The sequence below is a fragment of the Akebia trifoliata genome, chromosome 12 (genome assembly GCF_017979445.1).
Source record: "Akebia trifoliata isolate Shusen 1 chromosome 12, ASM1797944v1, whole genome shotgun sequence".
Lineage (NCBI taxonomy): Eukaryota > Viridiplantae > Streptophyta > Magnoliopsida > Ranunculales > Lardizabalaceae > Akebia > Akebia trifoliata.
Window position 1 is genome coordinate 30,311,953 of NC_141386.1, and position 72,089 is coordinate 30,384,041.

The 72,089-nt window shown below is 34.3% G+C and overlaps 5 protein-coding genes across 13 annotated transcripts; 3 read left to right on the top strand and 2 right to left on the bottom strand.

Annotated features, from left to right (window-relative positions):
* The first annotated feature begins 1,820 nt into the window (after positions 1 to 1,820).
* Positions 1,821 to 2,924, top strand: LOC147389425 (uncharacterized). The gene has a single exon (XM_086419774.1). It carries the CDS (start codon positions 1,821 to 1,823, stop codon positions 2,922 to 2,924), a length of 1,104 nt encoding a protein of 367 aa, XP_086275900.1.
* A 3,075-nt stretch (positions 2,925 to 5,999) lies between these two features.
* LOC147389426 (uncharacterized) lies at positions 6,000 to 14,088 on the bottom strand. 4 transcript variants are annotated; one of them, XM_086418523.1, is made up of 5 exons: positions 13,631 to 14,088; positions 8,557 to 8,932; positions 7,304 to 8,463; positions 6,848 to 7,208; positions 6,000 to 6,402 (listed from the first exon to the last, which is right to left on the bottom strand). In XM_086418523.1, exon 1 carries the CDS (start codon positions 14,030 to 14,032, stop codon positions 13,676 to 13,678), a length of 357 nt encoding a protein of 118 aa, XP_086274649.1. In that variant the 5' UTR covers positions 14,033 to 14,088; the 3' UTR covers positions 6,000 to 6,402; positions 6,848 to 7,208; positions 7,304 to 8,463; positions 8,557 to 8,932; positions 13,631 to 13,675. The 4 variants fall into 4 exon arrangements, with proteins under 4 accessions (XP_086274649.1, XP_086274648.1, XP_086274647.1 ...); XM_086418522.1 differs by lacking the exon at positions 7,304 to 8,463 and having other exon boundaries at positions 8,846 to 8,932; XM_086418521.1 differs by having other exon boundaries at positions 7,304 to 8,932.
* Positions 6,856 to 9,258, top strand: LOC147389427 (uncharacterized). The gene is made up of 2 exons (XM_086418518.1): positions 6,856 to 8,765; positions 8,877 to 9,258. Exons 1-2 carry the CDS (start codon positions 6,856 to 6,858, stop codon positions 9,073 to 9,075), a joined length of 2,109 nt encoding a protein of 702 aa, XP_086274644.1. The 3' UTR covers positions 9,076 to 9,258.
* A 16,208-nt stretch (positions 14,089 to 30,296) lies between the features above and the next one.
* LOC147389428 (uncharacterized) lies at positions 30,297 to 33,419 on the bottom strand. Its single transcript, XM_086418193.1, is given in 2 exon segments — positions 30,297 to 31,542; positions 31,544 to 33,419. Coding segments are annotated over 2 exon segments (2,277 nt in total). The 5' UTR covers positions 32,912 to 33,419; the 3' UTR covers positions 30,297 to 30,633.
* Positions 33,420 to 51,252: 17,833 nt separating this feature from the next.
* RIN2 (RPM1 interacting protein 2) lies at positions 51,253 to 66,008 on the top strand. Of its 6 annotated transcripts, none has more exons than XR_015170431.1 (14): positions 51,253 to 51,509; positions 52,167 to 52,555; positions 53,828 to 53,905; positions 58,367 to 58,453; positions 58,563 to 58,684; positions 60,993 to 61,089; positions 61,586 to 61,691; positions 62,367 to 62,524; positions 62,639 to 62,776; positions 62,860 to 62,927; positions 64,480 to 64,710; positions 64,799 to 65,186; positions 65,614 to 65,758; positions 65,909 to 66,008. XR_015170431.1 is itself a non-coding variant. In XM_086417641.1 (13 exons), exons 2-13 carry the CDS (start codon positions 52,316 to 52,318, stop codon positions 65,668 to 65,670), a joined length of 1,770 nt encoding a protein of 589 aa, XP_086273767.1. In that variant the 5' UTR covers positions 51,253 to 51,509; positions 52,156 to 52,315; the 3' UTR covers positions 65,671 to 66,008. The 6 variants fall into 6 exon arrangements, 4 of the variants coding, with proteins under 4 accessions (XP_086273767.1, XP_086273766.1, XP_086273768.1 ...); XR_015170432.1 differs by having other exon boundaries at positions 65,927 to 66,008; XM_086417641.1 differs by having other exon boundaries at positions 52,156 to 52,555; positions 65,614 to 66,008.
* Positions 66,009 to 72,089: the final 6,081 nt, after the last annotated feature.

A 72,089-nucleotide genomic window follows, 5' to 3' on the forward strand; every position in this document is an offset into this window, starting at 1 on the left:
ATCGCAGCATGTGGAAGAACACTAGAAAAAGTTTATCACAACATGTTATAAAGAAGGTATGAATCAACAATAAGAAGAAAAAAGACCCTGAAGAGGAGACTTTCTAACGAAGTTGTGGTTGGTTAGTAAGTCTCAAGATCCAGGGATTTTGATAAAGGAGGTAAAAAGAAGAGAGGAGAGGAGATGAGAAGAAACTTCAAAGTCCCAAAGGAAATCAAAGAGGAGAACCCAAAGAGAAAATGGGATGTCCTCTAGGGTTGCTTTGATGCTAAGAAGAATTTAGAAAAGTAATTTGCAAGCCTCATAATGAGAGCTTAGCAGATATATATATATTATTTAAAGTGTGCATGGACATAAATGCCCTTAGATAGAATAAAAACAAGAAAAAAACTACTGTTATTTCCAATAGAGTCGAGGGTCAATTGGAGGGTGGTCCCAAGGAATTCATTAATTCGTGAGGTTTCGAACACTTGACCTACACTTCCTAAGTAGATTTTCAAGGCTTGGCTTGCCACTAGAACAACCCCTTGGGGTTGGCTTCGTCCACATTAACTAAATACCTCATGACTCGCAATTTTGGGACTCATAATCCTCATAAATATACAAAAAGAGATTAATGATACATAGATGTTAAATTTGCATACAAAATATAAGCAAACCAATAGTTAGAAATCAACCATGAAAATACTCAAATAGAATTACTGGAAGTACTCAAATAGAATTACTGGAAGTCATTGATCAAGTTGATTACTTGTCTATGGGTCCACCCAAAGATTAACCAATATTGTTAGTGTGGGTACCAGAAATATTCCACAAGATATTAGATACAATCACATCATTTTGTGTGTGTGTGTGTGTGTCAAGGGGAACCAATGAATTTGAACTTCTAGTGAAGTGGGCACGTGGTGGCTACCTAGTGCTTCACATAGTCATTTATGTAAGATGCACACATCAAACTTAATCTCGTAACGCGGCATTAAATGTTTGGCAGAAAAGTCTTTAAGAAGTAAATCCATGCTTAAAAATAAGAGTACACCATACAGACTAGACACACTGAGAGATGGGAAGGACAGGGTGCAACCTCAATGGGGATCTTAATGACTCTATGTTTGGTAAACCAATGCTATGGATTGGCATCTATGTCGCAGTAGCTTCTCTGGTATGCTTATTTGCAATGGGTGCAGATGCACTTCATGGATTCTGACACCGGAAGCCTTGGTTTCCTTGCAAATACTTCTCTCTCAATTAATCATATCCATTGCAATAAAATTTCCAATAGATTTGACTAGTCACATGCCTCACCACCAACACCGGCTCGCCAAGCTCAGTAGTACCATCTTGATCTGCACCGCAATGGCAAATTTCATGCCCTCTCTAGAACCATGGAGAGCAAAGAAACCAGCATGAACATGATGGCTTTGAGTATTCTTGTCATCATGCTCGTCACTAATGTCTCCATACAAATGGGTACGGGTGCAATTTACTTTTTCCTACCAGAACATGCTGTAATCATGTTTTTAATGCTTGTTTTACTTGTAATCTTGGTGTTCTCCACTTTAACTGTTTCAACCACAAAACATTTTCTAGAACAACAATACTGTTTAAAACTCAAACAAGCTAAGGATAAAGCCTTAGGTAAAGATGGAGAATCTTCGGTTATGACACTAAGAGAACATGTTACAAAATCTTGGATGATGGTTCATACTTGTTGCCCTCGGTTTATGATGGGGAATTGGGTGACATGCACTGCTTTAGGGGCATTTTGTGTCCTCAACACTTTGATCTTAACAGAAGCCATCCTTTGATCTTTTGTTAGCTCCATGAAATTTTGTGGGGGTGAATCTGATTACAATGGGTCAACCACACTGGTTCTTGTTGTTCAGTGTACCGCAGTAGGGGTTGGTACCATTGCCCCGGTTTGTAGATGGCTCAATGTCATTAAACATTTTAGGTGCCTTGAAAGAGGGAAACATAGCTGCAAAAATGAGTTTAAAGTAGAGAAGTGTTGGACCAAGAGATTAGAAAAGTGGAAGGAGAGTCCCGCCACTTTACACATCCATGGACAACAATGTAGGAAGGTAATGCACACCACAAAAAATATACTTCTGGACTTCTGTATAGGAATGCAGACTGCAATAGTGGTAATAAGCAAAGCTGTTCTGTTTACTTCGATAATGTTTGTAAACCAGATTAGAAAGTTCTCATATGGTTGCTGCTGGACCAAATCCAATGGAAATGTTATAAATAATGACTCGAGGTTGGATTCAGGACCTAGTTTGAAGCTAGACCTCAGCCATATTATGATACATCTTGAAGGGAAGGAGAAATTGGTCGAGCTAATTGAGAAGAACTGTTGTGAGGCTGCAGATCATTTGATCCACAGAGGAAGAACGAGGCAACCAACTTATCTTACCCAACTTTTGGAGAAGTCGTCCATGTCAAAGGGTCTCAAAGGAGTGAGAAACCTTGATCGTGATCAAGTTCCCACACTATGTTCTGAAGAAGCTCCTCATGGTTGGGCTCTAACAGTGGTGATACTATTAAGCATTGCCATGTTACTTCCCAAAATCGACAATCATCTAATCAAAAAGTTGTTGAATGGCGTAAGGGAAGGCCTCAGGTACGTCATACTCGTAGAAAAGAAACTGGCCAAGAAAGGAGAGTTTACGAACATCAGAAAGGCGGCAGATATTGTGTGGCTACGGATTGACCTTTATAATAAGTGGTTAGACGAGGACCTTCAGAAATTGTCCCTTGACCTTGAAGGGAAAAACCTTATACTAATTGTTAAAAAACTTTCTGATACTGGAAAGAACTATGTCATGGAGTTCACGAACAGTAGTCCTAGAACTAGATGTGAAATGATAGCTCTTGAATGGCCTGCCAAGGTAGTAGCAGCAAATTCCATGTATAGGCTCGGTTAAACTATTCTACAGGTTCACGATGGCAACCACGACCAGACAATAGATGCATTGTTTGAAGGATTATCTCAAACAATCTCTGACATATTGGGTGCTTGCCTTACAAACCACCACATGTTATATCCTTAATGTGCTTTTGCAAAGACATTAAAAGGGGAGAAAAGAGCATCCATAAAGCAGCAAAACTTCTTGGTAAAATTGAATTTTTTTTTTAAAACCATAAGCCAGCAAGAACTTTCAGATTTGGATCGTGATCAACTTTCATATATTGATAACTTGCGTTCTTTGTGTTTCAGTAAGCAAGACCCTTCACCCCTCCATTTGACTGCTTTTGATAATAATGTTTAGTTTAAGTTTAGGTAGGAAGGCCTCTCGTCCTCCTTCGTCTTCTTCCTCCTTTCTCATTTCAATAAATTTCTGTATCTATCAAAAAGAAAAAATATAACTCAATTTCTAGGCAGAAAATGAAGCAGTTTATAATTCAGATACGCTGCATTATGTTTCATACAACCAATGTTCACATGTATGATATACAAAACATAGTTTGGGCTAATTTTTCATAGTTCAATAAGTGTATGATACAAATAAGTAGATATATGCAACCAATATTCATTATTATATGGAAATCACATCCTTTAGATCTCAAAGAACTGAAAGTTCCAATTTCTCCCCACACACCACTAATGCATTTAATGTGGAGAGCAAATATGATAGATAAATTGATGCATGAATACATGATGAAAAAAATGTAACTTTTATGCACACTATCCAAAAAATGTTAATATAGAAACTATCATGCTTCCGTGAATCATACAAGACAGGTAGATATATGTGACCAATGTTAATAAATATTATTAAGAAAATATTATGTTTCAAGAATCACGAATAATTGAAAATCACATACCACCTTACAGAATCTCAATGTGCACCACCTTGACAACTCGTTGGATCTACTTATTTGGCAAATCCTGTGTAAATAAGATGAGAAATAATAACAAATCAAAGCAAAGCAAAGTAATGTGAAAAAAGCAGATAAGAGTGCTTGCAGAAGCTTTGAAGGTGCCAACTTTGTAAGATGGCTCCATTGTTTAAGAGATCAAAACTCAAAGGTGCAAATGTATTTTAAACTCAATATATAAAGAAAAGAGGTCTACTTTGTACATTGCTCAGAGATGTTGAACCCTAATGGGTCAGCCAATTTTTCAACTGAGCTATATGTATGAGAAGCTCTACTTGAGAGTATTGTATATGCTGTTTTCTTTTCCATTGTACCAATGTGTGACTTCAAAGAGTTTAGTATAAGTGTTTAGAGATTGCCAGAGTGATATATGGTTGCTCATAGTTGCTAGATAAGGGCCACACATCAGGATTAGGTATGGGCTTCAGGGAACTTCAATTGTTGTTCATATTAGAATATCAGTACGTTGTATTGTATCAAGGTGTATATGGGTACACCAGACCATTATCCTAACGTAATTAATGTAATTAGGATTAGATTAGGTTGTGGGATTAGTTATACACGGTTTTATAGTTCATTCGCAAATTATCTTGTTATTCCTACATGGTATCAGAGCCAGAAAAACTCTCAATGGTGTCATTATTATCGCTACTAACCTACAAAAAAGAGAAAAAAAAAAAAAAACAAATTCTTTCATTATTACTGCATGATTATTATTTTCAACCGATGAGATCACGAGATCTTTTTGCAACCTTGAATGCAACCAATTGTCAAATTTCGATTTAAGTCTCTAATTTAATATTGTTCTTAGTCGTGCAATGAACATTTGTGTCTCCCTAATTCTCAGATTCTGTGCACTTTCAGTTTCTTCAAATTTTCCTTGACCTAGATCTAAGACCGATGAAAATGACTTATAAACCCTTGTCTTCAACCTGCGGCCAAAAACTGTTAGATCTTTTGTCTTTTCTTTTTTTTTTTTTCGAGAACGAGTTTCAGACATTTTTGTAAAAATAATTTAGGGTGATTTAAACATAACCCCTCTAATTTTTGGGGAATATTTGAGATGCCCCTTATTTTTTCAAACTGGTGGCATGGTCCCTTGACCTCAGTCTCCTCTTATAGACTAATATTAAATAACCTATATGCCCTCAACTTCGACCTCTAAACAAAAAACCGAACAAAAACAAAAAAAAAAAAAAACACTAGATTTTTCTACCCAAAATTCCATTAGAAATGCCTTTGAGGTTTGTAGCTTGGAAGTATATGGAATCCTAAGGTTGAATGTGAGGGAGCACATCATCAATTTGACACTATAGGGGTATCTCAAATATTTTCCAAAACATGGAGGGGTATGTCTAGATTACACATTTTTTTTAACTTTTATCTCCACCCTTGGGATTATATCTACCAAACCTTCAAACCTCAGTGATCAAGATAGGATTGGAGAAATATAAGACAACGGAGTTTTGAATGGAAAAATCTAGGGTTTTGCTTTTACAAATGGTTAAGATGAAGTTGAAAATAATGAGTCGGTGATGAGGTTAAATTGATTGAGAATAATTTATCATAGAGGTTGAAGAGCTTCAAGATGACAGATTCTTTAGAGAAAAATCAAGAATTTTCGACTAGAGGTTGAAGATAACATCATTAATTTATAAGAGATGACCGTGGCTGTGGTCAAGGAGATCAATTTTGATGCAAAAGCTTCACATAACAGCCAACTTGCCACAATGCCACATCAGTCCTCAAATTCAATGGGTCCTTCTCTTATATCTCAATGCCAAATGATCTAAATACCCTCATTTTCAACCTCTAGACATAATAAGAGGTTGAAGACAGAATAATTCAGGTCGGCTGGCATTAATATATATAAGAGAAGACTGAGATAGTGGAGCCCTTGATTTTGAGGTCGAAAACGACGGTATTCAAGTCATTTGGCATTAATATATAAGAGAAGATCAAGTTAGCGGAGCCCCTGATTTCAGGGATGACGTGGGTGATGCAAATCTTGGCATCAAACTCTTCTCAATGTCTAAGAGGGGCATCATCAGTTAGAAAATATGAGATATCTAAAATATTCACTAAATCGTGGATCGTTAATCTTAATCAACCAAGAACAATGATAACAAAATGCCAACTAATTAATCACCTCAGATCAAAATAAAGAAGGAAAAAAAATAATTCAAATAATCAATTGGTCCTCATAGGGTGACCCAAAATAACAAGTGGCAGCACAGCCCTTGTCTTCTAGAAATTCAAGTGTGAACAAAGCTTGTCTTCAACGACTTTCAGCCATTTTGCTTGCAAATCAATTAACAATGGGACCAGATCAAGTTTGACTTGAGCAAACTCATGAAAGTGAAACTACTATGGGCAGCGCCTCGAAGCCACCATGTTCACTAGAAGTGAGAATTTGCTGTTCCAAATACCATCAAAGGCTTGATGTCATCCACCTTAGATAGCCTGTGGACCACTCTTTGGGACCATCATTGTCATGAATATCCCAACAATATCCAGGTGGACCTATATACAAGATTAATGATATATAATTATATATAGATGTTAGAACCAATTCATTAAAAAACATAGAAAAATGCTCAAATCTAATTATTGAAAGTCGTCGATTAAGCTGATTACTTGAGTATTAAGTCCACCAAAAGATCAGCAAATATAAGTAAAAAGATCAGCAAATATTGTTAGTGGGTCCAGTAAGTTATTCCACAAAACATTACATAGAATAACATCAAATTTTTGAGTTAAGGAGGAAACAACGAATTTCAACTTCTCGTGACATGTTGGCTTCACATATTGGTTTTAGGTGAGATGCTTACATCAAACATAGTATGTTATACAGCAAATTGTGTAGCATGAAATCTAATATAAGGTCAACATAAAAATCTGTTGATCACAAAGCCTTTAGAACTAATAATTCAATGTTTAAAGATAACTGACAAGATCAAATACTCACAGTGAGAGATGGGAAGGACCGGCTGCAACTTCAACGGAGATCTGGATGACTCTATGTTCGGTAAACCAATGCTATGGATCGGCATCTATGTTGCAGTAGCTTCTCTGGCATGCTCGTTTGCAATGGCTACAGATGCCTTTCTTGGGCTCCGATACAAGAAGCTATGGTTTCCTTGCAGACACTTCTCTCTCAATTCTGCTACGCTAACAATCCTATCCGTCGCAGTAAAATTTCCGATGGATTTGACTAGCTACATGGCTCACCGCCAAGACCAGCTCGCCAAGCTTAGTAGTACCATCTTGATCTGCACAGCGATGGCTAATTTCATGCCCTCTCTGGGAACCATGAACAACAAAGAATCCTGCATGAACATAGTGGCTTTAAGTATTCTTGTCGTCACGCTTGTCACTAATGTTTCCATACAAATGGGTACGGGTGCAATTTACATTTTCCTACCAGAACATACTGTAATCCTGTTTTCAATGCTTGTTTTACTTGTAATCTTAGTGTTATCTGCTTTAACTGTTCCCACCACTAAACATTTGCTAGAAAAACAATACCGCGTAAAACTCCAAGAACGCATGGAACAATGTAAGAATGAAAGCTTAGATAATCAGGTAAAACCTTCAGTTAAGGAAATAACAGAAGCTGTTAAAAAATCTTGGATGATGGCTCATACTAGTAGCCCTCAGTTTGTGATGGGACACTGGGTGATATGCGCTGCTTCTGGAGCATTCTGTCTCCTTAACACTCTTATCTTAATGGAAACTATCCTTCGATCGTACATGAATATAGGCTCCATGAAATTTTGTAGGGGTGAATCTGATTATAAGTGGTCAACCAAGTTGGTTCTTGTTATTCAGAGTATTGCAGTAGGGGTTGGTACCATTGCCCCGGCTGGTAGATGGCTCAACTCCATTAATTGTTTCAGGTGCCAAGAAAAAGTGAACGGAAGCTTCAGAAACATGTTCAAAGTAGAAAAGTTTTGGATCCAGAGACTGGTGGATTGGAAAGAGAGCCCATTCGCTTTTCGCATTCATGGCCAACGATGTAGGAAATTTGTCCACAATGCCAAAAATCTATTACTGGACTTCTGTATAGGAATACAGACTACACTAGTGTTGGCAAGCAAATTTATTCAGTTTGTCTTCCTATTCTTTGTGAACCAGGTTAATAAGTTCTCATGCTGCTTCTTCAAGAGATCACAGATGGCACCCAAATCGAAAGGAAGTTTTCCAAAAGATGACAGCACGAAAGTAGACCTGAGCCATGTTATGTATCTTGAGGATGAGGAGAAATTGGTTGAGATGATTGCAAAGAACACATGTGACGCTATAGATTGTTGGATTAACAGGGGAAGGAGGATGCAGCCGACACATCTTATACATCTTTTGGATAAGTCGACCATGTCACAAGGTTTTAAAGGAGTGAGAGACTTCGACAGTGACCAAATTCCCTCACTGGGTTCCAAAGAAGCTCCTCATGGTTGGGCTCTACCTGTTGTGACCCTCACAAGCGTTGCCATTGCACTTCCCAATATCGAAAATCATGAAATCAAAAGATTGCTACTTGGCGTAAGGGAAGGCCTAAGGTATGTCAGACTTGTAGAAAAGAACCTAGACAAGAAAGGAGAGTTGAGGAATATAAGTACAGCAGCAGATATTATGTGGCTAGGGGTTGACCTTAATTATAAGTGGTTAGATTTGGACCTTCGGAAATTGGCCCTTGAAGGAAAAAGCCCTAAAGAGATAGTCGAAAGACTCGCTGATGCCGGAAAGAATTATGTGATGGAGTTCAGGAATACTCATAGAAGTGGATGTGGAATGATAGATAACCCGCTTGAATGGCCCAACAAGGTTTTGCCAGCAAATTCCATGTATAGAATCGGTCGAACTATTCTACAGGGCTCCGAAAACCGGTATCAGACATCCGAAGAATTGTTTGTACAATTATCTCAATCAATATCAGACATATTGGGTGCTTGTCTAACCAACTTACCACATGTTATATCCACAATGTGCTTTTGCAGAGCCACTAAAAAGAGGGGAGAGAGCATCCTCAAAGCAGCCCGTCTTCTTGGTGAAACTGAAAAGATTTTGACAGCACTAGGTCAGCTAACACTTCCAGATCTAGATCCTGATCGACTTGCCTACGTTGACAACTGGCGGTTTTTGAGTAAGAAAGACCCTTCACCCCCATCTTTGACAGCTTCAGAGTATAATGTGTAATTTAGGTCTAGATATTTAATAATTTAGATAATGTATAATATATAAGAATGCGTGTTCCAGAAAAAATTACTATATGAAAATCATTTCCTGAAGATCACATCACAATTTATTTTATTTTTTTATAATTGTAAAAATTTATTAGAAAAGGGAGAAAGGAACTTCACATCACAATTTATCCCCAGACACACCATAACTGCAGTTAATGTGGAGGCCGACTTTTATAGATGAATTGATGCATGTATGCACCAAAAAAATATATATGACAACTTTTATGTACAATGATGCAATAAATACACAAGTATTAGCTTGGTTAAAGTATCATGCTGTACCTCGTACCATAAACTACAGGAAGATAAATTCAATCACATGTTAATATGTATAATTCAGGAAAAAAAAAATTGCGTTCCAAGAAACATGAATTTGAAAATCACATCCTACAGTTCTTGAGGAATCACAAGTTTCAATTTCCCCCCATTGGACACACCATCATAGGGGTAAATCTGAAATAGGGTGGGGAAAGAGAGAGGGGGGAGGGATAGTATGGGGGGGAAGCTTAATAGATGAATTGATGCATGCATATATCAAGATATGAGAAATTTGGCAAACAAGAAGAAAAAAAGATTGAAGAATATAGAATATCAATCCGAGACATGAGAAATATTGTTGTCTTTAAACCGATACTTTCCCCAAACAAGTAAACCTTGATCAACAATGGATTACTGGCAAAGTTGATTCTATGCTTCAACAATTTGACCATGAATTTTAGTGATAGATTTGCTGAATTTATTCATGTTTTTAGAACACCAAAATATCGATAAACAACCTTGATTAGCAACGTAATGTGGGGAATGAGAACAAAAATAAAAACCAATTAAATGTGTCAAATTTGAATGAAATCCACCTCTTTATATATATAAAGAGGTGAAGGGGAGCTAAGGCATGTATCCAAACTGGATAGTCATTGAAGTCCAAACCTTCAAGCAACGGCCTAAGATTAAACCACGAAGATTTCTTATATTGATTGGCATGTTTTTGAGAAAAATCTTCACAGAGAAAGAATTAAAACAAAGCATGAGTCGAAAATGAATTTCATCTGTTTGCTTTAACATGGAAGACTAAATTTAAATAATAAAAAAATGTAGACAGCAAACGGGTCTAATAAACATGTGCGAACAGATGAAACTGAACAAATGGTTGAGTTCAATCATTTTCCATCTTGTTGCAATCTTTAAGAGAGTGAACAATTAGAATTCAGACGTATCACTTATCACAAAAGAATAAAGAATTCAGATATATCTACATGGCCTACGATACGACATTCAATTGATATTGCCAAGCAAAAAATTGATAATGTAGAATAAGCTTTTTGACAAGCCCAAGATTCTGAACACTAACTTATTTCCAAGAAAATTTTACAGACAAATTATGTGAAATACTAAACAAATTTTGGGAGATTTTACGACGCCAAAAGGATCATTATTATAACTGTATTCAAATTGGCCACATGTTTGATTTATGTGAAAACAAGAAAGTGTTAACCCTGTCAAAAAAGAATAGTAAGAAGCAGAAACTTCATTCACTTGCTAAATCTTATGGAAATTATTGTGGAGGTGATCTCAAAGTTGAAGCTAATTTCCTCCTTCCAATAAGCCAAATCTAATTCAATCTTGAGCTCAATCTCTTCATATTTGAGTGTTTTGACTTCTTTTCCAATTGAAACAATTAATGACTTAGTTTTTCATCACCCCCTTCCCAAAAACATTATAATTGGTCCACTACATGTGTCTTTCTTGGTTACTATCCAGGTAAGGGTAGAAGGGAGTTCCAAAACTTTAATCTTCCCAACCTAATATTTTATAGTATGAAAGAATTACGCATCTCTTTAGTACAAAATCATTCTAAGAAGCCGTATCTAGAGTAACATGGAAAAATGAGCCTTGCCTCCAAGCTTTTCAAGAATTTGGAATAGAAATATGGCTAGATTTAATGACATGATTTACCAGCTATCAAATAAAATACTAGAAATAGATTTGGGCTATTTTGTAAGGACGATTAAGATTAGTTTTTAAACCTGCCTTCACAATTAAACCCATAAAAAAAAACATTTTCTTAGCATTGAAGTAACTCTTATGATTAATTCTCTACCTCAAGTTCACTGCAGAGGCTAGGATTTAGAATCAATAGAATCGATTCTGTCATTGCGAAATGAGTCAAGTGTTTAAAAAAAAAGTAATAATAAAAAATATAAATATATATATATATATATATATATATATATATATATATATATATGTTGAATTCTAGCTTGCAACAAGTTTTGCTTCTTCTCATGAAAACCCAAGTTTTCCTCTTAAAAAAATCAATCCAATGGAGCTTAGAATTTGGTCTCTCACTTTTCCCAACTTTATCAGGATGCACAAAAAACAAATACTTTTTCCTAGACAACACCCCACCATCATTTATCATTATCGGTTTCCTGTTGCATGATTGGGTATTATCACAAGCCCTAGAAACACAACTGTTACTTCCATTTTTTCCTATTGTAATATGAACCTAAAGTGAACATTCAGATTTTAGCAAGCATGTTTATAATGTCAATATCCAAATGACCAAACAAATATATCAGCAGAATTTACAGCATTTGGAAAATGCCAGAGATAACACAAGAAGCCCCAAGTAAATCAAATATGAGAAGCACTGTTTTAGTCTCCGCATCTTCAATTTTTATGTGTGCAGTGTGCAAGTTTCAAACCATAACATAAGAAATATGTAAATTTCCAGAATTTACAGCCATATAAGGCCAAATCACATCAGATAAAGTGTCTTTATAAACATTACTTGAATTCCATTAAGAGTAGACCCAGGCTTTCAACTTTGTAAAGACATGTGTCTCACTAAAGATGCAGCAAATGAAAGAAGAAGAAAAATAGCCAATACTGAAAAAGTAAAATAATGATCTAGAACACCCTCACATTAGAGTCACAGGTGCTAAGTTAACTGAAAATTTGCAATCCAAATCAACCGTTTAATCAGATTTGTGGAGATAGCGTGATAATTGGGTAGATAAATAAAAGATCTGAACAGCAAGCCTGTTTCAGCCACAGATTCCAGCAGTGGGAATAAACATGTGTTCTTCCATAAGAAGATAATTGTACTCCATTTTCAACAAAATAATAATCCATTTTCTTGAGGAAATTACAAAAACAGATTATTTGATCCCATTCTCTTAGTTACAATATCTTATACATGATGTATCACTCTCATTTTGAAATCACAAGATCCTAGGATATCCCTGGACCTTAGAGAGCTTGTTTTCTAGCTTTAATTGCTGACTCTGACTCATTCCCACTTCATAGTATTTCATATAAATAATCCCTAACCTAGAACCCTATATAAAACAAAAACAAAAACAAATAAAAATTAAAACAGTACTTCAAGCCCCGGCGGAAGACGAAAAGATCATAGAGGCTTGCCACTGCAAAAGCTGGTCGCTCATTTACTTTCTTGTTTAAGGCAGCAATATTATTCTAATGGTTCTGATAATTTCCAACATGAAAAGGGCCATTCCGTCCCATCTATCTATACTCTAGAACCTGAAACCTCCATCTACGGCAGTTTCTATAACAAGCCCATCGATAAAGGGTCCAAACCTTATAGTTGATGAACAAACTAAGGAGAGATGGGTCCTCCTTCTTTGGGTTGTGGAGCTGTTTGATACCTTTTTCATACTTTTTCCTAATGTTTGAAGCATAGATTAACAATCCTTAAGTGATTCCTTTTCCATCCCTACATTTGAGGCATCTAAAGGCAAGAACACGTGATTAGGGGAACTAAAAGAATTATACAGTGTTAAGTAGGGCCGGAGTTTTGCTTAAGATCATAATCACAAAATTCTCCGATTTTTATTCAAAAAAGCATAAAAATTCCCCGAATAAGGGATCAACCGATTAAATTGGCAAATCAACGAATTCATCAATGATTTATCAATTAATTTCCAAACATGGTAAGATTTTCACCCTTTAACCTCATAATTTTATCTTCTACAACCTTCAAATCTCAAGATTTAGATATGGTTTTTGGGGAAGTTTGGAATGATGGATTTTGGAAAGAAAACCCAAAATCATCATTTGTATAGTCTCCAAAATTTTCCCGAATTTGTTTCAAAAACTAACCCAGTCAAAACCTCGCCAAATAATTGCTGAATCCGAACTTGGTTACCATGCTTAAGATGATTAGACCTAGGCCTGATAATTGATTAATAATTTTGAAGATTGTCAAACTTTAATTTCTCAGTTCAGTTGGAGACTCACTTTAATCTACAATTCAAATTAAGAAACAAATATCAGACAGAAAACAATTCAATTTTTCCATTAACGAAATGAATGTAAATCTCATTAAGTCTCAACCAACACTGATCTGATCTGATGTCCATTCACATTGAAACTTCGACAAGTTTCACCATTTCATAATTCTTAAAAGAGACACGATAGTAATTCTCAAGAAACACTCTTGAAGATAAGACCATCAAACAGAGAAGATGATCAAGAAGAAGAACCTGTAAGTAATTTTTAAAAACAATCTCTCTCTCTATTTGTGGCAACTAATCATCGTCGTCTCTCTTCTTGGGCTTCCTGTAAGTTTCTTCGATGTGCTTCGCCATCAAGACCGCTGTATTCGCTACCCTTTTGATGTTGGGAACGTTGTAGTTCTGAGCAATGTAAACTCCACATACAGTCCCCATCAAGAATATGAAATTGTTCCTAATTATCCCCATTATTACTCTGCAACTCCACCTCCACCACCACCTCCACCTCCAAAGCGATGATCGATCAGAGAAATCAGGATTATCTAGTCTTCCCTTGAATCCATTAGGGTTTTGGAGAGTTTGATTAGGGTTTCGAGGACTTGGGGGAAGAAGAGTCGTCGAAAATCTGGCTTTTAAAACCCGACGTCTCATGACTCGTCCTGCTCCTCGCCCTCGCCACGTTTACCGAGTTGCCTCGTACGATCAACTTCGGTTTACAGTGTTTTTATGAGAGCTTTTACTGTCTCCCCCATGGTTTTTAAACTCGGTATTCCGTGTCGTCTCGTTCACCTCCGATACCGAGTTGAATCGGACGATACGTCGAGTCGAATCGTCTCGTTCGATATTGAAACAATGGTTTTTAACCATTTAAAAAATCTAAAAATCTGAAAAATTCAAAATTGATTCCTATTAAAAAAATGAACCCCCCAAAAAATATAAAATTAAAAAAAATTCATAATATACATATCAAAATAAATAAATTAAATATTTACATTATTACGTTGTTTCATTTTCATTGCATAAGTGCACTAAATTTGTTTTCCAAACACAATATTTAAAGAGCATCAAACTTATCATCAAAAATATTAATTAAAACACTAATTTCAATTCGATAAAAATCGGTATTATAAAAATTGGATCGACCCTTATTGGAATTGGTTTTTATTCGATCTCAATATGATTCAAATATGTTTCAATTAATTTTCATCATATTATAAGTATGATTTGACATATAAAATACAAAGAAGCAATATTTCAAAAAATAAAATACAAAGAAACTTCACAATTATGTAACACAATTGACTTACTTTCTCACATTTTATCGAATAGGGACACGATTGATCCATATTCCATTCGATAGATTATTGCATTAAATTCTTATCGGATCTAATTTTTATTGGAACCCAAATCTTTAATCCATGTATGAAGTTATCTAATAGGCACAAATAGGATTTTGGATCCATTGACAGCCAAACTATTTTCAGAACCCAAATCTTCAATCGAGATTTGAAATTATCGAATTTGAATGGATCAGATTTTGGACCCATTGATTGCCTTACTATTGAGGGGATCATAGTAATTTATGATCCTAAGTATCCGATTACATCAATAATTAGCAGTTGAGAAGCATCCTATATTTGCAATTTCGGAAAATGGCCCACAATTTAATGGTGTTGATTCAATGTGCATCATTGGTCCATCACTAATTTCAAAAATATTCGGTAAAACTCAGACGAGATTTTGAAAATCTCGTCCTCGTTTGTCTCGTGAGTTAACGTAAAATCTGTAATGTCTCGTATATCTCGTTCATATCATCCGAGTTTTGCGAAAATATCGTCCGAGATGACTCGCATATCTCACGATACGCGGTCGTCTCATGACTCATTGTGAGTTGATCTCGTTAGACTGCGATACCAAATTAACTCGGGCGATACATCTCAATCTCGGACGAGTTTAAAAACCATGGTCTCCCCTAACTTTTATTATGAGCACTGTGTTCTCTTAGTAAAAGTTAGTGTGGCAATAGATTTTTTCCAAAAAATTATCAAAAAAAACAATTTAAAACATACTCTCAATCTTTTCTAAAATCACTGGACAATCCAACATTTTGAGAGTAAAGCGAGTCCCCAACTAAATTCAGAAATTATTCAACATGGGTACAGTTCTATTAATTCCCGAAGAGACTGACTAGTTGCACATCACCAATTGCACTCCATCATTAAAAAAATTCCCCTTTGCACTCCATTTGAATTATTACAACCCAAAAATAATTTTAAAAAATATTGCACTCTTTTCTTCTTCTTTTTTTCTTCCTCGACAATATGCCTATGGAAATTGTTGTGCATTCAATATAAATACATGGCCATTACTGAACCATATTTACAAAGTTGGACTTTTCAAAACCATATTACAAGAAATACTTTGATTTCAAAGAGAACACGAGAAAAATAGAACATAAGCAAATGAATAAGTTTTAAACCCTAGAAAGCTACGAATTGAAGTGCAATCAGTAGGTTAAAAAAGTGGTAAGTGAAAAAAGGATTTTTTTTTTTAAGGTTAGTAAGCTCCCAAAACTAGGGCTTATTGGCTTGTTAGCTTGGCCCAATCTTTAAAAAAAAAAAAAAAAAAAAAAAAGGTGTTTGGACCATTGACATTGAGCCTGAAAAGATTGGATTGGACTCAAAATTTTCAAACCCATCAAATGCAAACGGGCCCACTAGGATGGAGATTGGACCATTATTTTGATGAAAAACAATGTTGAACAAAGTTCATGAATTTAGATTCTTGTAAAATCTCAAATAAACTGGGCCCATTATGACGGTGCTTCTGTTTAGGCAACTTAGGCTCGATCCGGGTATAACGATAGTCTAGGGTACAGGCCGCCTCTTTACGGCTAGGTTAGCATTAAACCAAGCCTGGCCCAAACCAGCCCATTGACATTCCTACCCAAAGCGTGATCTTTGGAATCGATGTCATATTTTCGAATTCTAAATACGGTGAAATTTTGGGTCCTATTTTATTTTTAAAAAATGGATCGAACTCGATGACAATAGTTTCATTTCTCACATTCTTCTTCATGAATCATGATGTGTTCCTGGTTTGGATATTTGACAAGAACCGACTGAAGTTTCATCATGGGCTCATGAACACTCATTCAGCAAATTAGACAAAGAGAGAAACTGATTGTAATTAAGATCATGGTTTTAAATTTTGTTAGCCCACCTAGCCTTGCCCCATTATCATATATATCTAATTTGGTTCCAATTCTGATCCCAATAGTTGAATTACTATCAGACCCATTCCCATCCCTAGTGTCAAATTTTTAATACTACTATGGTCATCTTAAATAATTTCTTTAATAGAGATGAGAAGGAATAATTAATGGATGCAATCATATACAATGTTTTGAATTGAGATTAATGGAGATAATAGAGCATGTGAAGTGATGTAATATGATGTGTGGGATACACCGAATCACCAGCTCAGGATGGATCCATTGGGTGATGGTTAGGTAATGAAAAAGTATGTATCCATGGTTGCCCAACCCAGCCCAATATTAAATGGGTTTAGAAGTCCGGCCCAACCCAAAATTTCAACACATGGTATACAGTAACTCAAAAATAATAATTCAAAAATACATTAAATAGAAAGTCCCATACTAAAGTGAAATTCAGTCCTAAAACAAGAACTCTCTTAAATTCTTTGAATAAAGTGCACCAAAAACTAAGTATGAGTCTTAGGAAATTCGTTCGGTGTTTGTTGATGCACAAAATTTTTCAAAAATAAATACTCAGTCTCTCTAATGTGTTCTCGCTAGGGGTGTCAATGGGTCGGTTCGGATTCAATTCCTATAGGATTTACAATCGTTAATTTTTCTCAGTTTTGATTCTAATTTTGTTTCTCAAAATGATGGAATCTACATCGGAACTGTAAAAAAAGAAAAAAATTCTCTTTTAAATGGTTTAGATGCTCAATTTCTATGGATTCCTATCAGTTTTGGTTCTCAATTGGTTCGATTTGAAGAGAAGTGACTCTAATCGGTTCAGTAAAATGGAACCAGAACCATTCTATCAACTCCGGGTTTGGTTTTAATCAAATGGGTACCCATTACACTACTTAGTTCCCACGTCAAATATGTCATTATTTCTCAAACCTTTTGCCCCTTTGAACTATTGAAATAAAAAAAAGGCTTTCTCTTATACCAAAACTTAAACAAGAAATTAATAGGAAGCAATTGTTTAAGTAGGCAAAACACACACACACACACACACACACAAATCTCCATACAAGAGGATGCAAACCTTTTAACAACTCTTTAGTTTGCCTCCAACCTTCTCTTCCTCAATTTTTAAAGAAAGTTGCTATTGCCACACCAACTCTTACTAACACCACACCAATTGTGTGCAATTCTTTGATGATTAAGGTCCTGCTTGTTTGCACCATAAACAAGCGCAAACAGAAACGTTTACATTTGTTTGCGAGATGTGGAGTTGCTTGGATGCTAAATTTTTGGTGGGACCCACCGTAAAGTAATACAAAACTTAATTAAAATTACAATGAAATCTTCGTAAAGTGTTTCGAAGAAAATACCTCCACAAAAATTTACATTATTTAAGTTTCCTCTGTCTCTCTCTCTAACTTCTTAAACCTCTCTCTCCGCTCTCTCTCATTTTCCCCTACTTTTTAAATAGGCAGATTTACCAAAACATGCACAACTTTTCGTTTATTTACCAAAATGGTAAACTATTCAAAATATTTTCGAAAACGGTAATTTTACCATTTTCGGAATTAATTTTTTTTACCAAAACGGTAAAAACAGTAAAATATATTTTTTTTACCGAAAATACCCTTTTTTATTTTTTGACTAAAATTACAAAAATAAAATTGATTTCGGTAAAAAAAAAATTGTAAATACATATGATTGTTGGATTACCGAAAAAGAGTGAATCTTTTTAGTTGGATTTTCATTTTTTTAAGGTTAAAATTATAAATACATATGTAAAACAAAAAAAGGGTATTTTCAGTATAAAAAAAATACATTTTACTATTTTTACCGTTTTGGTAAAAAAAATTAATTCCGAAAAACGGTAAAATTACCGTTTTCGGAAATATTTTGAATAGTGTACCATTTTGGTAAATAATTTCAAAAACTCTACTGTTTTGGTAAATTATTCTTTTAAATATTACTTAATGTTAATATAATTATTATTTAAACAAAAAATCGTGGGATAAAATCCTACTTGGAGCTAGTTTCTATTTATATTTTAAAATTACAAAACAAAAACAAAAAAAGATTTTTTAAATATTGGTGTTTTTTTTTAAATATAAGAAAAACGAAGGATAGAATCCTACCTCGTTAATTTATATTTATTTTTTAAATTAAAAAAATAATAATTATGGAATAATAGTCTTACTTGTGTTAATTTATATTTGTTTTGTATAAATTAAAAAAATTATTATTCATTAGATGTAGGGTATTAAAATGAGTTTGGGGCGAGTTACATTTAGGCACTATCAATGCTAATATTGGTATGTTTAGGGCAATGGGGTTTCTTTCCAAAATGGAAAATTAGCAAGTGGAAATTGGTATCATGTAGTAGATGTTTTAAGGTAAATTGTAGCTGATTAAAGAGATTTTGGATTTCTATTATAACCCTGATTTAAAGATAATAACATTGTATGACCTATATGAAAATGCTTTGTCTGTAAGTTTTCAATTTGTTTTAAAGTGATATGTAATTATTTATCATTTTTATTTAACTTTAAATAAGATTTTAAAAATAAAATTATTATTATTATTATTATTATTATTTTATGTTTACATGATAATCAAACAAACGTAAAATTGTACATTGAACACAATCAAGCACTCCAATCAAAAAACTACGTAAAATTCAATAAACACAAGATTTTGTGTTTGCAGTAGTTTACGTTGCAAACAAGCAAGGCCTAATATAGGAATTAGTGTGGCAATAGTAACTCTCTTTTTAAAGCTTTACAAAATCAGTCGAACTCAAAAACTCATACGCCAACTTGAAAGAATCAAATAAAATTTATTTTTATCTTTATTTTTATTTTTTATAAATATTTTAAAACTTACTTTAAGTATTTTAGTGTAAATTTTGGATGTCTAAGTCACATCGAAATCCAATTGGATCAGGTCGACTCGATACAAACTTCTAGCCATATGAAAAGTGGTTACAAACTATCGGTTAAAATGAACAGTCCATGATTCTTTAACTTGTAAACTGAGGCTAGAAATTTCATAATGGGGAACGCTAACATCCAAGACCTCATAGGGACGTTAGCACTCTCCAATACTTTTTTTTTCAATGATATATCTACCCATTTTTATCATTTAACAAAAAAGACAATGGTATATTAGCCTTTTTACATAGTAAATGATTATTTATATAATTAGTATTTGTCTATTTCCTAATAAATGTTAAGGGCATTTAATCTTTAGAATTAAATGTGTTGTTGCAATAAATGATTTGGCAATCAATGCAATCATTTATTATTCTACCAGATTGACTTCTCCTTCTCCTTTAGAGAGACAAATCAAATTGTGGATTTTCTAGTTAGTTATCTTACTGCCCCTGGTAACGTTAGGTTGGATCCTCTAAGCCTCCCTAACAGTTTCAAAAACATCATATTTAAGATGCCTATGGGCACATCTATAAAAGAACGTAAGGGCTTTTTGTTTTCTGGTAGAGATTTGCCTAACCCTCTCTTAAATTTCAAAAATAAAAAATAAAATAAATAAAAGATCAACATATTCCTATTTGTTTTCACTAAAAGATAAAATAAATAGAGGTATCATTGAAAAAATAAAGTGTTAGAGAATGCTAACTTCTCCCATAAGATCTCGGACATTAGCATTATCCTATATATATGCTTCTTCTTTTTTTGTGAATTATTATGACATTGACTTAGAAAAGCAAATAGAGAAGTAACAAAACTAACCGACCCAAACTTTGACATGAAGAAGAGAACATAAAAACCAAGGAAAGAGACATAAGTGGTGCATGTTGGGTTGACCTTATAATGAGATCACATAATTATAACTAAAATAGATTAGATAAGAGAAGAAAACATCCATGATTTGTAAGGTATCCAAGTTGTCCATGTAGGGGTCCTGTCCTCCACTAAGTAGTTAGTAGGGTTCAAATGTGAGAAAAGACACTACAGTGCCCATCTTATTATGTCCCACTTGAGAGAGTGAGAGAGATGGGTTAACGTGCATGAGTGCTTACTTTTGTGTGTATATGTGTGAGTGTGTGAAGGTGAAGGACTGCGTTGTTTCTAAGCTCAGTAGAAAAATAAAAAGAGATCGAGACGATGAAGTAAGCTTAAAAGGGATTGGGAGGATATGGTGGCAAAGCATCTATAAAAGAAGTGCAAACCAAAAGTTCGTATGATAGCAACGTACCCTAACTTTTCTAACACACACGCACTCATATGGCCCTCCCCAACACCTTTTTCGTTAGCCATTGATGCCCATATTGTTTGTCTAATAATATTTTTCAGACAAAGATTAGTATTATTCAATTTCAAATCTCTCCACATACAATTATTTATTGGCATCGTACTTGTTAATTCCACTCCAACACTGAAGTCGGGATTATAATTAAATAAATCACAATTTCTGTGAACTAGTTCTCTTATTATGGGACTACTACATTTTATTTTATTTTTATAACGGGGGTGTCCAGACTTACATCCGACTAGGGGGATCGGATGAGTTAGGGTCAGAACCAAGGCACATGAGACCCTCCTCCGGGCACATGCAACGCTTGCACATCACACGCACTAGGTGAGTTAGGGAATGTCCTCACAGGTGGCCTTGACGAAATATTACTCATATTGGGTATTGAGCCACAACCTACGGACTCTCACCTCTTATTGGATTTGAAGTTTCCATTGAGAACATCCCCTCGGGGTTATTATGGGACTACTACATATTTGTAGATTTTTTGGAGCGGTCATTGTCCTAGATTTGTCATATGATACTTGAGCAAGCATGCTTATTTTTCTTAAATTCTTTCTAGTTAATCCACAATTTATTTTTGGGATCTAATTTGATCGATAATTTCTATTTTCATCATAGACTCATTTTTCTGTCTAATTGGGTCTTGTCATGATACTATCGATATTTTCTTTGTGGAAATTGTGTGAATCCCTTCTAATTCTTTGCTTAGATGGAACTTATTATATAAATGAGCTAGAGAAATATCTCAAGATGACATTGTCATCGAGGTAAAAAATAACTTTTACAACCCCCACCTCATCACAACCAACATTGTCATGCAAGATATTTTGACCAGACGCCATGAATCAAATCAAGTTTTAGCTCTAGATCGGATAATTTAATTTATATATCACAAGGAAGTTTATATGATTTTAATTTATGAATCAGTGTTCTTCAATCACAGTGGGCCTGTTCAAATTTCAAAATCTATAGGTGGCATCATGATCTTGACACATAATTCTTTAATAAGACCCAAATTGTTTGTTCTTTTAGTTTTATATATGACAAAAAGAAATTGGAAATTATGTTTAAGTGCCATATGGATTTAGGGGTGGTTGGTTGTTCAAGAGGGAGGGGGGGAGGGAGTGAGAGTTGTGCTTGAGCAATTATAAGGGATTGATTTAGAATTAGAGGCCAACCAACATATTTGAATTGTAAGAAAAAAAAAAAAAAAAAAAGCTGAGTCGTGTATAATCCCCCACTCCTAGGAAAAGAAGCTTCACTGTGACAAAAGCACTTCCACCATTCATTAATGAAAAGCTACATATCATTATACTTTCCATTGGTGGGTGCGATTTTAGAACCTAAAAAAGTTAGCAACTTTAGGGTTTCTATGATAAGGTGGTGCTCATTCTCAAGAGAGTGTGAGAGAGTGAGAGAGAGAGAGGGGGGCAAATTCTCAAATAATTACACAAAGTTTTAATATTTTCGAAATGTTATTAATATTGATAAAGCTATCACATAATGTTGATAATTTGATAATATTTTATCAACATTATGTAATAGTTGTGTCAACATTAACAACATTTTGAAATTACCGAAAACTTTGGTAATTATTTGAGAATTTACCTTTCTTCTTCTTTTTCTATGTTCTTTTATTTCTTAATTTGCTTGATTTGTGGGGTATTGAATATGAACCCTTCTTTATGGGAGGATAAACATTGGGAAGACAACCATTATGTTTCATTATATAGATGTTCATGTTGGGGATCTTGTTGGATTGGATCCGGAATAAATAAAGGTCAATCTGGTACTAATTGCTAAGGATCAAATTGAGTTTGGATTGGATTAGATCAAATTCGATTTGATATACAAAAAATGTAAATAAATTTGATATATTAATTTAACAACATATATAATATAATTTATGTATTGTCTCACATTTCATAGGATTATGACCCCATTAGATCAGGACAAGGTTGATCTAGAATTGATCCAATGTGTTATCAAATTGTATCACTATTGAAACATGAATCCTTGATCCAAATCCAAACTTATCGAACTAGAACATATTGAGCTTTAAGGGTTTGTGTCGATCTATTGACAGCCTTAGTTCACATATTACATGAATATATTTGTGGAAATTGTTACATTTTTTATGAAAACATATAATTATATAACCATCCCCGAAAATTAGGAATAATTCACAATTTTTCGCTCCATTAGAATAATTTGTATTATTTGAAAATCATCACAAAAAGTAGTACATTCTATTATTACTAATCATATTAAAAAGCTACGATTTGAATTTAGGTTTAAATGAGCAATGCAGATTCTTCAATTTTAGGTCAAGTTATTTTTTGTAAAGCATGTTAGAATGGATTGAAATTTTATGAGGATGATCATCAAAGTATGAAGATAAATGTATATACTTTAATTAAAGGAAACCTTCTTACTTCTCTCTTCTTGTCCAATGTGGGAATAAACATTTGACAGAAAACAAATAATATTTTTTAGATACTTACAAAAACGTGACCAACTTTTGACATATTTACAATTCCGGCTCACTATTCATTTTAATTACCAAAATGTGAATAGACACAATATCGGAGGTTTTAAAATGACAATTTCACTGATTTAAAGTAAAAATCTCACAGGTATCAAGTGAATATCTCGCAAGTTTCCCTACTTCTAGCAAAATCGTCACTATACATACTAGAGAGTTTGTCACTTTAAACTTGTGATCTCATCACTTGAAAAATATGTGATTTTGCATGTTCTCTCTTCTTATCCAATGTGGGAATAAACATTTGAGAGAAAATAAATAATATTTTTTAGATATTTACAAAAACATGATCAACTTTTGATGAATTTACAATTCAGGGTCACTATTCATTTTAATTACCAAAATGTGAACAGGTACAATATCAAAGGTTTTAAAATGACAATTTCACAGGTTTAAAGTGAAAATCTCACAGGTATCAAGTAACTATCTCGCAAGTTTCCCTACTTATAGCGAGATCATCACTATACATACCAAAGAGTTTGTCACTTTTAAACTTGTGATCTCGTTACTTGAAAAATCTGTGATTTTGCATGTTCATGTTTTGGTAATTAAAATGAACAATTAGTTAGAACCATACTACCATCAAATTCAGCTCCCGAAATGATAATTTACCCAATATTTTTTACTTTAATATAATTTTTTTTAAATTTTCAAGCAAAACAATGTTAGATAAAGGTCTTGGATTCAAATTTCTTTGAAGAAAAAAAAAAAAAAAAAAACAAGAACCAAAAAACCATAAATAAAAAAAATTACTTTGATCAATTCCTCCTAACCTTCAATCATCGAAGTACCGTTTTTGTTGAAAAAATGGTTTTATTATATCCAATCCTGGGTCTAATAATGTTCGTAGTATGAAGTTTGAAATTTGGGAAACAAAATGATATAAAGCTGGAAAGAGATAAAACAATTTCAATGGTTGGGGAGTAAAAGTCTCAATTTTCACTCCAAAACCGTAGAACTTCCCAAGTTGGCAAAAAGAATCTCAAAGTGAAATTATAAGACAACATGATTGATAACAAACTGATAAAATATAAAGTAAAAGGACGGTTGAAATTTTTTGAAGAAAGTGAGAATCAAATTCTCTGGATTTGTGAAGAATATGGAAGAGAAGTAGAGATTCTAGAATTTGTCAGTTATGATTCTTAAGTACAAAGACTTGCACTTCAAATACCAAGTCACCCAAAGACCTTTGACACGTCAGCAATAATCTAAGGTAAAACCCAGTCGAGTTGACTTGAAACTCAGATGAGTTGACTCGATGATTTGAGTTATATGACCCCAAAACTCAATGGAACCAACTTACAGAGTCAACTTTGCAAATCATTAAGTTAAATTGTCAACTTGTTGCTAAGTCAACTCGAAAATGCTCCAAGTCAAGTTAGAAACTCAATCAAGATATTGTGCTATATATAATATTTTGGTGGTGAACAAAATAAATAAACATTTTTTTAATTCAAAACTTACTTTTAAATATTTTGAAAATATATATTTGACTCATCCAAGTCCACTTGCGAGTTTTTCTACTTGACCCAATTAAATGGATATTGAGTCAACTCAGAGTTGTTAAAGTTTTAAAACAAAGGGTTAAATCAAGTGAACCCTTCATTAAAAAAAATGTTTAGGTTTGATGAATAATTACAGTATTAGATAGTTTAGCAAAACTTAAAAAAACTAAGCTTAAAACCATATCCCACCCCTATTAAATTTTGTTTTTTAATTTGCTTAAGCTTGGTCAAGGTGTTGAAAGATGTCTCATTGACAATAAGACACCACAATCATTAAACATCACGAAAATGAATGTGATAATTGTCAACCATGCCATCCAATACAAAACACCCAAAACAGAAAAAGAATTGGAGAATTGTCGTGATCTCTCAAAATGAAAAACTAACTTCAACCTTAGATTATGATTTGCAACACCCCATAGAATTACATAAGTGATCATAAAATAAGATCAAAAGTGCCTCCTTGAACTAAGCACGACATACTATCGATTTGTTCTTATACAATTATTTGGAGCAATTCTGTAATTTATGGAAAACTCATGTATAACTATCTCTTAATATTGTATCTAAAGTTTAATACTACTAAACTACTTTATCATAATCTACTTTGGACAAAGGCATCTCTCTCTCTCTCTCTCAATTTAGATGCTTTCATCCCTCTTACAAAGCAACTTTGCTTTTATTCATTTTTTTCTTCAAATTATCATAAATTCTAATATATTATTAATTTAAGAGTCCGACCAGTCTTACTAACATAGTAATGTTTCAACTTTTACTAAAGGTCGTTGAACTCACCTTGTGACATGCAAAAACATGATCTGTTGTCCCAAGGTTGTAGGGGACAAAATTTTATGAACTTTGAAAAAAAAAATCAAAAAATGTTATTTTCACTGTTAAGCTTTAATTTAAAATTTTGGAATTTCGTAAAAGTTTGATAACTATCCATTTTCCAAGGTTGTACCTTAGATCAAATCCATAAAAAAAAATGATTTTTTTATTTTGATTTTAGATATAAGATTTTCCATGAAATCAAGAGGGCAGTGGTGTTGGATTGCCAATGTGCATGTTAATCCATTTGAGCTCAAGGACTCTTAGTAATAGTTAAAATCTTACTAAGTAAGGAAAATATTTTTTTAAATTTATTTACAACAAAAATAATACTCTAGAAAGCTTGCATATATCTTTAGAGTAGTTTTCAATTTAAATATTTTATTTAAAAATAAAATTATTTATATTTTATAAATTTTCTATGGTATACCCTCTTAATAAACCTTTTATTCTATTTATCTATAGAACTCCTATTAAAAAATAAAAAAAAATTTATTCAAAAAGAATATGCCTCGTGACGAAATTGTCAAACAACCACACAAATAAAAATCATGATTTTATACAAAAGTGGTCTGGAAGAACTATTCAATCAATCTCAAAATTTTAATAAACACTATGATGATTATGACATAATTAATGATTCATTATAAGATAATTTATAATTAAGCTTTCGTTTTAGTGAATTAATATAATCTCAATCCTCTCTCATAGGCACAGTAATTTGATCCAAAGAATTTAGTCCATTAAATTGGTGGGACCATCAATTAGGACTACAGGAGTCATGTAAGGACCAGTAGCTCATTCACATGCAACTTTTAGGGTGTGAACTGTGAACTGTGAACTGTGAACTGTGAAGAGAACTGCAAACGGTGGGCCCATCCTATAGAGATGGGTCGCGCTCTTTTTTCCAAAAGAGAAGAAAGTCTGTCTCTATCAATATAACTTAAAGAGACTCCTTATGTACCCTAATATTATAATTTTCGTATTTTAATTAGATTGTTTTGTTTGAAATCAACAAAAAAGAAAAAAAAAATGCTTGTTTGTTTAAAGTAATCATGTGGTGACGTTCAATGAAACATTAGCCATGTGGGATTGATAAAGAAATGATCTACAATATTAGAATTAGGGTTACAAAGCGTACGGATTTAGAAATTTAAAAAAAAAAAAAAAACAAGGGGTCTGTGAATGACTCCAAGAAGAAATTTAGCACATAGTTATAAAATTTTGAGTCTAGATAATATGCACCATGGGTGGAGGATTGAAAGTGAAACCCTCCTCCCACACCTCAACACATGTCATGTAAAATCATAATTTAAAAAAATTTAAAAACGAGATATTTTAGGGATCACTTACGCGACGTGACATATGTTGAGGTGTGGGATCATGGTTTCAATCTATGTGTGTGCATAGGATCTGGACTCTAAAATTTTACGACATAAATTAAGATTCGAGATTATGTGCACCCTAGGTAGAGGAATGAAACCAATACATAGCACGGAAATTATGAAAAAGAAATATTTTAGGCTTTAATTTCTTAGATTGTGACTTATGCGGCATGTATTGAGGTGTGGGAGGAAGGTTTCATTCCTTCACCCTGGGCGCATAGGATCTAGAGTCATAAATTAAAGAGAAATCCTATTGCCATGCCAACTTTTACTAATGCCACCTCAAGATGTGTTTTAAATCTTTGGTGATTTATATATGAATTTATGTCCAAGATCTCGTCTTAAGAAACAAAGGTCTTAAGTTTGAATGCCCCTTAACGGCCACTCTCATGGGTTCAACTCAAAAATTATTTGGTAGGGCCCGAGAAGGAATTGCACGTGCTCAAAAGATTAGTCGGGTGTTCTAAGAAGTCTGAATACTTTAGTTCCAAAACAAAAAAAATAGAGAAATAACAAGTATGGTTTTTCTTTCTTAGACCTTGCACTAGGTACTTTTATTTTAGATACATATATATGATCCCATTTATCCATCTCTTCCATACGGTTAATTTCTACTCCAATATACTTAGATTTCATTTTCTCCTCGTGATCGAATTCAAGGCCATCCCAATCAAATCAGGAAGCATTAGGAGGTAGCTCATAAAAAACATGAAATCGGATGATTGGGATAAATCACATATCACATGGGTATGCGATGAAGCCTGAGATTTATTTTGATTGTTGGACTTTACATTTTAACCATCAAAATTTCATATTATTTCATGAGGCTCAGATTTCGTTGACTTGAAAAAATTTACAAAAAAAATGTTCTTGATTGTGCGTAAAATCCATCAGTTAAGACTTATTCTTGACTAAGTTAGTAAGGGTAAAAGGCCTTACAAAGGCTAATCCACCGTCAAAATAAAACCTCGAGATCCATAACAAATAATGAGATTTTGTTTTGACAGTAGTTGAGCCTTAGTAAGGCTTATTTCCTTCATTAGTTCTGATATGATACATATTATTGAAATACATATGATTCTCCATGGTTGCAATCAATATTTATAGGGGCAGTTCATGGGACATATGTAAAAATAATGATTTTTCAAAATATGAGTTAGAGGTTTCGGATTGTGATGATTTTTTGCGAGGATGGTCACTATGATGAGAAGATCATCCTCACAAAAAATCAATTCAATCTGAAACTTCTAAATCCATCAAAAGTGATTTACAAATTATTGGCAAAATTTGACAAAAAATCAACGGTCCACATTCTAAATCACTTTTAATGGGGTTAGAAGTTTCAAATTGGACTATTTTTTTCTTTTCGGGTGATCTTCCCATGATAGAGATCATCCTCACAAAAAATCAACTCAATCCGAAACTTTTAACCCATATTTTGAAAATTTATTTATGTTACATTGTTTTTACTTATGTTTTTTCATATGTCCCTTGATACGTTCCCATATTTATATTGTAGATAAATTTAGAGGGTCACTATTGCCACACCAACTTTTACTACTATCACACCAATTGTGTACAATTCCTGGGTGATTTACATAGGAATTGGTGCAGAATTAGTAAAAGCTGGTGTGGCAATAGCAGCTCTCTAAATTTATATTGGAAATAAATAACAGAAAAACAGATTCCATAAAAAATGTGAATTATAAGTGTAAGATTACATGTTTTCCCCAAAAACATCAATTTTTCTGCCCAAAACGATTTTCCCCACTTCGGCAGTCCTCACCCTTTATGGAAAATAAATTTTCTAAATCCTCAAGGTTTTTTTCCTTCTAAATTACTCCAATCCCAAAACTACAAATCAATTTTCATTTTCCTTAGTCTGCTACCTCTCAAAAATTACAAATCAGAGCAACTCTTACAAGTCTATGTCAATATATAATTTCATGAAGGCATTGCAAGCATAGACTAGTGATACAGATAAACATCTTAGAAGCCCAAGAAGAACTAGAAGAAGAAATTTCATCAAACCTGGGATTTAAATCAAAACCCTTTAATCAAGAAGGGTTCAGTTCCGACAAAATCAAAGATTATATAATGAGTTAAAAACAAATCTAACCTCCAAACTGAAGTAGTTTGCAAAACAAGTAGACTACCCAACTCAACAAATCCAACTCTATTCTACAGTATTTTGTACATGACATGGCTACCTAAGCGATCAAAAGGGGTGTCTAAGGAACTAGGGTCCAGGACTTAAAAAAGTTCTAAAGCCAGATGTATTGGGGTTTTTGGATAACATACCGATACCAAATAATGTGGATTACATAAAAGTCGATGCCAACTCATGGAGACCAATTTTGCAAGAGTCCAACATGCAACATATTGTATTATCTAAGTGCGAGATACAAAACCACACAATAGTAAACAAGACAAGGATCCTGCACATACTAGAGTTGCATATTTTCCTTTTAATGAATGTAAGATATACTACATTATCGAAAGAAAGGAGGTCGAGAAGACCTACCTTACAAGAAGGGCAATACAAAGACAGCACAATGAAATACTTCTCTCTTTTTACTAACAACTACCCAATTAAAAAGAAAATCTTCAAAAAAGACTCAAAACTCTTCAAATTGCTTCCACCAAAAAAATATGAATCGTAGGGATGAGAAACTGATTAAGCTCATGATCCTTACTTGCAAAGAGTAGCTATTTCATTCCTTCTAAATATCCCAAGATGATGCTTCTATTGGAAGTTGATATAAATACGCCGTTTTGTTCGTTCCAAATAGTCCGAAATGACACTTCTAAGGGACTTTGGTATAAATGCACTCCTAAGACGACAAACATCAATTGTTCTACATGGTCCAAGTGCAATAAATCACCTCTACCTAACTGGAAGAAAGCATGTCTGTTACTATGAACTCAATTTTTTTCTTTTTTCTTTTTGATAAGTATACTATGAACTCAATTTAAACTTAAGAGACCATTGTTAGATCGGATCATGCATGCATTCAAATAATAATCCATGAAAACCCACCAACAAAATAAGCAGAAATTTGGAGGGAACGGGTAATTTCATCTCTTTTCCCCCCCTTTTTTTTTTCTTTCAAACTCCATTTTTCCCTTGTTGTCTAGTGTACTGCAAACCATCACCACCTTAACAAGAAACAAGTGCTACTTCTTATCATAATATTAAAAGAACATTGTAATAATACCATACCCATGTCCGAATTAGATAAATAAAGAAAGAAAGAGACCACTAAACCTTACATTTGTCGAATGTTTTGTTTACTAAACAAACAATCTGCCCATACCAAGCAGACAAACGTAGAATCACAGGCAAGAAAATGCACAACAGTAAGTCATAAAATCTGTGCCACCACCATAGTTTCAAATATATATATTGACATAGTAGAACAATAATTCGTGGCACCTTTGTGAGATAAGTGAATTCGTACAAAAGCCAACCTTCCCGCCTGAAAAATGCCCTCTCATCAGCTCCAAGCCGACACCGTGACAAGCTCCTGTCGCTGCCAGCAGAGCACAAGTGAAGCCTGGCACTTCTCTACGTGGAATCCCCTCACTTGAAGCCTCTTCACCATGCATTCAGCCTGGGTTTCAGTGAAATTACTGAAGTTCGAGGGAGAGAACCCGGCTGAAACAAATAGGTCCCTCCAAGGCGGCATCTTTTTGGAAGCACAGTGACGTCTCATAACAGAGCTCTCAATCCTTGGTTGGAGCAAGAACCTCTCAATCTTGTTGACAGTATCATAGTTCTTATCAGTGGCATCAAACGATTCCAATAAGGTTGAGTACGACTGGAGGGCATAGAGGAAATGATTTGAGAAGGGTAGGTCATCGCGGTCACACCCTCTGTCCACAGAAACCACAATCTTCGGTGAGAGTTGCTTCACAAGGTGAAGCAACAAAGGGAAAGAAGATGGGTGGTTTGAGGAGGACCCAATGGGGAGGTTTACAGCAATTGCCTCACTCTCAGATACGTGGACGGGTAATGACCACGAAGTAGGGTCCAATGAATCAAGGCTCACGATTTCAATCACAAATGGGATTCCTAGTTCTTGGGCAAAATGGGATAGGTTCTCTTGAGCAAGAGCTAGTTCAAGTGGATGATTGTGGGAAGATGAACAAGTAAAGGCAGTGATCGTAAGTGATGGGGCACCCCCAACCCACCCCGCAATCTCTTGCATGAAGGAAGCCCATTGTTCACCAAGCCCAATATCAAAATCAATTATATGAATGTGTTTGTATCCCTCTAGTGCTTCGAGAAGGGCTTGGTTGGAAGTGAAATTCGTGAATTGGAGAATCGGAGATATCTCCGAGAAGGCCTTGTAGGATCCTATCTTGAGAAGGACATCTAAGGGAGTTGAAACCCTTTGAGAAGTAAGAAATTGCCACATTGTTGTTAGTAAGGAGGAGCAGTTGTAGGGCCTCCTTGAAGTAGAAAGCAGCCCTTTGAAGGGGCTTTCCAATTGGGGAGAGCTGGTGATTGAGCCGCGCCAATATCCCTCGCGCGTGTACCAAATTCCCGGATTCGACCAACTCAGCCGCCTTGAAGAGATGGTCTACCAACATCTGATGCTGGTGGTGATGAGCCGCTTCATCCCCAGTCCCCACCACCTTTGGGCCTTGTTGAAGGTAATCAGGACGCAATTGTAGCTGATGAGGGAACCCTTGTTGTTGTTGTTGTTGTTGTTGTTGCTGTTGTTGTCTTCGGAGGAAAAACTCGGGGCCAGAATCAACGAAGGGGTTGTTTGGGATCTGAAAGCTTGGGTCACTGATGCCGGGGTTGTGACGTTTGGGTTGCGGCGGGACCACAAGGTGCTGATCTTGCTGGTTGTAGGATAAGGGCACAAAGAAAGGTTGGTTTTGTTGATGGTTTATCAGAATCTGTGAATTCAAAAGCTGAGTCTTTTCACCATTTTTTGGTTCAAACTGTTGTTGTTGCTGATAAAATAGGCCAGGAGGATTGGAATTTGGAAGAAGATTGGGATTAAGAGGAAGACTGTTAGCTGAAGGAGAGAAGATTGGGTTGGAATGGTTACTGTTATTCAAACCAAAGCAAGCGATTTTGTTGAAATTTGTGATAGAAGATGGATTTGATATTGAATTTGAACCAATCCTTCCATTATCACAACCACCACCCAAGCTCACATTCATCAAAGAACCAGAACCAAAGGGTTCAAACCCGAAGCTTGGATCGACGATTCCGAGCCCAAATCCTCCATTGCCTTCGAAATCAGAAGGACCCACTCCTTGCAAAAGCTGCTTCAACCCCGAAGACGATGAATCATCACCGCCCATGATCCATCGAAGAAGCGATTGTTCTTGACTCGGCGAAGACTCAGTTTCCGATAACAATCTCTCCCAATCCTCCAAACCAAAGCCGCTACCACCATTAACGATTTCTAAAGCTGTGGGAACACGTTGAAGCTCTGAAACCCATTCTTCTTTCAGGTTTCCAAGACCACTGCTACCGGTAGGCTCGGTTACTAGAGCTGAGCTGTCATGTTGGGTAGACGGCCATTTCTGAGAGGGGTTACCGGAAACAGCCGCCACACCGGCTGAGTCGGTAGAACCTGTGCCTCCACCCAAGGAAGAAGACAGGGTTGACGAAGATGTTGGAGAGCTTGGGCTCCTTCTTGTATCCAGAACAGATGTGGGTTCACTTCCAAGGAAAAAACCTTCCTTTTTCGAAAAAATGGAAGAAATTTCTGAAACTTCAAACAAACCCTTAAAGGGCATCCCTCTCATCTAAAACTAAACAAAACCCAGAACTTATAATCCTCTGAAAATCAAACAAAAACTTAGAATAGGCACCCAAGCAAAGATCAAGAAATGGGTTTTAGAGATTTAGAAATAGAGGCATAGAGAGGGAAAGAGGAGTCTGTGAAGATGAAAAAATGGGTTTTGGCGATTTGATGAGCAGATTTTACAGGTCTGACCTTTTTAGTTATTTGAAACAGAGTTGAAAAACTCCACCATTACTGCTCTTCAAGAAGAAACCCATTTCACCACTACACACATCTGCAACACCAGCTCTTCTTCTTCATCTTATCTCTTTTGCTCTCTCTCTCATTCTTCCCCCCTCCTCTGCAACTCCATTGCTGTTCTCTCTCTCTCTCTCTCTCTCTCTCTCTCTCTCTCTCTATTCTTCTTCTCTGTTTCGTCGCTTTGGTACGCTGTACCCTTCCCTGTTCTGTTTTGTCGTAATTGTACCCTGAAAACCCCTACTCTATATCTCTTTCTCTCTCTCTCTTCTATTTTTTTTTTAAAATTGATTTGTTTTAGTTTAGATGTATTTCTCTCTGTCCAGTTCACAGTTCTGATCGTTTTTTTTTTTTTTTTTTTTATAATCCCATAATCTAATAATAAAATAAATTTTGAACATGTTTTATCAATATTTTAATTAATTATAATAATAAATAAAGTCTTTAAAAAGAGAAAGGTAAGTTGCCCATCTTTACTATCTTTTAAATGCCCAAAACACCCTTCTTAATCCTACTTTATTCAGACATATATTATGAATTTATCCATGTTCAAGTGTGAAGCTTATCAGGGGCAATTTTGGAACTCCCTATGATTAGCCTTTGCTGGTTTGTTTTTCGAGACTAAATCTGATACGAGATGATCGAATACTTTTGAAGTTTGAAAATAGTGAATCACGATATATTGGTAGAAAGATGTGCGGCTGTGATTTAGTTAAAAAAAATTACTCAGATCTAGTCATCTCAACCAATGGTAGCAAGGTCTCATTTTTTTTTTATTGACCATCCTTTTTTGCCTAAAAAAGTATATAAGAGATAAAAGCAGTAAAGTACGTTCTGTGATGATCAGAAGGGTTTTCTTGTAATTTTCAAAAAAGATAGGGATGTATTAATCATTTTGAATATTTATCGAGGGTAGTTTGGTCTCATCAAAACCATATTTCCTTAACCCACAGTACATTTTCATCAGGTGGCATGCATGCAGGATTGTATACGGAGTACGAATTTTGTCTTAGAAGAAATTATCGTTGTGTTGAAGTGCAGCATATAAGATACAAATTAACTATAGATTCCTCATCTTAGATATATCGACGGCTAGAATTGATTTGATAAGGGTGGTGTGGACCCTTATTATATCAAATCTGAAGGGTATGTTGGCGCAGAATGCGCTCCACTTTAAATGACAGGAAGATCCCGCTAATTTTAAGATATTTACATCAGTGCCATCACAAGGTTTAAAGTGGTGTTAACTGTTAAAGCTCAAAAGAAAGACTGTCTTAAATTTTAAACTGAGATCTGTGTTTCACTTTTTATCGCGATATTTTATACATTTCTAACTTGTACGTAGAATGAATCAAAGTCTCATGAGAAATTTACGAGATGCAATCAAGCTTTCTCGATCAATTCTTCTGAGTATTTTAAAATTTAAACTTTCACTTAACAAGAAAGTGATACGTCCAGGACTCCTTGGCATGTTTAATTGATGTTTATTAGTTGTTTTTGTTTTCATGATTTTTTTCCAAAAATCAAATAAATGAAAGTAATTTAGGATAAAAATGCAGAGATAAAGTTTTTTTTAAAAAATATAAATTGATTTACTAAATTGGAGTTGGCCAACCTGGTAATTTCGAATTCAATAAAGAGTGAGTCTCTCAGTTGTATGTTCGATACCTAGTATCAACAGATGTTCCTCGATATCACCTGTGAGGGTATACCCTCATTTACGTGATACATGTGATGTATGGGCATTGGACATGTCTTGGGGTGGAACCCATATGCCTTGGTTCAGGCTTTAACTCATCTCATCCCACTAATCAGACTTAAGTTCGAATAACCCTAATAAAAAATAATATTGGACTTAGCCAATTTTAGAAATTTTCAATCCAACCCCTGAATATTTATTTTTCAAGCAAACAATTATGTTATAAAAAAAATAATGTGTATTTGATTATTTATGAAAAATAGGTTCTAAGGAAAAGCCAATCATAATTCATAGTTGGAATTCATTTAAGATAAATATTTCAATTTTTTGAAGTTACCATAGCCTTTATGGTTATGGAGTAAAAGAAAATATTTCTCTGCCACATTAAAAAAATGGAATCCCATGGAAAGTCAATTTCTCAATAAAATGTTGACTCAAATCCAGAGGAATTTGTATTTTTAAAATTTATTCTTTTAATAGATATGGTTTTCTACAAACAAACAAATCCTAAAGGACAAAGATGATCAAATGGAGAAAAACTCCTTAAAAAATGTCTCTATCTATGTAAAAAATATGTATGGTTATATCAGATACCTTGATCATCTTTTATGTTTTTTGGTCTCAAAGAAAGAAAATTTCAAATTATTAGGTTTCAAAGAAAAAAAAAACTTTAAGAGTAATAATTTAAGCAAAAGAGACAATTCCATCAGTTAAAGAAAAACATTACAGTTGGCAGTTAATATAAATTAAATTTGATGTGAGAAGACATAATAAACTATACATGTCAAAGAAGAGGAGAAACAAAAACAAATGGAGAATGCACAGAATTTGATTGGACAAGTCCATGGACAAACTACCAACACAACAACTTGTTTGTTGTCTTTTAAATTTGATCTTTAAATAAATAAATAACTTATTTATTCTGTAATTACTCATAGACCCTTCTTATTAAGTAATTTTAGACACTTACTGAGTTGGGTTGACTCGGTCAATCTCATAAGTATTGCATGAGTCAAATCCTCACAAAGTCGATTTCATTGATCAAAAACTTTATTTTACAGTAATTCTTACGGGATGTTTAGCACTGGATGCAGATAAAGATATGAACTCATTCTCAATGATAAAAAATTTGACTTTAATGAAGTGGAATAGAGAACAGGATTTGTTTAATTGACATCAAATCTTTGATATAAGATTTTGTTATTGTAGTTGTTGTTGTTGTGGTGGTGGTGATATTATATGACTTTATTATCTCAATATCTTTCCTTCATTTCTCCTTTATAATTATATAAAGTAATTCTTCGTTGGTTATTAATGCTATATAATAAGGGAAGGGTGGATCAGTGGCTCGGACTATATGACCAAATGCTGTATTTCAAAATATAAAATGTCTTGATGAGTTGAAACGGGAAAAAAAAATAAAAAAAATCTCACATTTAATTAAGTAGGGAACAATGCCGCTAATGGAATTGGTTAACTAAGCAATTTGGGCCAAAAGACGTCTTCGATTCAATTTCTATTCTCTGGTCTCTACTTGTTTGCTTGTATGTTATTGGAGACTTAAATCATAGAGCTTTCAAATTTCACATTTTCGTTGTCCTTTTAAGCATATATATGTCCCAATTTTGTTTGAACAATATTTTTATGAATACAATCATAAATTGCTCAATTAGTTTATATGCATGTATAGGTGTTACAATAAAACGTCTCAATTTATATTAATCGCAAACATTTAAAGAAAGAAACCCAAACCTAGTGAGAATGGGTGACTGATTTATAGTGAAAAAACCCATGTAGTGACCCCCAAATCCGTTCTAACTTGCTCGAGTTTTAAAACCATGATTGCAAGCTACTATATGGGTCTTGTATGCTTGATATGTGCGTTAACCAGTTGCTTCATTCTTGATCAAGAAAAAAAAACTGAATCAATTGTTTTCAATCTCTTAACTCAATCAATTGAGGTCTCACCTAAGAGATAGTCTCACATCACCTCGGTATCAAGACCTTGGACTATATATAAACTTGAGTCGATCCTCACCTTAAAAGTCGATTTTGTGAGGATGAGTTAGGCCTATGGACTTCTACATGATATCAGAGCGAGTAATCACAAAGATGCAGGAGACATGTTACACGTGAAAGGGAGTGTAAGAGATAGTCCCACATCACTTAGATATCAAGACCTTGTGCTATATATAAATTTGGGGCAATCCTCTCCTTAGTGAAGATGAGTTAGACTCATGGGTTTCTACACCTACACCACCTTGCAACGTAGAAGTCTCACATTCAATCCGAACCAACCCCACTTCATCACTCCTAATTATTTGATGAAGATAAACACCATTTTAGATGTTTAAGTGGCAACTGTGATCAAATAATTCAAAGAAGAGTCATTGAGGTCATAGTTCAAGTCCAACTTACCCAACAACAAAAAGCAAAATGTGAACAATGTGATAAGCACATGCAGCAGCCACCATCCATTATTCCCAATCACTAACGGAGATTAGGTTGACAATATAAAAGTAGAAGGGGTCCCCAATTCTCTCCTTTTTGTTTTGCTTTTCTAGTGTTGATTTGGATGAAATTGACGTATTAACCAAATGTTTTACTGTTAATTTATCATATGAAGTATGTTTCAACTGTGCAAACAAATAGGTTATTTTGATTTAGGTGTGATGTCTTTGTTACGTGTTAAATTTGCAAACGAATCTCCATTGATAATTGTAAGGAATGTTAGACACTTTTGTTTGACGCAAAACCCTCTTTTTTCAACGAAGATCAATTCCTAGTTCAATGAATTTCCCTACAGCGTATAACACATGTTCCACATTTTCCAAACTATGATAGTCCAAGGATGCTTAAATTCAACTAAACATGGATTAGTACATTAAACAACCTATGTAAGTTAGAACGAACATAAATATCCTTTATAGTTGGAATTTTCCTCTTCAACATTGAAACCCAAATCAAACAGTTTCTTTACAGAAAGAAGTAAAAAAAAAAAAACAAGGAGACAGTGTAGGAACTAATGAAACAAAATAATCATTTGTATCCCAACGACCCAAAGACCAAGTTTAATTTCATTGTTTGGTGTGTCATTAAAAAAAATGGTGTGGCAAAATAATCCATTCAATTTTATAAGATAAGGTCATGCATTGGTCATATATTGGTCATAATTGGAGCTCCAAATATATATATATATATATAGGGTCGGGTTCCTGCGACACACATATAGACAACGTGTTTGTCTTATATGGGCAAAAATGTTTGGAATGAGCTGATTTTTTGTGAGGATGATCTCTGTGATGAGGGGATCATCCTGGCAAAAAATCATCCCATTCCAAAACTTGTAACCCCATCAAAATTGATTTACAAAAATTGGACGGTCTATAATTTTTCAACAAAAATTGGACGGTCTAGAAGTTTCATAATGAGCTGATTTTTGGCAAAGATGATCTCCTCACCAAGATCATCCTCACAAAAAATCAGCTCATTCCAAACATTTTTGTCCATATAAGACAAAACACGTTGTTGTTTGAACCTGACCTATATATATAGGGTCAGGTTCAAGGGCCGTCTGAGAAACCGTCTAAGAAAACTTTCGACGGTAAATAAAATTTTAAAATATGGGTTAGAAATTTTGGATTGAGCTGATTTTTTGTGAGGATGATCTCTATGATGGGAAGATCATCCAAAAAAAAAAATCAGCTCAATCTGAAACTTCTAACCCGTTAAAAGTGATTTAGAATGTGGACCGTCGATTTTTTACCACTTTTTATCACTAATTTGTAAATCACTTTTGATGGATTTACAAGTTTCTGATTGAGCTGATTTTTTGTGAGGATGATCTTCTCATCATAGTGACCATCCTTGCAAAAAATCAGCTCAATCCAAAACCTCTAACCCTTATTTTGAAAAACGAAAGTTTTCTTAGACGATTTCTCAGATGGCCCTTGAACCTGACCCATATATATATATATATGACAAATGATCCCAGATGTAACTAGTTAGGGCTTTATGTTCCTTTCAATCAAATCACACATTAGGTGATGTGGGACAATTTGTAATAAGTAATATCCCTTCCCGGGCAAGACAATGTCTATGGCTCTTGTAGTTATTGAAGATTTCTAAATCCTTAAGACAGTAGCATTGCCTTAACTATATGTCAGGGTTATCATGTTGCTATCTATTTACCATGTTTTACACTAGGGACCATTTTGGGGGCAACAATGGATCTGTAAGAGGCCCTACATGTCTTTATAGGGCTCAATCAATAGTAAATAGGGCACACCATGAATAGTATTCGTAGCTCTCTTCATTGATACAATCATGGAGGAAATATGGTAAGTGAGTAAGACCTCTTGAGCTTTGTAAAATTAACCAGACACCATATGAGCTTCAACTAAAAGTTGATGGGGTTGACAGATATATCAACCATTAATGGGGGTTAACTATGTTAATTAATTTTCATTAAAGGGTTGTTATTCATTTTGAAAAGTAAAATAGGGTTTTATTTGTAGGCCCTCTATTTATAGAATAATTATGAAGTGCCTAGGGATCATTACATGTTCAATGAACCCATATCATATTAAGATCTCATATGACACTCTTTCAACTCTACTTTTGAATTTGAGCATTTCTCATCATGAATCTAAATTTTGGGTAAAAAAAATAATTATAAATCAAGATCTTGAATATGCTTATTAGAGTTGAAGATTTTGATGAAAAATACTTAAATCTAATAACTAGAAATCATCAATCACACTAATTTTTGGTGCATGGATTCGCCAAATAAAACATTGAGGTGGTAATCTAATAAAGAGTCGTGATAATCTGTCGCTCATTTTTTGTATATTCCCTTCACAGAATCGTACAAAATTATAAATATCTATCTTTGTGTATCCTGAACCAATGGATTTACGATTCTTTGAAAAGAGTGTACAAAGAACATACCAAAAAGAACGTCAGATTATCACGATTCTATGATAAAATGTGAAGGAACTTAGTGGGACAAAATAGAAATCATAAGGGCAATATGATAATTAAATCGAAGCAACAACGGGGTGTGTTCCCTTGTCTATAATATAAAGCAAAATATGAGTATATGTGTGTGAAAGGGAAGAGGGGACATGCTTAGGTCTGGTGTGAATTATTTAGGAAAACCATGATATGGAAGTGTCAAGAACATGGATTAATTTATCCCAAACCCCATGTGATGTCTAACACTAAATAAGTAACACCACCCCCTCCCCCCATTCTTTTATTTCAATTGTAAAGTCATCCAACTCAAACCTCTCTTCTTTGCCTCCCTCACCTTATTTTGTTTTCCCACCAATTTTCAACTCTCTCTCTCTCTCTCTCTCTCTCTCTCTCTCTCTCTCTCTCTCTCTCAATCCCTTTTCTCCAGTCTTTGTTTTTTTAAAGGGTTATGGCATGTTCTTTCCTCTCCTCTAAAGATTTCATACCCCTCAAGCAATATGACACAATGGCCACAATGGGATCAAGGATTTGATCTAAGGGAAGCTTAAAGAAAACATATTGGCCTTTATGGAGTGTAACATGAAACATCATTGTCTCAATTGATCTTTCCTTTTCTTTTTTCTAATGGGGATAAGATCTTGATTAAGGGTTTAATTTAGGCCAAGGACAAGTTTATCTCTAAAAGTTAAACTTAGAATCATCCAAATCAATTGGCTCCATCATGGATTTAGTTGTTTGAGGTGGTTTGGAGACATGCCAACAAGTCAAATAGATTGAATATGACATTGATAAAAGTATTAAAAACTTAAAGTAATAATTTCAAATGTTGAACATATTACAAAAAATAATAATAATAAAATAGATGATTTGATGCAATCTTCATATGTTGATTTAAGATTAATTGAAATATAAACAAAATAAAATTGTGCACTAAATCTTACTTGGTCCAATCTCCAAAGAAATTCATATTGATCAAGTGAACCTTTTTTTCCCTCACGTTCCTTTTTACAGAGAGGGAGAACATGGTGGGACATACTTCGGAGTACTGTTGAATCCCTTTCGATTTCAATCTTACTATAGAATTTTGGTTCATCTATTCTTCTATGACTCAAATAAAATTTAAAATTTAATCACAATGGTCTTTTTATATTTAGAACTCTACTAATTGTAGATAAGTTCGAAGATATTAGAATATTACGAAGAACCATATTCCACGTCTAACCTTTATTATGACTTTTGAAATATAATTTCTGACTACGTCAATATGGAATTGTCATGCCAATTGGTTTTTCTAGCTATTGGACTACTTAGATTTCTTGGACCATCACTTTGAGATTCCCAATGTTTTCAAATTGATGGCATATCCGCTTGTTCCCAGCTAGATGACCTTTTCTAATAAATTAATGAAAAATAATCTAAATACCCTTATCTTTAACTACTAAACCATAAACCCTTAATTTTTCTTTCAAAATCAGTCATCGACCTTTTAAAACTTTAAACCTCAAGAGCGAGCTTATTATTATTATTATTATTTTGGAGAAGTGGAGATAATAGAATTTTGAGTATTAAAAAAAATAATCAGGGATTTCTACAAAGGATTAAGATGAAGTAGAATAGTTCAAAAATAATTTACCAAAGAAGATGAAAATGTTTTTTTTTTTTTAAAATAGAAAAATCAAGGATATTTTGGTTAGATATTGAAGAGGGAGGCATTTAGGCCATTTTTTTATTAGTCTATAAGAGATGACCATGGTAAAGTAAGGCATGTCATAATTTTGACAGCCTATCTTGGTATCCTTGATATTCACCAAAGAGTCGTGCTGGAGTGACATTGAAATTGACATTGTTTCACACATTGGTGTGCAGATAATCATAGATGCTTCTCATTTGTATATTGATGAAAACACTTATAATTCTATACACTCATCCATGTTAATAATGTCAATTTTAATGTCACTTCAGCATTTTCCTTCACCAAAATATGGAGGTGGTATAGCTAAATCACCGTTAATTAAAATTGTGTATTATGATCATTGAGAATGCGACTTGTTTCATAAAATACTTTACATATATTCATCACATCCCCTTCCTTTCTTTACCTAAATTTATATAGGGGACATCTATGAAGAAGTGATCAACTTTTGAAGAATTTACGATTCCAGTTCACTGTTCATTTTAACTACCAAAACATGAATGATAATTAATTCACAGGTTTAAAGTGACAATTCCACAGGTTTAAAGTGCCTAAAATTGTCATTTTAAACCTGTGAAATAGGCACTTTAAAATCGTCGAATTTGTTGTCCTTTTAAATTTTTTTTAACGAAAACGTGATCATTCACATTTTGGTAATTAAAATAAATAGTTAGCCAGAATCGTAAATAACTCATTTTCAACTCACAAAATGGTAATTCACCCTTTATATAGTCCCATTTGCATGAAACCATTCTAAATTTACATTTGAGCCATTGTGGTGGACTGCCATGTTGGTCCAAATGACACCTCGTCCCTCTTGATTTGTGGTCTAGATCAGGTTTGGAAAAAAAAATCTGAATTTTTTTTTTATAAAAAAATTGGGCTAGATCTTGAGTTTAAAAATGAACAACCATTGAACTCTTAGATTTAAAATTTAAATTCAACAATGAAAAAATCTCTTTTTTCAAATTTTTTTTGGAAGTTCATAAATTTTCATTCTCTACGTACACATAGCACCTGATGGTGGTTTTGGGCGTCACGTTGGCATGTGGTTCATAGAGATAGATGGTCCTTTGATCCATATAACCGCATCTCTTCGTACTATTATAATTATATAAAAATAAATTTAGGTTTTTCTTTATAATAATTAGGTAGGGTCTTGCAGTTGAGAGCAATAAGAAAGACCTGCAAAACCATATATTTTAAATTTTATTTGGAGGACTTCTGAAACAAACTACAAAGCATACAAATAAGTGATTTTAAAACGTGGTTACTTATGTGGTAGGCCAAAACAGGGTCCACCTGTTGGACCAACTCTTGTATTTTTCCAAAATTACCAGCCCAGTTACATTTTAAAAATATTTGCAAAAGGATCATATATCCATTTTGGTATTATTTTTACCAAAATAGGCATTCACTGTAATGACATTAAACTGTTTTTATCTTTACATCCATTTTTCAAATTCATCATATGAATGATCATAAATATAATGTTGGCATTTTTGTAATTTTGTAAAAAAAAAAAAAGATCTTTTATTTGAGGTTTACAAGAAAGCTGAAAAAAAAAAGTTTATATATGATTAAACAGTGGGTATTCATTTTGGTAAAATAAAATAAAAAAATTCATATTTATTATATGACCCTTTTGATAAATATTTTAAAATTTTGGTTTGAACAGTAATTTTGGCAAAATATAGGACCAATTTTTGTACTTCTGTCTTTTTATATTCTTTGAGCCCTACTTGATAGGTCCTCAAATCATTATGTACATGTTTGAAGAGGAAAAATGTTTTTTTCTTCAGACCGACCAATCGTATTAGCCTACGTGTGAGTTCCAAATCCACAAAACTACTCTCCTAAAGCTGCACGTGTCATGCAATGGAGAACTTGTGTGTTCTGTGACAAAAAAAAGTCTGTGAGCAAAAGTAAAAAGAAGAGTCGTACTCGGGCGACCTTAAGATTGAACCTCATATCGCACATCTTGAAGTAAAAGTGGATAAGAATCATACATGCTTTTGTATTGTATCTCGAGAAAAATATTTATGATTCACATACACTTCCACGCAGGGGTCACTTCAATATTATTCTAAAATAATTCACCCTAAAAAATAAATAAAATAATTTAAAATGAAATAATTTTTGGGAGAAAAATTATGAATTTTAACTGAAGTTGAAGATGATGAAGGTCAGGTCACTTTTTGTCTATAAGGAAAATACTAAGGTCAAAGGGGGCATGTCAACTGTTTTTAAATAATCCTTAATTAAACCATCTTCATGATTGAGAATGTGACTATTATCACATATCCTTCCTTTAATTATTGACGTATTTAAGTCCCATTTGCATGAAATCATTATAGACATTTAGTATTTTATAGTATAATCATAATTATATGAGATAAGAGTAGGTTTCCTTTATTATAATATGCTTACGGTCTTGCAGCAAAATCATTTTAAATTTTAAGGCTCGTAAAACAAACTCCAATGCTTATAAATAAGTGATTTTTTGAGATGGCATGATATAATTTTGGAGACCCTCAAAGAACCCTCGTTCCTATTGGTCCACATGTAAATTATATATTGGAAACATTCCAATGTGGATATTTTTATAAAGGATAATACTGAAGTAACATTCAAATGTACTTCGTGGGCATGACTTTTAAATCCGTTCGAAATCGAGATATATTGTCTGAGTTAACTCGATATTAGAACTAAACGAGTTCAATTCACAAAGTCATTTTTTGATTGAGATTTAGGATTCACGTTCAATTTTTTGATTTGTCTCACGAAACGTCTCAAACATATCGGAAAACTAGTCCGAGACAACTCGATATTGGATCTGGTCGAGATGAGATGCGAAACCAAATTTTAAAACTATGATCGTGGTGATATTTCTGACGTAAATGTGTATTAGAACCATAGATGCTTTTCATCAAGATGTTTCTGACGCACATCCACGTAAGAAATATGCCCCACATATACATTTCAATGTTACTCTAGCACGACTCTTTTATAAATTCGAGATGCTCTTCAATACACACAGACCAATAGGAATGTGAGATCTCCAAATATGCACTCTAAAAGGGTCCAACCTGTTGGACCAACTTGGCTTTCTCACGAATATGGTTGCGACTACTTTTAATGGGTGCTTTAAGAAAAAGATCCAGCATTTTGTAAAAATTACTTGCCCAACCATATTTTTAAAATATTTATCAAAACGTTTATATACTGATTTGATATTTATGTATTTTTACGAAAAAGGGTACGTATAGCAGTCAATGCCCATTTTGGCGTTAAACAGTGTTTAGTTTTATTCTCATGTTTTTTCAAATCCATACAAATGGACAAATTTTCCCAAAAGGATATCAATTTAACTGAATTTACCTTTATACTCTTATTTTAAAACTGAATGCATAGCTGTCTAAGTAACTTTTTTCCTTTTGAACTTTAGTAATTTCATCTTTCCCATATGTTGTATTCTACTAGGATGATTAATTGATTAAATGCTTACATATATACGTTAAGTAAAAATATCTAAAATAAAATATCCATCAACTAGAGTGAACTTGATCAGTCACGAGCTGACTCGAGCGAGTAAAACACATTTTAGGAACCTGGAAAATCAATTGAGTCGATCTGGTTCGACCAAGTTTTGAATCGATTTGACAAAATTGTTATATATATATGGGGCAGCATTCGACAGCCAACTCGTTTGTCTTATATGGGTTATAAGTTTTGGATTAGGTAGATTTTTTGTAAGGAGGATCTTTATGGCGAGAAAATCATCCCCACAAAATATCAGTTCAATTTGAAATTTCTAATCCCATCAAAAGTAATTTAAAACTGTGGATCGTCGATTTCCTAACGTTAATTTGCAAATCATTTTTTATGAGATTAAAAGTTTCAGGTTTAAGTTTATTTTTTCACAAAAAATCAATCCAGTCCGAAACTTTTAAGTCATATATAAAACAAATTTTATCTCTCAACGTTGGTTGTCGAACGTTTTATATATATATATATATATATATATAGAGAGAGAGAGAGAGAGAGAGAGAATATGATATTGTATGGATATTGAAACCCTCCTTTTATTAAAGGCCTCTTTGCATGCTTATGTAGATTAACTTTCCTTTTAATGAAGAAAGAAGCATGCTTGTTAATTTAATTATTTTAAGCAATAATTTACCAAATTGGCTTAATCAACCAATGAATGCGTAAGATGTTTGTTATATGTCTTGGGCTTAGTCAGCGGGGCCATGAGCTTTTAGGTCATAAAGTGCATCTAAGCGGAGTTAAAAAGTGCAGATTTACAAGTCATTGGACGCTAAGCACATAAAGAAGAAGACAATCTTTACTTTTGGGAGAGTTTTCTTTGTTGGTCGAGATCGTTTTCTAGCGTTTTCCACGTAGGGCTGTCGGTTAGACCCGTTAACCCGACCCAATCCGGAAAAATAAGGGTTGGGATCTTTACCTTGACCTTGCAAAATCCGGTCGGATCAGGTACATAATTCCTAAGTATATAAAAGCTGGTTTGACGTGGGACTTATTTTAGCGGTTTCATCTGGAAACTCGAGTTCAATTTAATACTTTTTTATGTTTTACGTTGTAATAATGTAAAATAATTTTTTCTTGATCGTTATACTAGTTATTTGTAGTCTTACGATATCATCTGTCAATCATCATCGCCACCTTCTTGAAGTTGTTTGTATCTCATCAACTGTATGCCTATTGTCATCTTTAATTAAATCTAATAATTTAGATAGTTTCTATTAACACCCCAACTTTTACTTATTACACTCCAATTATTTAAATTATTTATCACATCCCAATTAAAGATTAAAACTCACTATTCAAACATTACAAATGTTTATCTCAACGTTACAAAACATTATAACACACATTCATTCAAACAATTTTGGTAGTTGTTTGTAATTAGGATTAGGCTCATATAATATCCAAAACCTAAAAAATAGAGAAAAAAAAAAAAGAAAAAGAAAAAAGAGAGAGAGATTCTAATAGCACCCCAACTTTTATTTATTCTCAATCATTCATTTATTTGTTTTTTATTTTTAATTGGGGTGTAATATGTAAAAGTTGGGGTGCCAATAGTAGCTCTCATAATTTAAGATATTAACAGTTACAGTATTTAAACTTGCAGAATGAATAGGCACATGTCTTGTTATTTTGCACTAAGATGGTGCTTGTAACATAATATTGACATTGATTGACAGACAAATTAAACTTAGATGGGCTTAAATTCTCGCTTATTGGTTAATCGGGTAAACATTGATGAACCTTATTATGTATCGGTTGTCAACTCTACCGTAACAACTACGTACAATAATATTTCAATTATCAATTTCTAAAACTAGTTGTCTATAATGTGGATAATGTGGATGTGTGGATCCAACTCTCCTGCACTCATCCCCAACATGTATGTATAAAGTGACCAGCTAATTGATTAAGAAAATACTACTTATTTAGTAGGTAGAGATAGGGCTGTCAATAGATGCTTATCGGATCGGATACAACAATATCTGAACCTGAATTCAAAATTTTTATCTGATATTCAAATTTGAATTCGAATCCAACGAATATTCTAAAACTCTCTCCAAATTCAAATCCGATTATATGTATAGGTTAGAAGTTTTGGAACGGACTGATTTTTTATGAGTATGATCTCTATGGCTAGGAAATCATTCTCACAAAAAATCAGCCCATTTCGAAGACTTCTAACCTCATCAAAAGTGATTTACAAAAAAGGGACGATCCATAGTTCTTTAACTTGTAAACTAGGGTTAGAAGATTTGAAATGGGTTGATTTTTTGTGAGGATGGTCTCTTTACCGTAGAGATCATCCTCACAAAAAATCAACCCATTCTGAACTTATAACCCTAATTTAAAAAAATGTTTTGCAAATGAGATTATTTCATTCTATAGGTCTTCTCTAAATCGGATTATTTATCTCGATGGCACAAGGTGTGTTTCCAAATACCTTTAATTTAGAATCATGAGCATGATAGATTCTTCATATATATATATAGGGAAATGTTCAACAACAAACATTTTGACAAACATTTTGGCAAAACATTTTTCAAAATATGGGTTAGAGGTTTTGGAATGGGCTGATTTTTGGTGAGGATGATCTCTACGGTGAGGAGATCATCATCACCAAAAATCAGCCCATTCCAAAACCTCTTACCCATCAAAAATGGCCTACAAAAAATGGACGGTCCACGATTTCCCAACTTGTAAACATGGGGCTAGAAGTTTTGGAATGGGCTGATTTTTGATGAGGATGATCTCCTAACCATAGAGATCATCCTCACCCAAAATCAGCCCATTCCAAAACCTCTAACCCATGTTTTGAAAAATGTTTTGCCAAAATGTTTGTTGCTGAAAGGGACCCATATATATATATATATATATAGATAATTATAAGGGGCGTTCGACTGACAATCTTAGGACCACAATGTTGGTTGACAAAATTTGTCTTATATGGTTTAAAAGTTTCGAATTTGGCTAATTTTGTGTGAGGATGAAAAATCAGCAAAATCTGAAACTTCTAACCCTATGTGATTTACAAATTTACAATAAAAATTGACGGTTCATAATTCTTCAACTTTGTAAACATTTTTTGATGGGGTTAGAATTTTCAGATTTGACTGATTTTTTGTGAGGATTATCTCTATAGTGAGGAGACCATCATCACAAAAAATCAGGCCAATCCGAAACTTTTAAGTCATATAGGACAAATTTTGTCAACTAGCATTGTCGTCCTAAGATTGTCAGTCGAATACTAAGCTAATTATAATTGACGTAAATAGAGTTGAATGAATATTGTAATCCGTAAAAATTCTAACAATTGAGAGATCCCAACACCTACTACACTATCTGTGGCTCATTGTTTTGATACCAAAAGCAATGGAATGTTACATTATACATGAGCAAAGTTAGGATTTTGCCCACATAAAGGCAATTAAGAGTGGAGAAAAATAAGAGTAAGGTGTCTGATTTTTTTATCCACCACTATCATCCACCGCAATAGCTCATAAGTCCTCATAAACTATGAAAATTCTTGTGAAGGCAAGTACTTCCATTGTAAATCCGCCCTTGATTATATATGTTAAACACCTTGCCAAACTATGTTATGGTGCCACATGATGAACATTTACTTGTCTCGTAAAATGTAGGTCTAGGAATGGACTCATCATTAGGGAGGGTTGCAACCTAGGCGGGTTGGAAGGTAAACCCAGTTCAACCCAAATAACATAACCCTCAACTCAAGCTAAACTCAACCTGAAGCTCAAATCGAGCTTGATCTTCTAAAATCGGGTTAGCCTCAGTTAGATAATTTTTGAAGGTTAAGTCGAGTTGGGCTCATTGAATAATCCTAATTTCATTTTGATTAGCAAAAAAATCATATTTTAAAATAAAATATACAATATCAAAAATAAAATTACTAGTAAATAAAATCAGCATAGAACCTTCAAACCCATCATTGAGAGAATATTTAGAGAAATCATACTAAATCAAAGTTCACATTAATATTAATTAATTATCTACAAGTCATAACAATAAGATGGAATAAAAAACTACTAAATTAAAAATATATAATTAATATAAAGATATTTATATATTAGTACATAGCATCAGGTTAAGGTTGAATTGGGTTGCTCACATTCTCAATCCGAACTCAACTTGAATTGAAATCGGGTTGAGATATTCTAACCTAGGCTTAACTCATCTTCTACATAACTCAGCCTAGGCTCGCCTATTAATCGGGTTGAGTTCAGGCCAAGGTTACAACCCTACTCATCATTGCCAGCCTCCAAGCTTGATGTTGTCCCTATCAAGATCACCTTAAACCAACCTTTGACCATACTAGGGAATATATTAGAAATGCTTGAGGTGATGAACTAGCACCGCTTCTTAACACAGGGTGCTAAGCTTTTGTAGTCACGTTTAAGAGGAAATTACAAAACATGGGGATGATTATATTGGGTATTTATATTGTTTTATGCATATAAAATTAAATTTATAAACAATTAGTTGCGGAACTCATCTCTAGATAATTAAAAAAAAAATAAAGATCTAATTAACTTACATCAAATCAAGATCGTGGTCATGCCGATCAAGCACGTAAAAAATGATCATGATAAAAATGCAATATCTCAGGTTCAAACCTTCTTAAGTTCCTTATAAAAATTTTATATAATTGCCGGAGCTGGTCGATTCAGGAAAAACCTATTATGGCCGGGGCAGGTAAGTTCCTTATAAAATTTTTATATAATTGCTAGAGCGGGTCGATTCGGGAAAAACCTATTATGGGCGGGGCAAAAGAATATGACCCGGGTCAGACGGTTTCGGGGTGAGCAAATCTAATCGGGCCGGAGGTGGGTCTAGCTAAACTCAGCCCAAACCCGCTCCGTTGCCATCCCTACCCATTATTTTGTAAAGATTACCATCAAGATTAGTCAAATAAAGACACTGAGGGGGGAGGGGGGTATTTCTAGGAAACTTCCCATAATTATATGGTTGGGATTTGTGGATTCATATAAAAATATGCAATTAATGGTTGAGTTCCTATATAATATAACATATTTTCGTGATGTATATATTATATCTCTTGGTCAACAGATTTCGCATTTTAATGGTTGGGATGGAGGTGTTTTTTATTAAATTATATTTAATGCAGGGATCCTAACTTTTTATGAAGGGTAAATTATACTTTTACCCTCCGTAGTTTGACATAATTTCATGTTGACCCTCTAACATTTTGATAATTATACTTACCTCCCCTTTTACTGATGGTGTTAAAATTTAGATATTATTTGACTATTTTACCCTCTCATTTTATTTTTATTTTATTTAAAACAAAAAATTTAATTTCAAAACAGTAGTTTGAAATGCACCTGTCTAACCATTCACAATTTCACTCTTGGGCATGAACCCATTATTTCACAGGTACATTTTGTTTATCAAAAAGTAAACATTTTAAAAAAGACAAAATTGTCATTATAAAAATAAAAATCATTTTTAAATTATTTGTGTCGACGGAATGTAGATGGAAGCGGGTAAGTGAGCCCTTTGGATAAATTTAAGGGATGTAAGTGCACTTGTTAAAATTTTAGGAGGTCGAGTGAAAATGTAATTTACCTTATTATTAAGGGTAGCGTTAAAGACACTTCAACTATTATCAAGGACACCTCGCATCCTAATCAAATTGTTTTGTTCTATGTGGATTAAAAGTTTCGGAATGAATTGATTTGTGGTGAGAATGATCTCTATGATGAAGAATGATATCCTAGCAAAAAAATCAAACCCATTTCAAAACTTCTAATCCCATCAAAATAAGTCAAAGAATTGTAAATCGTTTATTTATTTATTATTTTTAAACCAATTTTGATGAATTTACAAGTTTTAAAATTAATTGATTTTTGATGAAGATGTCTCCTCACGGTAAAGATCACCAAAAATTAATTTATTCTGAAATTTTTAATTCATATAAAATGAAAAAAGAATTGTGCTAGAGTAACATTAAAATATACATTGATTCTGACATTCTGATGTGGTGGTGCACATATAACCATATATGTTTTAATGTTGCTTCAGCATAAAAAAAAAAAAAAAAAAAAAATTTGGTTATGATGTTGGGGTGCCCTTGGTAATAATTAGGGTGCCTTTAACACTACCACATTATTTATCTCAGTTATATATATAAAAAAATATTAATATATAAAATTCAAGAGAGGGGGGTTGAAGGAGAAAGATGGAAAAAGGGTTGAACTGAGGATGCGAAACGAGGGTCGCAAGGCAGAGACAATTGCATTAAAGAGATGCTGATTTACCGTTTTTATTAATTTGGGTCTTTGGGAATTGGGATTCCCTTTTTCTTTTTTTCTTTCCCGCAAAATCTCTCTCCTGTTCTTCTGCAACTGAAAGCCAGCATCAAACCTACGGACGCCATTAAAGCTTCATCTTAGGTCGAAATCGGTACGTGAGCTTCTCTGATTTTTTTGTTTTTTTTTGGTCATTTTTTCATTTAAGTTTAATTCTTGCCTTATGGTTTTTATCTGAGCTTGTTGATTGATTTATGTAGAAATTATGCAGCTTTTTGTTGATCCATGAATTGATCTCTGGATTCTGGATTCTAGGGTTTCCTATATTCAATTTCTTCACCTAATCGTTCCTTTTTTCGTTTTGTCGTTGTTTATTTGGTAATTGAATCATAAATATTGTTTTTCTTTGCGATTACACATTAGAGCATCGAATCGAAGCTCATCTTTTCATGATTTAGGGAGATTCTCTATTGTCATTGTTTATCGATAAAATTTCAGTATTATTTTTCCCAAATTAAGTTGATTTCTCACTTTTTTTAATTGAATTTGGGGACATTTTATCGTTTTTTTTTACTTCATGTTGGATTCTTAGGTTTTAAGAGCTCTTCCTAAGGTTTATAGCTTCACCTACCTTAATCCATGTTCTTTTGGGTCTTCTTCTTGCTCTTTTAGAATCTTCGAGTTGAATATTTCTTATGCAGGGGATGTAATTGGGTAATAACCCCAATCAAATTTGTAATTTATGCCATTTAAAACAAATAAGTTAGTTTTGATTCCACTAACAATGTCTAAATTATAAGTTCTCATGCAGGTTTGCTGATTTCATCCATGTGTTGTCATGCCCTCCAACTGCCTTTGATGTCAATCTTGGATAGCATTTTGTGCCAAACAGCTATGCTAATTTAATTGTGATGAAACTTTGGGAGAGCAGTTTTGGTGAAAAGGTTGTATCTATTAAAAATGGGTGTGAATTACTTAACTGTCTCAGCACTTTGTACGGTGTTAGGCTTCACAGGGCTCCAATGGTGGACGGTTTCTTCAATGGAGAAACTCAAGTCAGATGGCTTGATCAATGAGAATGTTCTTCATTTGGGGAATGCTAGCCATGCACTAGAGCTACTCTTGGGTTCTTTCACTTCAATTGCGCTTCTGGCAAATTTTGTACTCAACGTATTTATTCTAGTCATTTTGTGTCTAAAGGTAATTTGCTTTTATAAGAGACTCAAGTAAAAATGTAAAGATCAAGACAAATCTGTTGATTGTTTAGTTGTATGTAAATTAGCATATTTGTAGAGTTAAATAAATCTGTTGATCAATTTATTTTTTCTCAAACAAATTAAGTGGGTCAACATTCTAGTTTATAGAAATCCTTTGGTTTTCTTATCTCTCTAGGTTTGCAATGGTAGCTTGTTTCACGATGTTTCACCTTTTTAATCCATTTTGTTCTACAAATTTTTTAATCCCATCATTTTAATGTGGGATCTTTTTTTTTCTTCTCTTTTTTGTAATCCACATTGAACTACGAAATGGTTCCTCTAGCAGTCACCAACTCACAATGGACTATTGATTGAGTCAACAAGGGGGCTGTGATGGGCATTTGGTAACTAAATAATCAATACCTCTCTTTTTGCGCATGTGAAGGGTGGGGGTAAGTAAGCTATTGTGCTAGGCGGACCTCTACCTGGCTTTAGACGATGAAAAATAAGAATTGCAATCTGTAATATCTACATCTGGCATCTCTAATGAACTAATTTTCTTTCTCTTTCTTTAGTTATATCATATTTTGTTGTATTTCCTTCTTCTCACCTAGTGATCTTCTCCATCATTATCGTCTTCTGTTGTATTATTATTATTTTTTTCTTGTTTCAATAAGATTGCTATTTACTGATCAAATTATAAAAAAGAAAGAAAGAATAAATAGTCATTAATTTAAAATGCCTTCCAATGATACGAAATACAACTGGAAATTTGTGATTGCTAGATTAAATGTAAACAAAGAGAATGCTTTGAACTCAAGAAGATGTTAAGCTTCTAATTTGGTCAGTTTGAGTTTTTAAATTTCGATCAGATTGATCTTTGAGACAGATATTTATTAATTTATTGTTTATGGATAACCATATTGTTGATTGGAGTTTCTAAAATAGTTAGGTCACTTGTCTACTGCATCCCAACTTTCTTTTGGTGCTGTTCCCTCTATTTGTTTCATTCTAAGATTTTAAATTTCTCATACTTCTTGAATGTAGGTCATTTAACCTCCCTAGGATATTGATTAGCTTCATATAAAAGATTAGAATTACCAAGCGTTGACAGATGAATCATATGGTAATAATAACTCTTGAAAGTAGTTATATTTAAACCATCTTGTGTATTTTTTATTATATATTTTTTTAATTTTTTTGGCTAAAGAGACAACTGTACAACTTATCTTGAACACCTTTGATGAATAATTTTTTTCCTGTTGTATAAATGCAGGCTATATTTTTTGCGCAATTACATCCATCTGAGACACGAAAAGTGGTGGAACGTCTTATAAACTATGTTGTTTACAAGGTGATTATTGTTTTTAAATGATTAGTTGCTTGGAGGTCTTTTTTCATTATATAGCATAGTGTGTTTTATTGCACGAAAGGATGTATATCGATGGCTATGTATACACATATATTTCAATAGTCCTATTTTGATAATTCACAAGCTACCATTATCAAATAGCTCATGGATTCCCAAGAATAGGCTCTTCAGTCCATGATGTTTGAATCATGAATAGAAATGCATTTTCGGTTGCTTATGTTTACACTATTCAAACACTTCAGGTTACAGAGTTATAAGTTATTCAAGGTGTATGCAGATGTAAAAAAGTACTCAGAGATGGGATAACAGACAGTTAGTACTCTTTTGAAGTTTTCTGCAACTGCTCTCATCAAATCTCTGTGATGAGGTGGTGGCAGGGGGGGGGGGGTTAAAGATGGTTAAAGTGGTGCTTTTGTTGCAAGGCTCATTAAGCGCTTAATCAAGCGAGTGGTGAGTAAAGGTATACCTGTCTTTGGCCCAGGCTAGGGTCAGCCTGAGTTCACCCAAAGCGTGGTCCTGGGTCTTTTTTTCACAAACCTGAGTTCAGCCCAGGCGTAGGCCTGGTTAATTTTTGGCTTGTCATATGCTGTGACCAAGCCAAGCCCAGCCGCTAATGTAATGGCTGGTCCAAGGGTAGGTTATATAACTTCTATATGACATAAGTTTTGTACTTATAAACTTAGACCTTAGTCTAAGTTTATTGGTTTAGTAGTTTATTTGTCTAAAGGGTTTTGAGTTCCATTCACAATAGGTGTCCTTTAGTAAAAACTTTAAAGATATAAGTAAACTTTGGCCTTTATTGGTTGGGTGAAACCTATGGGTCTTGAGTTCACATTCTCTGATTGAGAGCTTTATGTATGGGCTTAGCTACTATTTAACTTGTAGATTCCGTATTATTTACAATTTACAAAGGCTTGTTGGTAGGGGCAGCCCAACTTGGCTGACAATGGGCTATGCTCGTTTTCTTATTGAGCTGGCCTTGGGCTTCAGCCATTTGCAGCCCTATTATGCTTGGATGGAGAAGCCTGAACTCAGTGGTCCAGTTGGTTGTTGCAAACTTGTGATAAAGATAGGTTCTTCCTAGTTGATTGAAATTCGCCTATGCATGTTGGCATATGGCACATTTGAGGATTTAAATTGTTGATTATTAGAAGAATGCCTTTGCAATGATATAAGACCTATAGAAATGAGAGATAAGAGACAAAAGATGTTTTGAAGATGGGTAATTCAAATGGTGTCAACTAGCTTAGTTGGTAAAGTCTATGGGTGATGATTACATAAACCTAGGTTCAGTCCTGTCATCACTAAGTTACTGATCTCATTAAAAACAAGCTTACTGATAGAAAAAAGATGGGTAATTTGATTCTTTCATTGGAAGATGGTACATAGGTATACAATAAAGGCTTGGGTTACGAAGAAGGTTTGTTGCAGAACATTTATCATATTGAAGGGTAGACAATATAAAAGGTGTTGGGGGGAAGTGTTTACTGGTACGAGGGTTGAGGGGATTTCCTTTCCATTGAAAGAGAATAGTTGGGATTGGAAAAGTGGATTTTCTGATTGCTGAAAAAAGAATTTTATTAAGTAGGCAGTTCACTTAAGAGACAAATAGAATGGTGGGCATTACATAAGAGGATGTTGGGAGCAATTGTCTAACAATATTGGTGTGGGAGTATTTCGGATCCATTGAAAAAGTAGGTGTTCTAGTTTATGTAGATAATTTTTTTAAGTAGGTGGTTCACTTAAGTGAAAGATTGAAGTTCACTTTAAAAGTAAGGAAATGAAAGCAAAAGGTTACTTCATGCTTTGGAGGATAAATGGTGATAGGGAATCCAAGAAGATACCAAAGATAGGAGGTGCAAAAGCTTGATTTGGATTTGAATGATGAAGGAGGTGGTAACTGGAAGATAGGTGTTAGGAAAGGCTGTAAAGAGTTTGGTGATTGTATGGTAGTTTCCAATGAAGTTATATGTTGTGGAATGTCATTGGGTTGGGGAGCTCCAATCATAGGATGTTGGCGAAGATGATGATCAGAGGTTACAAGATAAATGCTACGTTGCTTCGTGGATTGAAACTCTGTTTAGTTAAGTGTGAGGATGTACTGGAGTTATGGACTTGTCAGCATGATTTTTCGGTGTTTGGTTTTGCAATGGATGATTATTATTTGGATTTAAAAAAATTTGGGATTAACATTTTTTTTTTCTTTTTTTTGATAAATATTTTATTAGAAAGCATGAGAATAACCTATTACAGCCTAGGAGGTTGACAATTGCGATGAATTACAACAACAACTAAAAAAGAAATAGAAAAGAAAAAAAGAAACAAAAAACTATTCTCCCCCTGTAAAAATCAGCTCTCATTAACAACACAACAAAGCCTTATCCCAAAGATTTGGGATCGGCTAAACAAATCTTTTTTTCCTTCATACTTACACCTATCAAAAAAGGGTGTAAAAATCAATATCCCCCTAAATGTAAATTCTTTGATTGAAAGAGCAATATCGTAGGTGCATGCTTCATCCTCATTGAGCATTCTCTCTTGTTTCTTTTCTTCCAAATTCTCCATAGAATATTGAAAGGCATGATGTACTAAAGTGCCAACTTAGCTAAGTTGGTAAGACATGTGGAGTGTTGTTCCCATGTCCTAGGTTCAAATCCCCTTGAACACCTTCATCTATTTGGGGAAAAAAATGAAAAATAGGAAGAAGAATAAGCACGAAGTACCATAAAATGTGCCAACTCGAAGAGAGAGCTGAATTGTGCTAACCACGAAACATCTCTCAGCCATTGAACCTGGCACACTCCGATACGTACTTCCTAAACTGAAGAAAGAAGTAACACTAGCTTCCTTGAACCAGGTTACAATGAAGCAAGAGATGATTCACTAGTTCACCATTAGCTTTATACATGAAAATAAATTGAGATCATCAAATTCTTAGTGATCAAACTGTCGACATTTAAAATTTGGAGGCCGTCCAAACAGAAAGGAAATTATAGAAGGTACTTTCGATCCCCACACAATGGAGGTCAGGAAATAAAAAATGAGAACACCACAGGGTGCAACTAAAGGATCTTACTGCAAATAATCAACTTTTACTCTAGATCCAACATCTAGTTCTTCATCCAAGGAGGATATTAGGGAACTTTCAAGACAAGATAGCAAGTCCATCTACTAGTCATAGAGATGCATCCTAAAATGAAAATTCCAAGACAATTCCTGAATGAACTATCGAATAAAATGCTCTTTCATAGAAGATACAGGAAAAATAATGGGCAAATCCTCTTTCAGGGCTAAATTTCCACAATGCTCTTCTTCCCAAAACCTGATTATGTACCCCTTGCCAACCTTGAAACACTTGCACAGCTTTAGAGAATTAAATGTTCCCCCTCAAAATGCCTCTCTAGAGGTTACAACCATATGGAAGTCTCGAGGTACTACTATCCCAATATAGCTTACAACAACCATATTTGAAGGTGATAACCCTATCGAGAGACTAGAATTCATCCTTCAGGAGTTTCTCTTGATTGTTACTTAAAGGTCATGATTTTTATTTTATTTTATTTTAAAGAATAGGATAAAGGAGATTGTCGCTAAAGAATCTTTAGATAGTAGTAAAGCTTAGGGTCAGAATTTCTTTCTGCAGGAGTGTTGGGATACCGTCAAAATAAGATATATTGCTAGCACCAATAAAAAAAGATATGTTGCTAGTGTTTCTAATTTCATGAGTGGGCTAGGGGGGTTAAAGTTGCTCGTGGCTTTAATTCCATAAAAGAAGGAGAAAAGGAATTGAGGGCTTGTAAGATTCTTGAAAAGGTTTTAGCTAGAAATTAAGAGGTCCTAGATCTTGAGCCTATATATTGTAAAGAATAGGTTTGGTGTTTTGTGGATAAAGCGGGTTAGGGGCATACTTTTCTTCAGCTTCCTTTTTATTGTGGTCAATTTACTCTCAAAGGTTTTATTAGAATCCAACAAGTTGTTTCCAAGGTGCTTCTTTATCTCCCATACTCTTCATAGTTGTCTTGTGGTGATTGGGAACTTAATCACAAGGGTTAAGGATGGATTACTTCTGGGATTTAATGTGGGAGAAAGAAGGAGAGGGGGGAGGGGGGACATGGTATTCCATCTTCGCTTTCTTGATTACACAATAATATCCTTGGATGTCTCTATAAAACAAGCAAACAATCTCTATGGCATTATTTGTTGTTTTGTTTTGAAATTTGGTATTCCATCCTCGCTTTCTTGATAACATGGCATTCCATCTTCACTTTCTTGATAGCACAATAATCTCCTTGGATGTCTTTATAAAACAAGCAAACAATCTCTATGGCATTATTTGTTGTTTTGTTTTGAAACATCTCAACATTATTTCAAAATACCTTATGCTTGGTTCCTTAAGTATCAATTGTTTATAATGGTTGCTACATCGCTGTGCATGTTGAGCAGGGAGCATTTCTTCCGCTGATAATCCCACCCACAATTTATCAAGCAGCTGTGTGGTCAACTTGGTTGACAGTTCTTTGCACCTTAAAGGTATTCACTATACATAAATATGTTTCACTGCACACTATTTGTGGTTCCAAGTAAATATAGCTAAATGGTTCCTTTTCCATCAGTAACATGTCATGCACTTGATCCACAGATGTTTCAAGCATTGGCTAGAGACCGGCTTGAACGATTGAATGCGTCCCCCTCTGCAACTCCATGGACGTATTTTCGTGTTTTTTCGGTCTTATTGTTAGTTCTATCCGTTGATTTCTTCGGGTATCACTTCATGACCTACTCTTTCATATACTACATTACAATTTGTATCTTTTTGTTGTTGTTGTTGTCAGCTTTTTGTATTCAACAAATCTGTTTTTTTCTAGTGAATTGTGATATCTTGGTGGCAGTAGTTTGAATTCGTCATGTATATTGTCTTAGAATAATAATTACTTTTTTCAGCCAAGTTTTATGTTTTAGATTGTAGAATTGGCTTTTCTCTATACAATGGAAAAATAAAAATTGTGGAGATAAATGGAGTTTACTGGAAGAATGAAGAGGAAAAATGTTGAATAGAAAGAATACAGAAAAAAAAACAAAAAGAACTTTGAACATCATGCCGCCCTCCTTATATATCATTTTAGGTGTCAAACAGTTAGGCTAGTAAATTAAAAAATGTCTTCTGAACTCAAAAGATATACTAACTAATATTTGTTTGTGAGTCCTCTGGCACGAATTCAAAGCAATCTTGGAGGGTATTCGATTAGCTAAGTCATTGGACCCGCAGCTGCTCATAGTGGAAGCCAACTCAGTACTAGCTATTCAAATCCTTAATAAGGAATTTCATTGCCCATGGAGAGTCAAGCCCTTAGCTAACCAAATCTGGGCCCTATGCTCTACATATGGTAACATTCACTTCAAATTCACATTTAGAGAAGCAAATAAGCTTGCGGATAAACTTGCTTCATTGTTAACTACTCGAGTCACTAGAATCATTTTCGCTTTTGATCTTCCGTCTGAGATGAATTCCATTGTAAGAGAGGATGCCTCTGGGACCCTCTATGTGAGATTGTAACTCTTTTTCTCTTTTTTATATATTCTGGTCAGGGGGTCTGCCTCAACCCCCGATTACTCTCCAAAAAAAAGGAAAAAAACTAATATTTGTTTGTGTACATCAACCCCCGTCAAGTCTTCATATAGACAAACAGGGCTTTCAATGGGCCGGTTACATTAATCCTTGAGACCAATACTTTAAATTATGCCTGAAGTGGACCTCTTGTTAGAGGATTCATTTCAAATGGCATCTTTAAGGGTTGAAACTGACTTGTCAGTTGTTTCTTTTTTGCTAACAACATATTCCTCATTTAGGAAAGCGTTTTAGATATGGATACATTAGTCTTAGTGAGCTGGATTATTTGGGTCTTAGATAGAGTTGAGTCAGGTGATCTGGAGTCTGGACAATCAAGGCCTCCCAAGTCATAGTGAGTCAAAAGCAAGACAAAGATTGAGTTAGGCTCCACTCAAGGGTAAGTTAGGATGAAGATCTAGTGAGAGCCAACTCAGACATTGTCAAGCTGATCCTTGATTCAAACTGTTACTTTGATTTTATTTATGGCGATATGAAGTTGACTCAGGCAAGTCAACTGTCTTACCTGTGAAGTAAAACTATTGATGAATAACATCTGGCTGATAACGAATAAAAAGAGAATTGTTAGGAAGAAGACCATTTAGTATGCACAACCTAACTTACAAAACTAATTGCATTGGCAATGTCAAGCCTTATTGGAAAGAGAGACCTTTCAAAATATCACTCTCTTGAGCTAACTATTATTTCATTTGTATAGTTTAAAGTTTCATACCATTTTAGAATGTTTCGTAGACATTCCGGTTTCGGCGTAGCCAGAATGAAACACTAACCCGAAACAATGATGTTTCAAATTGTCTTGGAATGTTTCGGTCGAGAAACATTAACTCAAGACAAGATTTTAAACCTTGGTCATAGGAATGTCTATATACGTATATCCAAACTTTCTGCTGTCTTTAAATAATTGAACAAGCTTTCTCTAAGAGAAATAACACAGCCTTTTCAATATTCAAATGGTCCTGAAAGTTGTGGTTGGATTCTCTGGAAAAGTTCATTAATGTGTATTTTTAGGGTATTAAGGGGGGAAAGGAGTTAAAGTATTTTTCTTGTCGCCCAAGGACCAAATGGAACTGGCTGATCCGCCTGTTGTATTTTCTTTTCTTCTTTTAATAAAATTATACTTCTAAAAAAAATGGAACTGGCTGATCAGTTGTTGAATCGGTTGAATATATCAGCGATGGTTGTAATGTTCTGCATTGTTGTGAAGAATTACTGATATCATTTCATTTGCATGGGGACTTTTAGGCTTTAGTATGTATGTACTGGAATATGATCATGGCAGTTCAAATCTCATTTTCATTTGCTGATTTTTTTTGGTTTGTTTTCCTTTTAAACTGTATTTTACATACAAAAACCTTCTAAAGTCAGCCACTCATTTGTATTAGTTTATTGGATTTCGATATAACTTTGAACTGTCTCTTATTTGTTGTGTTTGGCTAACTACAGGATAAGGCTCTGTATGATAATATACAGATCTTTGGGTTCAACTATCTGTTTGCTGTTATTCTTTGAGCCTCTCAGTATTGCTTTTGAGACACTGCAGGTAATTCTTACAGTCATCATCATCAAAGTCTTCTAAATTTTTTGGATTTGAATGAATGAATCCTGAACCTCTGATTCATTTCTTTCTAAAGCCATGTCTTCTGTCAAGTCAAGTGTGTTCATATCCACTCTCACTACCTCAATCCACGCTCTTTTACTTTTTGAGTGTACAAATTCAGTTCCTGCATTCATTTCTTTCTAAAGTCATGTCTTCTATCAATTCAAGTGTGATATTCACTCTTTCTATCTCAAGCAACATGCTTTTGGTCTCCCTCTTTTACTTTTAGAAGCTTCAACTTGCACAGTCCTTACTGCAGCTTTTATGGGTCTTCATTGCACATGACCAAGCCATCTCAATCTACTTTTCTTTAGTTCATAACCTTTTTGGGGTTAGGTAATTCTTACAAGCATAGAAATTATAGCTGGAGACCTTCCACTTCTTATTGAGAATTATAGAACTCTGATAAAGTTCTTTGGTATACAAAATTACTTTGTAGGCCATTATGGTCCACGGATTTCAGCTCCTTGATATGTGTCACCGTCAGTCGGTGGAAAGCAACACGGATTGCCAAAGATCTCAATCTTTGGATAGATCAGCAGCAGGTATTTCTGAAAAATCCACTATGTTCTTCATGTGATGTACTCAAAATATGTACTGAAGTGGGTACTTCAGGGGCTTTTATTACTCAATAGTTTCACTTCATTATTTACATTGTTAGCCTGTTTGTTAGTTGTTTTCACTCAATACTTCAATGGTCTGGTAGAAATCCTCTGTTAAACTTTTGTACCAAGCAGAAATAGTATAAACTTTTGAAAATTTTAGAGCTGTGTAAATTTGATCGTATTATTTAAATGATTTTTAGGTGGGTTGATTATTTAGTGTGTTAAATCAAGTATCATTTACGTGCAAAGATACATTTCTAGGAAAAAGGACAAAAGGCATGTACTGGCCCAAGGTCACCAAGAAGAAAAAAATGAAAAAAGAAAAAGAAAAAGAAAAAGAAGCTTATTATAAGGACAGTTAGCTGGCTTTGAATGGAACGCCATTCAATGTTGAACTTGCCCTTTTGACCGATCAAAAAAATATTGTTGAACCTACCCTGAAAAAAGTTTAGGAGCTTCATCATTTGTATTTGATATATTTTGCGTTACTTCTATAGCTTGTTTTACTTTAAATGGTTATAGTTGTTTGATTTTAGTTGAACCGTGATGCTTCTCAAATTGTTTGTATTGCTTCATCTTTCTTTCGAGTTTTCTAATTGGGAAGTGTTACCGCAGGTTCTTTATGGGAATGGAAAGACGTTCTTATTCGGAATGTTGGCTTTTTCCTAGACATAATGACCTTGTTAATGGCACTCGGTCATCACTTGCACATTTGGTGGCTTCATGGCATGGCTTTCCATCTTGTGGATGCAGTCATTTTCCTTAATATACGTGTAAATACTTTCATTCCATTTGTACTGCAATGCTTTAATATCCTTCAAGTGAATCATGACGGCAGACTCTGTTGTTACTCTTTCTTCTAATTGGTTCACATACACAATGAACAGGCTTTGATAACTGCCATTATAAAGCGTATCAAAGGATTCATAAAGTTGAAAAAAGCTCTAAATACCCTTCATGGGGCACTTCCGGACGCGACATCTGAAGAATTGCAAGCATACGATGATGAATGTGCCATTTGTAGGGTAGGCTTCATTGAATCCATTTCCTTTTTCTTATGCCTAATTTTCCATGGCTCTTTCAGAGGTGATGAATTGTGAAATCACAGGAACCAATGGCCAAGGCTAAAAGGCTATCTTGCAATCACCTTTTCCATCTTGCTTGCTTGAGGTCTTGGTATGATCTATACGCCATTATGTACTTTGGATTCTTATTACTTGCTTTTATTGTGCATTTTACTGAAGCTAATGCAGAAGGTGTTAATTTGTGTGCTGTATTTAATTTACTTTGTTCTTCCCTTAGATAGAGGAAGGGAGGGAAGGACAAACATGATCAGGTGCCATGTGGAAGAGCACAAAATCTAAGAACCATATAAAAATAAGAAAAAAAGAACATTTTTTCACTGTTGATCAATGCATTTTAAATTTGGGAATTCAATGGCTGTCCATTTTGGAATCCTTTGGTCAAGCAAAAAAACAGATTCTTTTTCCTAATTTTTTTTAACCCTAGTCTAAACCATGAACCCTAGAGGGATGAGGTGTCATTAGGGCCAATGTGGCAGACTGGCAGTCCACGTGGCCTAAATGAGGACCTCGATCCATGTAACTTTTTTTTGCCATCTATTGACAAAAAGCAAGGGCTTTATGGTCATGAAATAGCATTTTTGTAAATATCAAAAGCCTTGAAAATCATTTACAAGAGTGGCATTGAAGCCTTTCCTTTTTTTTTTTTTTTGATTAGTATAAAGATTTTATAAACAAAAGAAAGAAAGTACAAAGGAGGCCAAGAGAACCTCCAAGAAAGAAAGCAAAAACAACAAAGACGAAAACAAGAGCTTGCTAGTTACATAAGTTATCCCATCTAAAAACAAAGTCCTCAAACAAAAATCTGGAGAAGTCCTTGCTTAACTTCGCCCAAAAAAACAGCAACCCTAAAATCTCCATATACACCGTATGTGAATTGTTCTCTTTGCTTTAGAACACCCTATTGTTTCTCTCTTTCCAAAGACCCCAAAGGATAGCCCAAAGGTGCCTTTTTCTGTGAGAAAAGACGTTAAAAGCCCAGCTTTCTAACGTCAAAAAGAAGTTTTTCAGGAAAACCTAACACATATGAAACAAAGACATGAAAGACGACCAAATACCTTGGGAAAAAGAGCAGTGAAGAAGGGTATGATCCACAAACTCTCCATCGCTCTTGCAAAGAGGACAAAAATTAGGAGTAATCCACCCACGGGAAATCAACTTATCCAAAGTAAGAATCCCCCCTAAAAAAGCAAGTCAAACAAAGAAGGAAATTTCAAACCTTTACTTATTGCCACTAAAAGACAAGAAGAAGTATTTAAGGATCTTTATGGAAAAAGCAAGTATAGGGGGTCGCTAACATCAGAAGCTTGTACCATCCTGCTTATCCCATACATATTTGTACATGCATGGGGTCGGGGCCATCTATCAGTTCTCCCGGACCAAAAAATGATCTGATCTTATTATCCAAATCCCCAATCTAAGTTTCCGTTTTCTTATAAAAGAGCGTCCAAATGTAGTGCCACCATTCGAGAACCACATATTTCGGGTCCCAATAACAGATGGCCTTTATTCCTTTGCCAGCCTGATGCGATTTTTCCTCATTTTTTCTTTATATTTTCACTATTACTACTCCCTGCTGTTTCTGTTGGCTGTTGCATTATTTCCACCTTTTTTTTTTTACAGTAATGTTAACTAAAATTTTCCAGGTTGGATCAATGTCTAACTGAGATGTATTCATGCCCTACCTGTCGTAGACCACTTTTTATGGGTAGACCTGAAGAAAATACTTACTCCCATACTGGAGAAGTTTTGAATGATGAGCAACTTGCACGTCAAATAAGTTCTGGATTGGATCAACAAAACACACCTGGGCATGGCCTGCCTATAGGGGCGTTCCCTGACCAAACACAGATCCCTTCAGAAAGCATTCCGTGGAGGTTCAATTTCTTTCCTTTCCCCCCCCTATATCTTGCAGTTTCATGTCTTGTGGTTTGTGTTTCACAAATGGTTCTTCATTTGGCTCAGTAGAGGAATGGGTCTGGATTCAAGTTGGACGCATCCTTGGCCAAGCCAGGGTCTTGATGGTGCTGGACCGTCTACAGCAATTAGATCAGTTGGGTTGAGCAGAGTCCAGTTGATGATGAGACATCTTGCATCTGTGAGTGAAACCTATGCCCAAACTGCCCTTGAAGATGCTGCTTGGAGCCTTTGGCCTATGTCACACCCTCATACTGCTTCGGGTTCTTCCATTCCTCCGGCAGCAGCTACTGCATTAAGATACACTGGAAACACAGGCGGTTTACGTTTCAGGAATGTCTCGCCTCCTGTGAATGATAACATATCGAGTATACTTGCCATGGCAGATACTGTGCGGGAGGTCTTGCCCCACGTTCCAGATGAATTAATTTTTCAGGTATTGTTTACATTTTTTTTACGATGATGATGATGATGAATGATAGCATATCAGGTGGTCAGGCCTATGAGTCCGGACACCCATGTTATGGAAAAAAAAGATGACATATTAGGTCACCTGACTTGGTCAGGTTTGGACAAGTTTTTTGGGATTTGAGATATTGCTGGGATGGTGGTGTCAATATGGACTTTTGTGTACACGTTCTCCTCACATAAATTCATCATCATGACCATAGCCTTATCCGAAAAATTTGGAGTCGGCCGAACAAATCCTCTTCCACCACTCAATTTTCCGAAGCCATATAGAAATCGCACAACTCATCTGGATAGGAATCATTTTTGTAGATGATTTGAGTGGTTATTGTTGCTTTTGATGTACTTGTATATTAACCGAATAACTTCATTTTGAGACATGTCTCATCTTGCAGGACCTACAGCGAACAAACTCTGTCGCTGTTACTGTGAATAATCTTCTTCAAATGTGACTACCCATTGTATTTCCTTGCGTGTACCAATTCCCTTGGTCAAAGAGTTCGAGGAAGCTACAAGCCTGTATATTCCAAGTGTATTAAGGTAGGTGATTTGGTACACACTACTAATAGGCTCTTCTGCAACAGAAACAGTTATATCGTTTTTTTTTTTACTTTTCTAATTACTCTTTTTGTTTGAATTTCTCGTTACCTTTTTCACTTCACTCATACATCTTATCATCTGTATATAAAGGTTGTGTTATCATACCAGGAGTTACTTGTGGAGAAACCCATATCTGTATCTGAAAACTTTGCAAGCCATGGTTCTGTTCCAAATAAACTTGTTATATTTACATGTGGACAGGGTGAGTTCATCTATCTCACTCTGTTTTAGTTGCAAATTGTGTATTGTGGTATGTCCCTATTGTACCTAGAACAGCTAATCCATTTCAAATATGATTGACAGAGGGGTGATTTATGCTGGTAAGAGCTTATGTTGTGTAGTATTTCTTTCTTTGCATCTGTCCCAAAACAATACCGGAACCATTAGTGTTGTTTTAGCTTGGTAGCCTAAACTCAAGTTCCCCTCCCAAAAGACCAATCGGGCTGCAAGTTTGGTTTTGATCTTGTGCCGCCCAGCTTGAAATTCACATAGTTGGATCATTTGATCCCCAACCCCTCATCTTCAACTCTTTATCCTAGTCCACTCGTAACCTGTTCATTGACTTGTTTCTCATAGAATTAGTGATTTGGCGAAAAATAAAATATCTGATGATTTTGTTGCTTTTGGGCCTTTTTGGATTCCATGGACCTACTCGTTACCTAGCGTTGGTGTGGCACCAAGCGAATCCCCAGAGTCTAGCTCAAGTCAGTCACACTGAGAATTCTCACACTTTTGTGTAACATAGAAGTTTGAATTTAGTTACTCTTCGAGCTTCTAAGTTGCACACAAGGTGTGAGAATTCTCTTCAGTGTGTACCTAATTGAGTTGAGGCGACTCCTAGGACACGTGAAGGCTGACTTGAGCTAGATAGTGGGTATTAGCTTGAGTGCCACATGGGTGCTAGATAACGAGGGGCTAGGTCAATGACAATAAGTTCAGTTTCTCATAGATGATTAATTTTAGGTTGTAAAAGATGTGGTTTTTGTGAGATATAGTGAGGGGTGACTTCAGATTTAAAGTTAGTATGATGCTGTGAAGTGACCTCAAGATTGGGGGTCTCACATCGCACAACCTGACGATGTGAAGTGACCTCAAGATTGGGAGTCTCACATCCACAACCTGACGATGTGAAAGTGTATGGGAACCCAAGATATGTCAGGGTGTGCGATGTGAGGTCCAAGTTTGAGGTCACTCCAGCACGACTTTAAAAGTAAATGTGAAAACAACTCTTTCAAAGGCTTATATACCCTCTACTGTTACTAAGTTGTCATCATGTAACTAATTGATGGTAGCACAACTCAAAACAGATGAAGTGAAAAGGAGAGAGAGAAGCAAATAGTAAGATGTGATTCCAAAATGTGAGAATAGATAAAAACTTGGTTGAATGGGACAAAATTACGGAAAGAAAAAGAGTTAGCAGGAGGAGGGGACGGGGTGATAGCGTTAATTGAGCCTAAACCCATAAAATTTAGAATCCCACTAGCCTTACTAAGTTAGTAACGATTTCACCCTTACTAATGCTTCTTTGGCTCACCTTGTAACATCAAAAATCAAGATCCAATGCTTCAGGGTTGAAGAGGAAAAAATTCTATGAAAAAAAAAAAAATGTTATTTTTCACCTTGAATTTTAATTTTAAATTTTGGAGTTATATGGAAATTTGGTAGTTCAAAACCTTGGATCAAGCCCCTCAAAAGTTTTTGTTTTGGAGATGAGTTTTTGATGAAATTTAGAGGGCTGTGGCGTTAGATTTCTAATGTGGTAATCCATTTGAGCGAAACGATCTTGAAATCTTTACTAAGTAAGTAAACCTATCTCTTGTCTCAGGCTATTTACAGACACTCTTTATTATAGAGTCAAATGAAAAATTAGGGTCCAACAGACTCTCTACTACCTCTAGTTAAAATAACGAACTAAAAACCGAGACCAAGACTGATCACATGTAGCAAGGGTGCCTTGTCTCTTTATTAATAAAATTACGGATCGACTAGTTGCACACCACCCACTACTAATTGTATTCCATCACTTCAAAATTTTCACTTTCATGCTCATATAAATTATAAGAATTTGTTCAATAATTTTTGTATGAAAATACTTGGTCGTATAACAAGCATGCTTACAATTTACACAAGCAAAGAAAACGAAATCACTAATACCAATAATGAATTACAATTCGTAAAGTTAAACTAGAGGTTATAAAAAATAAGGTTGGTATGCAACCAACTACTATTGGTGTGCAACTAGTTAGTCCCTAAAAATATAATATAAAGTCATAAAAATACTTTGCTTACTAAGTAAGATTTCAAATCTTACAAATGATCGTTGGGTCCACATGGATTATCACATTGACAATTGAACACAACATCCTTCTAAACTTTATGAAAAAACTCATATTCACAAAAGAAAAAAAAAATTAAATTAAATTAACTTGATCTAAGGTATTGAAAATGGATGGATACGAAACTTCCAAAACTTAAAATTAAAATTCAACGGTGAATATATATATATATATATATATATATATATATATATATATATAGATTTTTTCAAAGTTCTTAGAATTTCATTTTCTAGAAGTTTGTGGCAACAGATGGTGTTTTTGGCTTCCAAAATTTGAGGTCATAATTCTTATTAAGATTTGAGTCAATTTTCAACAAATGAAAGATTTGTTGAGTCTATTGGAATGCTGAATAAATTTTACGTTGGGTTTGAATTGAGAGAAATGAAGAGAAGAGAAGAGAAAATAAACAAGCTTCTTTCAATTTCTCTTATTTGGATTGTTAAGTCGGGAGAGAAGAGAAAAGAATTGGAGAGAGAAAGAAAATAAATGTGAGTTTTCTTTCTCTCCAAAAGTGGAGAGAAATGGAAAGAAATCCTTTAAAATATTTTATAATTTCAATTCTGCCCCCCTAAGTCTCTTTTAAGATATTTTAAATTTTCAAAGTTGTCCTGTCACTCCAAACATGGTGGAGAGAAATGAGTTTCTCTTATCTTCTCTTCTCTTCTCTCCACTTCTCTCAATCCAAATATAGCCTTAGGCTAGTTGAAATAACATATTTTGACAAATGCGTTCTTTATTTTAAAGAGCATTGCTGGAGATGTTCTTATATTAATATCACCAATTTTACAAAAAAATACAATTAAATTATCCTTAAAAGTGTGATATTGAGGTAACCCATCTCGAGTTGGTTGAAAAAAAAAATAAAAAAAAAAAAAATAAATAAAGTTATCTCTCTGATTTTCAAATTGTTTATGCATTCCTTTGACTTACAACATCCACGAGAGACTTTAAAAATGACAAAAACATCATAACCTTCAACCTCTAATCAAAATCCTTGATTTTATGTACAAAGTAGAAACTCAATATTCAACCTTTATGGTATTAAAAAAAAAAAAAATTTACCCTCAACCTAGACCTTAAGATGATCTCCTCCTACCTTCAAATCTCGAGAATAAGATGAGGTCTACCCCCTAGATTTTCCTTACGTAAAGACCATCCTATCCAACCTTTAGTCATCAAAATACGTTTTAGGCGTGGATGATTATCATAAGAGATTCCCAACATATCATGAGCAAGGGAAAAATGAAAGGAGACCTGTTCAAATCGTTACCAATGTTCATTCAATTGACAGTCTACTGTGCAAATACCCAAACTACCTTTATAGCATTTAAAATACCAAAATACCATTGTTTTAATTGAAAAAATAAAAAAAATCTAATTTGAACTGTTGGATTGAAATGTTTTACACCATTGAATTAAAATAAAAACCCTAACTTCATCTTCTTGAAGAAGAAGAAGATGAAGTTAGGATTTCACCATTATTTCACATATTCATGCTAGGGTCATCGTTCTTGACAATGTTAGGATTTGATTCCTTAGATCCATTACTTTGAAGTCTTACCATTAATGTCGTTGAATCCTATTTCAATTTTGGGTTAGATTTTTGTTAATCAAATTAAAGATCTCATATTTCATGCACTTAATGAGTGGATGTTTGGACTCACATGTGAGTTCTTTAAATAATTTTGACCACAAGACTTAAGTTTCTGTAAAAAAAAATCAAGCAAAAATCTTGTTTATGTTTTTTACTACGTGAGGGGTAGAACTAATATTAATATTTACATGAGGAGGCATTACTAATTTCAATTTCTTCATTGTTTCATATTTGTCTCTCGATTTTATTTGTTTTACTATTTTTCATGTGGAGATTTTAAGCATTAGGTCAAAGAATGTCTTTGGGATGAAATGAAAACGATTAGATTGAGATGAACTCGATGAAATTAGATTAAAAAAAATGAAAACTATGAGATTTAACTTCAAAAAATTAATATTTAGATTTAAATAGAAGAAAACTTGGTTTGAGACCGATCTCATGTTTTTTGGGTTTAGAACAATTAGATCAAACAAAGTTGGATTGTTTTAATCGAATGATATTTTTGTAATTTCAACACAAGGATGATTGGTAGGGGTGGCCCTAATTTCGCTTATTTCCCAGTGGGGTGTTAGTAAATTACCCTAAAATAAAATACTAGAAGTTGAAGACAATGGGTGTTTTAGGCATTTTAGGTCAAAGAGATATTTCATCAAGTTAACTGGCAACTCTTGCTAAATTAACAGTAGATGCGCAGTGCACACCATATGCTCCGTAGAGACAACGGCGCCGAGCCGAGCGAGACCTGCTTGACTTTTACAAGACAAGCGAGTCCAATCCATTTGTCAACCCTGAGTCCAAATCCCGAGTCTCCTCGGGACCGAGTTTTGTCGCTCCAAAGCAACGTAAAACCAAGAAACAAAAAACACAAACAAACAAACCACAAATTGATGGACCACATAACTGTATCAAATTTGGCGGCCCATTTCCACGTGGCATTACATCTTAGGTCTATAGCACATGGGTCTTATGCCACGTGGCATGCATCCCGCTACTTGCGTTATAAGTCTCTCCTTCATGTCCCTTAATAGAGGTGCAAAGGGAGATTCACCATGCACCTTTGCCTCCCCAAAGTATCTTTATGTGTCCCCACTCCCCACAAGCTTGTGGGCCTCACTTATTTTCTTCAAATAAACTAGTGGGGTCCACCCTGTTTTTTATTTTAAAAATTGTGGGCCCTTTCACTCTATTCCTTAAATATCTACCTTCCTTGTGCTACACATGCACGATAAATATGGGAACAGTGAACCTGAATCATTCTCCAATTTAAATAAAAATGGTTTAATGGTACAAGGACCACCAAAAATTTGTGAAAATTTAAAAGAATTAGCTGGAAGGGACTCATACCTAACACATTTTAGCCGATATCAACTTAGAATACAATATAATAAATCAACGCCGAGGTCCTAACTTTAATCGTTGATTATCCATATGCATTTATCCCGACTTACTTGATATATGTGTTTTGTAAGGTATTGTATGTATTTGAGGGGGGTTTGGGCGAGATATGATGTTCAAAGAGGCCAATTGCCTCACTCTTACTAGTCAGGCCTACAAGTCTGAACGTCTGAACATCCTCATCATAAATATTTAAAAAAAAAAAAAAAAACATAGAATGCAATATAATAGGTTATCTTTCTTTCATTTTTCATATTAATTACATTTAATTAGTACGAATTATGCCTTATAGCAAGTGAGGGGATTATAGCGTGACTCTTCTTTTCTATATCCAACTCTTTAATCAAGGCGTGCATCTTCATTTTTTTTTTCGATCACAAAAGATTTGGCTATGGAAAGAGTGGAATGGAGCAACATGATTCATCTAATCTTTAATCTTTGTGATTCTGTCTGTCTGTGACGTCCGCTATTGTACCATCTTGCTCATTCTTAAAGCCTATCAAAGCCAATCGTCCACTAGATTAGGTTTGTTGTGATTTTTCTCAAAAGCATATGAATAAGAATTGTACAACTTAAATAGAAAAACTTTCATTGAAGAAATTTTAGATAATAAAAAAAAAAACAAAGATTGAGAGACATGATGATGTGGTAGGGATGCTTGTATGAGGAAGATAAGATTTTTATTTTTATTAGAAAAAAGTGAAATACTAATAAAGGAAAAAAAGAAAAATTTAGGTTTGGCAATGGGAGTGGCATCATCGCCAAAGGACATCATGCTCTGTAGAGTTTAAGCACGAATACCATGCTAAATAATGATTTTATTAATGAAGCTTGAATGATTATTACATTCACTTTAATAGGGTATTTATAGAGATTACATCACACTAATATATAGAAAGTAAGCTAATATAAAGATCTTAAATTCCTAATTAACCTAAATCTT

Bases quoted from the DNA above. Each gene is read 5' to 3' on its own strand.
- LOC147389425 (XM_086419774.1), top strand. From the start codon at position 1,821: ATGAAATTTTGTGGGGGTGAATCTGATTACAATGGGTCAACCACACTG.
- LOC147389427 (XM_086418518.1), top strand. From the start codon at position 6,856: ATGGGAAGGACCGGCTGCAACTTCAACGGAGATCTGGATGACTCTATG. The intron at 8,766-8,876 runs GTATCAGACATC...GTGCTTTTGCAG, and splicing joins CTACAGGGCTCCGAAAACCG to AGCCACTAAAAAGAGGGGAG.
- LOC147389426 (XM_086418519.1), bottom strand. From the start codon at position 14,032: ATGAGACGTCGGGTTTTAAAAGCCAGATTTTCGACGACTCTTCTTCCC.
- RIN2 (XM_086417641.1), top strand. From the start codon at position 52,316: ATGGGTGTGAATTACTTAACTGTCTCAGCACTTTGTACGGTGTTAGGC. The intron at 62,525-62,638 runs GTAAATACTTTC...CACAATGAACAG, and splicing joins TCATTTTCCTTAATATACGT to GCTTTGATAACTGCCATTAT. The intron at 62,928-64,479 runs GTATGATCTATA...AAAATTTTCCAG, and splicing joins CTTGCTTGCTTGAGGTCTTG to GTTGGATCAATGTCTAACTG.